This window comes from Pteropus vampyrus, unplaced genomic scaffold, assembly GCF_000151845.1.
Source record: "Pteropus vampyrus isolate Shadow unplaced genomic scaffold, Pvam_2.0 Scaffold77, whole genome shotgun sequence".
NCBI classification, from domain to species: domain Eukaryota; kingdom Metazoa; phylum Chordata; class Mammalia; order Chiroptera; family Pteropodidae; genus Pteropus; species Pteropus vampyrus.
The window spans coordinates 4,223,990-4,296,078 of record NW_011888858.1 but is presented as its reverse complement, the minus strand read 5'-3'; the positions used below and the strand labels follow the sequence as shown (position 1 = coordinate 4,296,078).

Genomic DNA, 72,089 nt, shown 5'->3' with positions numbered 1-72,089 from the left:
TGCTTAGAATGTGCAAATTGATTTGGAAGGAGCCACAGGGTAATATAGGATGAATAAAACACAAGCCGTGCTCTACAGTATTCTGGGGTGAAGGTAAATAAATAAGCATACACAAATCACAGTATTATGTGATATAAGAAGGTACTGAAGGAGAAACTGGGAAAGACTTCAGGAAGAAGGGGGCAGAAAAGACAACAATAACAAAATTCTGTACCAGGTACATTGATTTAGAAGCAAAAAGCCTTAGGAGCTTGCCTTTCACCATACTGGATTAAGAAAAAGTATATTGTTTCTAACAGCTTCCTTCTCTCCTTATACTGTATACTGTTTCTATCGGCTTCCTTCTCTCCTTAGCTCAGATTCTTCACAAAGGTTTAAACCTCAAGACTTGTCAACATCAAGCAACTAGCTGGGCTTTGGTAGACCAGTTTCGAGATGACTCCCATTATTAAGTTAGCAGGATTTAGCAAGCCCTTGGGGGCAGGGTGATTTCTATAGGAAAGGTTGATGGCAAATCTTTTCTTCTTTTTTTAAGTCCTCAGAAGAGCCAATAGAATCCAAATCTGAATGAGAGGGATTTTTTTTTTTTTTTTTTCAGAAGCCTTCCTTCGATTCAGATCTCTAGCTGGCTCCCTAACATCGCCACCAATGGGAAGGTGGTTTCGTGCCACAAGGAAAATACACTCCTCGGAATGCCAAGCATCATCTTTAAAACAGAATTTTGCCATTTGTAATACAGACCTGAGCTCTGGGCTTTTTGAGAGAAGAAAAATGAGAAAACTGTATGGTTATAATCAGTGAAACTGATAGGCAGACATGATGGAAGCACTTCATATTTTTGGTTCATCAGGTGGCTTTCCTCTTCTGCCTGTCATGAGTTTCTGGGTATGAAGCTGAGGGGACTTTTGACAAATGCTTGGTGGTGGCAGTGATTGTGGGAGAATCACCCTAGAGGCCACTTGTGTGATCTGGTGGCCAGTTATCTACAGATAGTACACAGGAGTACTTCACCAGTGAACCTGAGGGTTATGCCTTTGAATGTCGTAGTGCAAGAGGAGTGTCACACACTTAACAAAAACAAGGACAAAAAATGTTCTTGGCTTCAAAATGCTTAAATATATCAGATAGGAGATAATTTGAGTTATTTATGTCAACATGAGTTTTTGGTTTCTTAATGGAAGCTTAAGAGCTTAATGAAAGCTATTTGCAAACAGTTTTGAAATTAATGTAAAATTTATTAGAGGAAAAAATTTCAACTGATTCTGCAACCTAATTTCCTTAAACCTTAAAGTTCAACACAGAAACATTATTCTATGGATAAATTGAGTAAATTTTAACCATCATTTCAAGGGGATTAAAGGTCTGTCATCTAAAGCTGCAAGAACTAAATTCTCCTAAAGGTCTCATTTACATCCTCAATTAATTAAATTCCATTAAAAATTCCAAGCTGCATTAACTAGTTAATCTTTGGATCTTTTTTAGCACATCAAATGCTTCTAACAAGCAAAATATTCTCAAGTACTTACATGACTCTAGCAAAACACAACTGTAGTAAATCTCAAGTCCTCTTATGCATTCCAAGTGGTTTAGAACCTGAGTCAAAGGTTTTTAAAGGTGTCTTTTATGTTTCAACTAAAAATTACAAATTACACTCTTTAAATTGGGATCACAATTCTCTAACAGGTCCAATCCTCCCTTACAAATATTTGAAATACCACACAACACACATCATTCTCAAGATTATAAAAATCTCTCCCTGAACTTACATGAAAATGCTAACCCTGTGGATCTGATTTACTTTACCACCTCTCTATCTAACTCTAAATCTTAATAAGATTAAAAATTCCATTAAGAAAACAGTTACATCATCCCAAACAAGTGGAGGCCATCACTTTAGTGCAATGAGTATTTATATTGGCTAGAGGTTTGGGGCCAGGTATGAGATTTTATTCTCCCATGACAATAAACAACAACATAGTGAACTCTTTTGAGGGTGTTGGTCTCTTGTAGTTTCAAGCTACATCATTACCTGGGATATCTACAATCCATCCCATCTGCTTGCTTACCACTTTAATGGCTAGCATAATTTCTGTATGCCTGGTTCTATTCTGAATGTTCTTATTGTTCCAGTCTGACCAGGCCACAACTCATACAAATATCTGAATGAAATCTTTCTCCCTTCCCTTTGTCTGGCTTTGCCTATCACTTGATGTCCCCATACCAAACCTTTCCCCTTTGCGTGACCTACATCTCACAATAGGAGGGAAGATTAACATGTGCTCTCTTCCTTTTCCCATCAGGTCCACGGCAAATATCAGTAGTTTTGTTTGTTCCCAAAGATCTCCACCCAAGTTCAGACACAGCAGACCAAGTCAGTGGAAAGTGGGCTCTATTTTAAGTAATGTTGCCTCTAAACCTTCAGTGTCATGTGCATCACCAAGGATTTCATTCAAGTGCAGAGTCTGATGCAGTAGGTCTGGGCTGAGGACCAAGATTCTTCATTTCTAACAACTTCTGGTGATGTTGATGCTGCAGGTCCTCAGACACACATTGGATAAAAAGGGTTTGAATAGTTGATGGTATTACAGCTGTAGGGTCAATCTTGCCCCCAATTTCTATAACTCATGCCCAGCAAACATCTAGTTATTCCTCACTTATGTCTTTTGTCTCTCTTATCAATCATCAGCCCTCGGCTCATTCTCATTCTCTCTCTCTCTCTCTCTCCCTCTTTCTTTCTCTCTCTCTCTCTTTCTCTCTCTCTCTCTCTCTCTCACACACACACACACACACACACGTCTTTTCTTTGCCCCCTTTCAAGCCTGCCAGCGAGAATCTAATGCTTTAGACCAGTAGTCCCCAACCTTTTCGTCATCAGGGACTGGTGCTCCTATGAGAATGCCTGATGATCTGAGGTGGAGCTGAGGTGGTGATACTAGCACTGGGAAGCAGCTGCAAATACAGATGAAGCTTCACTTGCTTGCCAGCTGCTCGCCTCTTGCTGTGAGGCCTGGTTCCTAACAGGCCACAGACCAGCACTGGTCCATGGCCCAAGGGTTGGGGATCCCTTCTTTATTGAAGCAACTGAGATCTTGCTTCCTGGCAGTTGTCAGTTTGGCTCAAATAAATTCTTACAAAAAAGTTTTTTTAAATAAAATCAAAGTACTCTCTGTGCAGAGTCGGAAAGAAGGCTATGTATTAATAATAATAATAGTAGTTACCATTTATTGTGTGCTAATTACATGCCACTCACAAGACCTTTGTGTCATATAATCCTATGAGAAAGGTATCATTATTCACATTTAAAGGAAGAGGAAACTGAGGCTCAGAAAGGTTAAATAGGTCAGAGAGCTAGTATATGGCAGAATATGGTAACTGGTCAGATATTCCTTGAAACTCCAGCCAGCAGGCTGGCCTTGCAACTAACTTTGACTGATAGAATGTAGCAGAAGTGACTTTCAAGCTTTGACCTCAAGATTTCTTGCAGCTTCTGCTCTAGCCTTCTTGAAACACTGCTGCTTTGAAACTTCATGGAGAGAGAGGCCCAGTTATCCCAACTTTTCCAGCCAAACCAGACATATGACTCCAGTGAAGCCATCCGGGACCAGCCACGCACCCCAGCAGATCTGCCACATGGGCATGAGTGAGCCCAGCCAACACCACATGGGGCAGAGATGAGCCATCCCAGCTGAGCCCTGCCTAAACTGCCAACACATAGAATCATGAGTAAATAAATAGTTGCTGTTTTAAACCACTAAAACATGGGATGGTTTGTTATGCATCAATAGATAACTGAGCCAAGATTTGAAGTCCAAGAATGTCTATTTCTAAAACTTTTCTGAGTCCAAAGTCAGGTCCCACCAAACCCTAACTTGATGCTTCATAACTGGTTTTGGTCCTACGTGCTCCTCTCTAAGTTCTAGCTCTAAGCCCAGTATAATCCATACGCCACTTCTGACTTTCTGCTGGTCCCCTCCCACCCTTGGACTGACTGCCTTAACTTCTTTCTCTCTGGGTTCCAGTTCCTCTGCAAGACGGCCCTTTCTGGTCTTCATTGAACTATCTTCCTAGTAATACTAATATGGGGTTCAAGTTTCGGTTCTCCTTTGACTTTCTAGGACAGTGTTTTAGTGTGCTTAAATTTTAGTTTGCTTAAAAATCTAAGGATTTAAAAAATATCTGAGAATTTTGTTAAAATGTAGATTCTGCCCTAGGTGCTCTAGGGTAGGGTAGCATCTGAAATTCTGCATTTCAAATAAACTCCCAGGTGATGCTTATGCTAGTTGCCCAGGAATTGCATTTTGAGTAGCGAAGCTCTAGGCTGTTTTGTGAAGCAACTATCCCACTGCTCCCTCATTCACATAAATAATGATCACAGCTGATGGGCTCTTCAGCCAAATAGCCTCAGCTGTGCACTTATTAATGACTTCATTCCTGCATACAGAGAAATCTAAAGTCACGTGCTGCTATGAGCTCATCATGCTTAACCTAAAGAACAATGTGAAAAAGAGGAAAGGATAAATGATAAAGCTTCAGTTTTCAAGGCATTTATTCAGTAATGTAATAAGTATTTGCCAAGCACCTATGCCAAACACTATGTGATAGTATCCAGATACGGAACCCCAGACATCTACTTCGGGGGCCTAGGCCTCCTAAGCAAATACCATCAGACAGTTCTCTGAATTAGTTGAAGCCCGTGAGCTTTAAATATAATGCTGTCTGATGCAATTTGATTGTAATATAGCAATTTGAGTTCAGGAGCCAACATTATGTTTAAAATGTAAGAATGTGGTTAGCATTTAGTGTTTAATATTTAGAGGAATGACATGTCTTTAAAAGTGTGTGCCTGGCAAAACCAACCCGTCTTAACAAGAATCAGCAATGCACATAAGTGACCCCTTAAATAAGGCCAGATAGTTGTCTTATTTGATCTAAGCCCCTGCAGTATTTGCTTAGGGAGCTCCGGCCCCCCCAAAGAGGATGTCCTGGGGCTCCCTAGATAGTACTACCATGCACCACTGTTTGGCATAGGTACTTGAAAAGTATTCATCGTATTACAAATGACTGCCTTGAAATGGAATCTCTTTTATTCCTTTTCCTCTTTCACCTGCTGAGGCCTCCTAAAACAAGTACTATCTCTCCCTTGACTAGATGAAGGACACTGTTTCCCTAGGGACTAATCAGTGGCAAGAACAACCACACCTTCCTCTGACATCAACACACAGGCCCCTGCCTGGAGTGCTGAGGAACTGTAATTCTTAACTTTTCTCTCCAGCCAGGATTCACCTCCTGTTTTTTATCTATGTGTCAAGAAGAGTGGAGTGGGATTAAAGCTTGCTTCGTTTTATCCATCCCTGGGTTTGCAATGCAAAGGCCTACCTCTGGAACTATAAACTCAACCTTTAGTTAGCCTAACACAGGTAGACCCTGAAGAAGAAACGTAGTGTGGACAGACACAGTCCCTCCCCTCCCGATAGATGAGTGAGAAAATGAGACAGGTGTTTGGGCACTAAAGAGATACACACTGGGTGGGAAACTTAGCATTACCATAGGAGCACTGAAGAAGAACACCCCGTAGTCTGGGGAATGAGGGTGGAGGTGGGGCCAGGAAAGACTTCCCTAAGAAGTATCACCAAAGCTGCCTATTAAAGAATGGGTAACATTGAGCTAAGCAAAAAGGAAGGGAAGGGTGGTAAAAGCATCTTGAAAGACAAAAGCCATGTGTCAAACAAGTTTGAACAAATTGTTGAATCAAACCCAAATGCAAGTGGCAATGCAACTGGAATTGCAGATAGAAGCTTCGATAAAGTCTCCAGGGCCTTTTTAGATTAAAACAAGTGTATCTTATCATTACTTATAGAAAAGAACTAGAATAAAAAATTCCATTCCTTAGTTTTGGAGTTTTGCTCCATTCTTTACAATTGTGCTTACTTCCAGAAAGTGAATTCCATATTAGAAAGCTTCCTTGGGGGAATATGTGATAATTGGACAAAGCTGGGCTGATATTTACCTACTAAGAAAGGATTTGCTAAGATAATGAATAGAGCGACTTAAGCAGGGAATGTACCTAATCTACTTCAAGGACACACTTTTTTCAGTATTTTGAAAGTATACTATATGCCAATGATATTATGCATTGAATTAAAAATCAACCTCATTCAGTCAACAAAGCATTTGGCTTAACATCTACTGGGAAACACTTAGCCATTATAAAAATGAACTTGAATCACACAGTTCAATGTTTCATAAATACTTTCATTAAAACTTTGTATTAATTCAACCTGAACTCCTTCTAATTTATCTGACCTGAGAGGTTTCACCCAATTTGATAGATGCTCAATTGCCTGTGATTGACTTATGTTTTTCTTAGCCTTGCACATGGAAAGTTTCTAAATTCTTCTGTTATCAGTTTAAGCAGGACTACAATATTCAAACAAAATAAGCTCTTTTACTACTACAAAATTTAGGCTCAGGCTCTTTACCTAATTATCTTATTTATTAGTAAAAAAATTATTTTTAATGTTCAGAAAAAGGTATCAAGGAATCACAAAATATTCACTTAGAAAGTAGCTCATAATTTTTCAAACTTAAAGTCCTCTTTTTATACTGAAATAACTGTCTAGAAAAATGAAACAATTTCCCCTAAATTCACAACTCTTTGTCAAAATATCAAAAAGGTGTACCTTCCATTGTCTGAAATTCTGAAATTTCAAAGCCTCCTAAAAACAAAAGTTGTTTGTTTTTAAGTTTAGTGCCAAAACTTATTAAATAGCAAAACCTGGCCTAAGCCGACCTGAAACTGTGTATATCACTTAATATAATTATTCATACATTTTGCTGAAGCAATACTAATGTATTTGATTATGAAAGCTTTCCAAGACCTCAGTGGAGATGTGAATGTACCACATAGCATTTCTAAAATCTGAAGAACTCTGGGTAATAAAACATATCTAGCGTCGAATGTTTTAGATAAGGTATTACAAACTCCTAACCACAGCTATCTGTTACTGGGGATTTGCTTTGCACCAGACTGTGTCCTGATTTTAAATACATTTCCATAATCTTAATTTGACACAGTGCACTCTGACTCCACCTCCTGTCTCTCTAGCCCATTGTGTTTAGCACCCCAATTCCTCCAATCCTAAACCATGGGAATCTCAATCCATTGGTCCTTCTCCCCATTTTACTTGAGGACCTATCTTCTTTCCTTACGTAGCTTAAATTTATTGGTGAATTATCACATTGTAATTACTGACTTCAGAACCCCTGAAATTCCTTGCCTCTTTCGCTTTGTGTCACATTTGCTTAGCAAAAACACAACCCTGACAAACCCCAACTCTCTGCTTATGTAAGAATGGTTGAATACGTCTGGTGAAAAACTCAACCATGCTGACTGGACTCATTTTGAATTCAAGATCGTTAACCCTTAAATGGGCTCTTAATGCTGCCTGATTCATAGCATGCTCCCCCAGCCCATTCATTCACTCTTCTGGTCTCTGAAAGAACAAGTTCATACTTTCTTCTCCCTCCTTCCTCTTCGCTGATTACTTTGCTTCCTACTTCTCTAAGAAATTTGGGAGAACCAGAAAAAGACTCCACAGGTTCCCATGTCTACCTACCAGTGAGTCCACTCACAGTCTCTGCCGTTTTGCCCATTCCCATAGTCCACCTAGAGCTGATCCATCACCTACTCAAGTGCATCCCTCTAGCAAATTTTTCTCCTCTTTCCTGAATCATCAATATTCATCCAACTGTATCATTCACACAACTGGATCATCAACACACAAACCTGCTATTATTTCTTCCATAGCCACCCTTCTCCCCTCACTGCCATCAGTGACCTGGTCAGACAGGCTCTCCGTTTCACTCCAGGTTCTGGCAATAGCCTCAAGATCCTGTACAGACTGGAGTGGGGAAAGCAGTTGCTTCCCCACTCCAAGCCACACAAGCTTCTTTGTTCTTTGCTCTCAAACATGCCTTACATACTCCTACCCTCTGGCCTTTGTACTGGCTATTCCTTTTGCCTAGAACATTACATCTCTGGATATGGCTTACTCCCTCACCAAGTTCAAATCCTTGCTCAAGCATCACCTTCTCAGTGAGGCAGGCCTACCCTGTCCAGTCCTGTCCGCCCTATATCAAACTGTGACCCACTCTCATTCTCACTCTCCCATGCCACACAACTCTGCCTCTAGAACACTAGGACCCTGCACTGTTTCCTTCGCAGATAGAACTTCTAACATATCATACATTTACTTCATTATGTGTATAGGGTTCATTTTGTTTGTTTGCCTCCTATCCTTCAGCCCTTGCTAGACTACGAACATCACAAAGACAAGGATCTTTATTCTGTTCACTGATATATCCCAAACACCTAGGACAAATGCCTGGTACACAGTATATGCCCATTCGGCATATAAAATATTTTACTTAAACTTCACAATAACCTTGTTAGATTTGATATTATCCTTATTTTATATATGAAGAAATGAGGCTGAGAGAGGTTTAAAAATGTACCCATGGTCATTTCACAAGAAAACGGAACAACTAGGAACCCGGTCTTTCTGACTCCATAATCTGCTTGCTAAATGGCCATATCATGTGGCCTCTTATATTGTGCCTACCTCAGGGTTTGGAATAAACATGTTGAATTATATCCACCACAAAAAAAAAAGAAAAAGAAAAAGAAAAAGCCAAAAAAACCCCACCACCATCCAGTGCTACATAGTGTCTTATTATATATCCCCTTGTGGCACAGGACAATTTGATAGTTTTGATCTAAGACCAAATGCTATTCAATTTACTTCCTTAATCCAGAAGACAACAGGCTGAAAAGCCAACCAAAGGAATTGGTTTTCATTCATTTATCCACTCATTTAGTCAATGTATTTTTATTGAACACCAGTGTACTGAGGCTATACTGAGGACTGTTGGTTTGGATGAGGGCAGTAAGCCAAATTTCTCTCTTAAATCACCAGGAAGGAAAAAATACCCCCATCATTTTTGGAACTAAATCTACAGATTAAAGATGATCTTTTCTTCGACTCCATCAGAACTAACGGCCCTCTCCTCAGCCCAGGAAGAGCCTCCTGCCTAGCCCCCGTCCTGGGGCCTCCATGCCAAGAGAAGTAAAAAGTAAGTCCAAGGGGGCCAGGTCCAGTGCGTCTGCTGTGACATAGCTGATGGCTTGCTAGTTCTGCATAACCTTGTGCTGGAATTCGGAAGTAATGGGTGTAGTGCTCAATATGAAGCTCAGTTTGGCTTCGGGGACCATTTTAATTAAATTAATTATCTCTAGAAGAAACACTTAGAGCTGTTTAAACCTAAACAATAGGTGCTTGTTCTCGTTTCTAATAGGAGTCTCATTGTGCACAGTTCTCTTGGTAAGCTGAGGACAATACCATCACCAGATATGTAAGGAAGGCCTTCCCCTCATACTCCCTTTCCCCTTCTCTTGCTCTCTTCACACATAGTGAATGGGCTTTCAGAGAAGAGGGATGCAGAGTCTGTGAGGTGAGATGAGACAAAAACATCTGGAATCTACATAAACGTTCTACTGCTTCACTGACTTCCTAACTCATCCATGTCATTTGCTTCATTTGTGCATCCTGAGTTATACTGCTTTGCTCTGTCTGCATTTCCAGAAAAAAGGTCCCATCTTTAGTTGCCCTTGTTGTTGCCCTATAGGAATAAGTGTCACCACTTTTCTATTATGTTCTCCCCTGCTCCATTTCATAGTGTTTCATTGTTTTCAAGAATTCTAGATTGATTTTTTAAAAATAAATAATGTACACCTGTCTCACTGCAAAGAACAAGATTTGAACTGGCTCATTTGTTCCATTCTATCTGTTCTTTTTTTAAATTGCAGTGGAAGGAAGTAAGTCATAACTCCCCTACCTCAATCTCATCCCCTGCTCCTCACTGCCAGCCATCCCCCCCTACCACCCTGTCACTAGAAAGAGGAGAGTTTGGGGAGGTGTCCCTTTACCTTCAAAATTCACTCTTCAGACCTATGTATATCTATCAGGGTGTATCACTCCATACTGGGAAAGCCTTGCTACCACGGGCTTTTATTTCCCTTTCCATTATGATTAAAAGAGAGAATGTTTAGCACCTTTCTGTGCTGTGCTAAGCCCTTCTCCCCGAGCCTTTCCTCTGAGTTTGATTTACCCTCAGCAGAACCAGAGGCTTTTATTCTTTGGTGGCTCTCCCAGTGCCTGGTGAACATGGTACACAGCAGAGAGCTCTAAAAGCAGTCACTACTGTACAGCGACTGACCATGGCAGCATTAAGTGCCATAGGGACTGGGTTTGCTAGAATGAGTGCAAAATAAGGATCAGAGCTTGTCGGATTAGCTGCACAACATAATGGTGTGCAACTGGTGTTGGAAGGGATGGCTAAAGTGCAAGCCACAGGCTAATCTGGTCCCAACCAGTTCTGACTAGCTAGAGTTATTATTTAGCAAGTAGAACTTGGTTCAAGTAGAAGTGGTAACTCCACTATTCTTGCACTAAAGTGATAAGTAATAATGACACTCAAGATTACGTTAAATTTACTTTTGGTGTATTCTAATTCATTAATAATGGGCAAGTAATAGAGAAAAGAAGAAAAGCAGGTTTATTTTATCTACCATAGTTAAAGAAAAAAGTTTTGTAATTAAAATCTCATGACTGTTAATGTGTATCTTTTCTTTTTTCTTTTCTTTTCTTTTTTTTTTTTCCTGGAATGACCCTGTTCCCAACCTATTTGGCAAAAACTGTTCCATTGTTTTGAACACAGAGTAAAATTCCAAATCTTTTCAGCTTCATTTGTTTACAGATAATAATCAAATGGGTAGATCAAGTGCAAATAACCATTTTTAAAAGTTTTTTTACTCTGCCTGGGCACCATTTTATTTTGTACCCTAACAACATTGACTAGAATGTTATCGCCTTCTACAGGTAAGGAACAAGCAGAGACCTAGTAAAAATTAACAGCACAAGTGAGCATGGTAAAGATTAGATTGCGACAACCCTTAATTCATGAATTGCTAAACTTTAATTTAGCCCATGAGCGACCTGTTCCCTAAGATTTAACTATCTTAGGATACAGTTTTTCTGCATTTGAAACAAATTTTGAATAAGGAAAAAAGAGATGAGTAAATAAGAGTAGTAGTCATACTCTACTCTGCACTTTTAAATGCTTAGTAAAGTTCACTCAGCATGCACACATTCTTACATTAGGAAATGTGTGGATTAAGACTTTCATTGTTTCAGTCACTTAAGAAAAAACAATTTTGAGAAAGATTATTTTGTGGTTGGATAAGAGTATTACTCTCTTGGGACTATCTTCTAAACTCTATTTTGGACAAACACAAAAAGGCAAGAATGTTTATGCTGCTATTCTTTTCTGTGTTTTTCCTCATTGGACTGTCTGTGTGTGGTCTAAAATCATGACCTACCAGAGATTTACATATTTTCAAAGTAGACTCAAGTCTCTGTCTCATTTCTCTTCACATCACATGATATTGTATTACCTTTTATAAGCCACATCAGTGAAGTACACTTGTTTATTTAAATTAAGGGTCAACCCAAATACTCAAATGTAGGAGAGATTTTTATGACAGTGTCTCTATTTTTTAGTTTTGGCTTATATTGATAATTTACTGATGAGCTTCCTCACTAATGTTTATTCAAAAATACCATCATCCTTCTTTTCATTCTGAAGGGGATTAGAGACTGTAAAATTTTAAGTGGCTGAGGTAGGTGAACGGAGTTGCAAAGATTCTCAAAGTGAGAAATGAGGTAATAAAGCCAAAGACATAAAGTCATGAGAAAGATAAGGCATGTTTTTCCTAGGGTCAAAGTTGTGGAGTAACACCAATGTATATTAAAGCAAGTAGGGCTGCAAATTTTATCTATTCGACAAATATTTATTGAGGACTTATCATGTGTCAGGCAATGTTCTTGGTGCCGGGAATACAGTGCTGGGAATTAAATGGTCAGAAAAGGTCCACAATTTCATGGGGCTGATATTCTAATAGAATACATACCAAATGACAAAAATATGAATAAGATAAATACAGATAATGAAAAGTATAATAAAGAAAATAAAGCGGGGAGGGGGCATGGAGAGGCTGCGTGAAAAAGGTGAAGGGATTAAGAAGTACAAATCGGTAGTTACAAAATAGTCACAGGGATGTGAAATACAACATAGTAAGAAGCTATTGCAATAATTCAGGTAAGAACTGACAGAAGATATTAGAAGCTTAGACAAAAGTGAAAGCAATAATATGAAGAAAAATTAATGTCCTGAGGATATATTTCTGAGATAGAGTATGGAAAATTGAGGGAAAATGACAACTCCTGGTTTTTTGTCTTAAATATCTGAGCGAAATGAGGTGCGATATACTTTTGTGAGAAAGAATGAAGAAAGAACAAGGAGCAAACCAAGATTCCTGCTTTTGGTCATTTTAAGTGGAAATGCCTATTTGTTATTCAAGTATAGAAGTGATATATCTAAATGTATAGCTCAGTGCAAAGGTCAGAGCTGACAATATGAACTTGAATATGAACTTGCATATAGATAGTATCTAAACCATGGGATTAGAGGAACTAGGGTAGACAATGAGAAGAGCTGAAGTTAAGACCTAGACCTGAGCCCTGGAGCACTCTAACATTTAAGAGTTAAGGGAAAAAAGGGAGCAAGAAGTTGGGAGAGCATGCTGTTAGAGAAGCTAAGAAAAGAGGGGTATGAAGAGGATGGAATGGTCAACCGAGTAAATGCTTTGGAATAACACAGAAGAGTGACTACTGATTTGGCAAAGCGGAGGTGTTTGGTAATCTTGACAAGAGCAGTTTCAGGGGAGGGGGATAACCAAAACCTAGTAAGTGTCAACAGAAGTTAAGTTGGAACATGAGGAAGCTTTTAAGAAGCTTTCTCTGAAGTGTGAGGGGCATGGCAGAAGGGGATATGAGGTCCAGGGAGAGGTTTAAAGATAGGGGGAAAAAATGTTTGTATGCTAATGGAAAGACCCAGTAATTAAAGAAGGTGCTGGACATTTGGAGAAGTAAAGGTATGACAAAGTAATTTTGGAGAGTAAGAGAACAAACGCGTTTGTGAAGTGTAGTAAGATCTTTGGGTAGTACCTATTTGACATGGGTGGTAATGAACTAAAAATGAAATTAGCACTGGTTGTAGGTTTTTCTCCAGCCCCATTCAGCTGTTAGGTGCAAGCACAGAGTAGGGTATAACAGTGTTCAAAACAAGTTGAGGTTCCCAGATGACTGACAGAGAGAGAGTGGATGAGGGAGCTGATGAAATTCCGAAGCAGCAAGTGCTAATGACAGGCTTTGATAAGTTGAATTCCCACTGCAATACAAGATGAGTGTTTATTAAACATTTGATGAATGACACAGATCTGGAATCAAGCTTTCTCATTTCCTAGAAGAGAAAGTTGCTTAATTTCAGCTTAAGTCAAAGCTTCCTTTGCAGGATGGAACTACCCTTTAAGTCCAGGATTCCATTATGACTTTTGTAAAGTGACAGAAATAGTACCTGGCATTGAGTTTCCACTTGATATATGTTAGTTTCAATTCTGCTTTCCAAGCACAATTTTTTTTTTCTTCCTCCTTCAGTTATTCAACAACCATTTCTTCAAAACTTAGGCTGTGCTGGGCACTGACTAAGTGCTAGGGATGAAGTAACCAGGCTAACAGAGACGTGCTTTCATGGTATGTCAGGGCATACAGGTATTACGCAAATAATAAATATTTACACTTACAATAAATATTTAAGTTGTCTTGAGAAATACTATAAAGATTGGCCAGTGTTATGCTTACATAAAATGAAGATGTTAGAATGATTAGATTTTTAAACTGTCCTTCAATTAAATTTTTGTAAAAGTGTTCAAAAAAATCTGTTGTTAGAAGTTTAACATTCTAACATCCATTTTGAATATGAAAAATATTAACTCAAAATAAAAGTAATAGATAAGAAAAATCTATTCACATGGAAAAAGAGTGAGGAGGTGCTGGCCAATAAGGTAGGAACAACATTGTTATAATTAATCTCAAAAGTAGACCAAACTGTCCACTATGCTGGGGCTAGAATGTACTTGAGAGTTGGGTTCAATATTATAATTCCTTATAAAATATTTTTTTACGCTTTAACTTTAAATTAGGCATTGTGCTAACTGATGAGAAAGAGAAAAGCGACCACTGGCATTTTGGAGCTGGCTTATCACTACCAGCTAGGCCTTGGTGCTCTCCTGTTGAACATAAACTTAATCTCATAGAACAATATCAGGCAAGGTTGCTCTGTGGCTCTGATAAAATGAGACAAACAGACAAGACCTCTTCATAATTTTGTCTAAGTACAAAATCAAAGTCACGATGCAAAGCACAAAATACCAAACATCCCCCTCTCCCATATAATACTGACTGCTGCTTCTTTATCAATTATAGCTTTTACTTTGCTTCATTTCTCCTGCCCAAAGATACCCTTCAATATTACCCTACTTCTTGAGAAACTCTAAATTCAGAGTAAACTCTTGCTTCCTTGAATTCTTCCAAATCACCTAACATGAGCCCAAAACCTACATTAAGGCTTTTCCAGTGCCCTCTGATTTAAACACCCCCACACTCATGCTCCATTGTGTGTGCTCTAATTACAACAAGCAATAAATCCTATTTTGTTCAGCTCCTTATCTGTTCCTAGTGGTCTATGGTTGTGTGGCATTGCCAGTGGAACATATGTATTATGATGTTATTTGACCTTCACAGCTATTTCTTGAAACAGGTACTATTATAAATCTATTTTACAAATGAGGAAACAGAGGCACCGAGCTGTTAAGAAACATTTCCAAAGTCACATGGCTAGAAGTAGCAGGACCAGAATTAAATTCCAGTCAAATTAAATTGGACTGAGATTACCTCATAATGTCCCAGATAATTACCCAGAATTGTTAGGCTATTCTTTTAGTTGGACAAAAGGCAAAAATATTCCTTCCATCTTACCTATTATTTGGTCTTATTGCAAAAATAGTGAGTTCTTCAGTTAAGAAATTATGACTTGTTACTTTATAGGTTAAAATAGACTAACGGAGTTTATTTTGGCTTATTTTGGGGTCAGAATAAGCTTTATCAATGATAGATCTGATCAGGTCCACTCATCTTCTAAAAATCCTTCAATAGCTTCAGGTTAAAATATCATCATGATACATATCTCTTTTCTGGCTTTATGTATTTTTTAATTTAATAATTGCTATGTACCAGGCAATCTTTCCCTATTTTCCAGTCATGCAGAACACATTTTTTGAATGCAACATTTTTAGCTCTGCCTTTGCACATGTCCATTGTTTCAACTAATCCTTTAAAATAACCTTAACTATCTCTTCACTGACCTTTCTACCTAATACAAAATTTATTGCTCCTTTGTAGCTCCACGGCACCAAGTGAGTTCTTTGATTATTGGCACTTATCGTACCATGTTACGTGCTTATTCCTCCAGCCTCAACTCTTTGGAAGAGAGATGTTATTTTCCCTGATAGCCTTGGCACTTGGCACAATGCCTGGGAATGGGCCAAGCTTAAAACATATTCTTTGAATGCTTCCCTTACACCAAACCAGTTTAAAGTATGACTCTATTAAGAAGTACAATTCAAATGTCTCCAATTTCATTGGTAACATATTTCTAGCTCTGTTACCTAGCACTCAAATCTACATTAATCACTTAGTAAACTCAGCATTAGCCATGATGGTAGACAAGTGGTTTTCAGACTGATTTCCTAAGATCTATTGTGGATTGAAAGATAATTTATTAACTGGACTTTTGTCTCACCCAGGAATAGAAGTTCAACAGGTATTTAGGTTACAACAGTAGTCTCTTAAAAGTAAACTGATATATATTTTTAAGAAGACTTCATCTGTTGTTCCAGGCCACTGTTTATCTTATTTGGGGGCACAGTGTAAAAACAAATCTCTTTGATAAAAGTAGGAAAATAAATACTAATAACAAAACCAAAACCAAAAATATCTCACAATTGAACGATTACTTTGTGGAAGCAAACTGAAGAGGTTGGAAACTAGCAACTATTCTCTTCTGTACCTTTTGAATTTTGCATTTATGAAAGAAAAATTGATGAAAGTATTCTTTCAAGCTTAAAATGTAGTTGTTGGAAGTAACAGAAATAAAGTCATATAGCTTGTGTGAGATAATTAAGAGGCAACTTCTTTTATCTACTAAAATGTAATAAACAATCCTATGAATAAAAGTATATTAACAGGGCAGCTTTTAAAAATAGATTTTAAAAATTGAGCTGGATTCCTTTTTGTTTCAAGAAAAAGAATTAGCTAATCACCTATTTAAAAACTGTTAAGAATAAAAGTGGGGTCAGAGAAAACACATGCTTAAAGTGGCATTAAAATGACAATACATTTTTCCAATTTGTTTTCTTCTATTGTTTGAGAGCTATCTTTGAAAGGCAATTTTGAAAGTAAACAGATTTGCTATAGTAGTAAACTCTATCTTGTTTGAATTATATTTAGCATTCTCTTTATTTCTATGGGAATTGTTTTTAAAACTTTAACAATTATTTATATCTAGCAGTTTCAAAAAGTTCAAAGCCTTAAACTTTCACTTGTTGAAGAAAGTAAGATAACCATTTTGTCAAAACAAACAAAAATAAAACTGAAATTCTGAAATCTAAATGGTATTCCAAAGCAGGACTACTACTAACTTTCTATCTCTAGCCAATACTTTGAATTACTTAAAAACAAAAAGATTTTTATTCTTCTGCTTTAAGCTATTTAAATATTACACAATTGATTTTAAACATTACCCAAAAGCACACTTTAAACAGATTTTAACATACTATTTAAGTACCTAGTTTTCAACATTGCCAACTCCAGTACAAGTTCTTAAATGAGAGAGAGATTCTGGTCAAAAGGCTTTTTAGTCAGTAAAAAACAATTTTAGACATAACTTTTTGCAATTGAATAGTTAAAATAGTTTAAATTCATAAGATACATGATTTTACTCCCAGAAAACATATTCAATTATGGCCTAAAGCCATGTCATTACTGATGCCAAACTAGGGCCTTCCCTGTCATTTCTCAGGCACCTGCTTGTCAATTACTCTCAGCCAGCTCCCTTGAGCATAGAGCTCTTAGTTCCAACATTTCAATTCATTACATTAGTCAGCCACTATTTCCTCCACAACCCTTTCACATTTTTTGTAACTTCACAGAACTTCTCAAAGTGTAGCATGTTTGAAAGAACAGCCATCATGAGTTGAATGATTCTATCCTAATCTCGTGAATGTTAATCATCAAATATTACATTTTCATATTCTCAGTATCAAGATAATTTCTATCCATGTGGACGCAGAACTAGATTGATATAGCTGAGCAATGATGCTCAGAGTACCCTTCACTACCCCAAAGAATTTATTATGTAAGGGAACATTACATGGAGTGTATGTGTATGGATCTATAATGTAAAGCAGGGTTTACTGAAATATTGCACATTATAGTTAGCTTATACTTTAAAATAAAAAAGGGAAATTAATAAGGAAACAGGATATAGTTAGCATTACATTATTCACTATTTGCTTGGAAAATGCAATGAGAACACACACGCACAAATCTGTATTTGTAGACCTGCCTTTGTAATTTAAAATGTTAATGAAATGTAAATTTTTTCAGTACAAAATTCATGAATGTTCATCTCTAGGCTGCATTGTGTCCAACCTTGTTGGAGTCCTTTTTTTATTTTATTAGTATCAAAAGTCCCTCATTGTCCATTTTTCTTCCATCTCACCATTACCAAAGAAAATACATTTGACAATCACAATAAGAATGGTGCCAGTAAAACGTAAAATAATTTTAATCTAGTAAACAACATACCCCTTGCATTTCTTTGTAATAAAATTAAGTTTTTGGGTTCCAAGCTATTCATCACGAAGAGAATGTGTTTAATCTGATGTGAAGTTGGCTACCCAGCAGTCTAGTCAGGCTGTAGAATGTTTAACTCAGGGTCTGGTAGGCTGCCAACCATTCTAAATGTTTTCACACGGACCAGCAATAATTTAATGTGTAAGTCACAGCTCTCAGGTTGGGCAGTAGATAAGAGCTAAAATTTCATCACTTCTGAAGATAAGCATTTTGAGGTTTTTTTTTGGGGGGGGAGGGGTCTACCAATTTACTTTTAGGTGTTTTAGGCATAGGTAACACTCTTTCAGTGTATCAATTTTAATAATGAATTTCAAATAATCATTTTTAGGATTTTCTTTTTTCAAATTGCTGTTTATAAAAAGAAAAGTTCTATTTATAGTATTTATTGCAGGAAAGGCCCTACATTTGTGAACTAGAGGTCACATGCCTGGAGTTTTAGTCCTGGCACTGTCACTAACAATCTATGAGCTTAGGCAAATGACAAACTCACTAGGTCATTTTAAAGTCAGAATGGAAAGGGAAGATGTCTTATCATAATTGAGAATTTTTTTTCAAAATATACATGCTCTCCATCCCTCTCCTCCCAATTTTAGTGGCAGGGGGTTGGAGAGTACAGCCATGTGTCTTTGAAAAAACAAACAAAAAAAACTCCTCAGTTGATTCTAATGCACATCCCCACTGGACACCTCTAGGGTTTTTTTCCAGCTTCTAGATTCCACCTTTTTTAAGTGGATGTGGGCTATGGCTAAAGAACAAGATCCAGTGTTGACAGAATTGGAAAAGATCATGCTTTCTTATACACATACTTTCTTCAAAGCTCTCTTTCCCGGTGAGCCTAATTGTTGATGGTTTTGACAGTAGTTAAAAATGTGGCATGCATTTATAAATTACCTAACTTATCTTTGCTCTAAGCAATATATAAGAGAATATTAGTCAGATCTTCAGAGCAGAGTGGTTGATTTCTTACACTGGCATGCTTTTACAAAATTACCTTCCAGCACATAGTGGTAAGTTATAAACAGAAGACTAAGAAACTGGCTTTCCAAAGTTCACAAATCTTAGAATACTACTGGTAAATTTTGTCTATCTTTTGAAAATAATTTTATGAGTGTTACGTTTAATGCTCAGAGTAAAACTATATTGCTTGTTTTATGTACATGAACAAAACGGGTTTGCCTACCCTTTCAGGAAAAAGGCTTTCCAAGTGTAAAAATTTTAAAGTTTAAAATAATTTAAAAGTCAGCTTCAACAGATTGGAAAAAAAGCTCTCAATATATAGTATAAAAATATTTGTGTTTCTCACTACTTTTCACTTACTTCAAGCAGTAATGGCATTTTTCTTTAGCTGTTCTCTTCATTTGTACAATTCTTAACTTTAGGATTAAACCATAGAAGAATGGTATCATTAATATAGAAACCATTGACAAATACGGCCAGAAATACCAGATTGAAAATATAAATTCGAACAGTCAAAGGAATGTAAAGTACAGAATAGGGAATATATTTAATGATATTGTAATAACTATGTATAGTGTCAGATGGATACTAGACTTACTGAGGTGATCATTTTGTAAGTTGTATAAATGTCTAATCACAATGTTGTACATCTGAAATATTGTATGTCAACTATAACTGAAAAATAAAAAAAATTTAAATATATATTTATATAAATTCACCCCTGCATTTTTCGACTTCAGTCTTTAAGCTACAGATTATTAGTTTTAAAAGCTTTAAAAATATTTCAGGAAAAAAAAACACCCACAAGTACATGTAAACCAAAATTGGGGATATAAGACAAAAACTATTATCACATTTAGTTTGGAAACTGAGATTTTATCCATGAAGCACAATAGTTGACAAGCACAGACTTTTTTTTTATTGGTGTTCGGGGGAAGGGGGTAATCTACTGAAAAGACACTTTAATTATACGAATTAAGAATTTCCTTTCCAGATTTTTAAATACATTTCCTATTTCCCACTGACAGTGGAATGCCTCTATTTATGCTTCTTGCCCAGATCACTCAACATTGAAGAATTGATCATTTAGACTTTATTTTGCTGAATTCATTAACAGAAAGTCATTTTTCATCTCCAAATAACGTAAGTTTGAGATGTTACCCCAGTGATCCATTTTTAATTTCCTCAGACTTGTGTGGCAATTTTTCTTCATAGTTTCTATATTGACATTTTTATTTTAAAATGTCTAAAATTTCTTCAAGTTATTATATCAGTGCAGTATTTGTGTTCTGATGAGAAAGAAAACCCTATGCATCAACACAAGGCTATTTGAACAATGTAAATCAAAAAGGGGCATTACTGTGTCACAAAGGTATTCCTCAGCACCTTCCAGTACTGTAACCTAAGCAAATCACTTCGCTAGTTTAAACATGTCAACTTGGCATTCTCCAGTCTCTGGAGTCTAGAATATGATACAAAGTAAGGAACATAAAACTAAAATCTTCGAGTTAATCTAGTTAACATCCTTCTCACCTAGAGGAATACCAACAAAGTATTTGAATATGCTAGTCCTCATAACCAAAAGAACCAGTTCATCCATAGGGCTTCCTTCAAAGGACAACTTATGGTCATAAGGTAGAGAAAGTCTGCCTAGCCTCAGTCATGCTCTAGGAAGGAAATCTCAAAAAGAGATTTAGGGGTAAGAGAGAACCATCTCCTTGCTACCTCAGAAAAAGTTTCTCGCTTTTTAAATGACCCTATATTAGTCAATGAGGTAATCTATGGTGTGCTAGCCTAGGCTCCAAAAAGTGGGTGGTCTTTGCAGAGGGAGGTGCTCACTCTACCTCTGGCCAGAGCCAGTTCCTGCAGCTGGACCAAAGGCAGCCCACAGACTACACTAGGCACATTTCTTCATTTCTCACTTGAGTGCCCTTTCTTTAGTTCCCTTTCAACTGCCCACTTTATATCGGCTTCATTACACCACCGCTCCATTTGTAATGTAAATTGGGAAACTCGGGGAAGTTTTTCTTTTGGCCTTGTCTACGGAAGAATACGGAGAGGTATTCAAAACGTATTAACACAAATCAATGGCACCAATAAAAGCAAAATCTCCTTAGCAACATAATCTTGATTGCAAAAGGAGAACTGAGAGCATTTAGCAGAACAGTGGCCCACATGGAATACGCATTTGTCTGGAAGAATCCAGCACAAAGCCTAAAAGAGAGATTTTGAAAAAATCCAAAATTAACTCACAGAGAACAGTTACTCTTTTTTTCAAAAGTACACAATTGGCTACATTAAATCTATCGTGTGCTTTTGGCTCAGCAACATTGTATCACACCGCTTTGCAAACTGAAATTACAACACCCTGCATGCTTCACATGAGTTACAGGGTGTTTTTTGTTTGTTTTGTTTTTTTGAGGTTTTTTTTTTTTTCTTCACTGATTTCTTTAGTAAAGCAAACAAAAAAGTCTCAAAAAATATTCATCTCACATACAATGCAAAGGAAATTGAATGGCTACCTAACAATATCTAAGACTGTAGGTACAAAGGTTGGGCTATCTTTTAGGCTTTCTGTGATGGATTTTAAGATAGTAACTACTTCAAGCAGTAATGGCATTTTTGCTCAGGTCTTCATTTCTGTAAAAGGAAACTTAACACTGTTGAGAACTCCCACTTTTTTCTTAAGATGAAAAAAAAGTGAATAAAAGAATAGAAATTTAGAAAATAAGGAATCAATTCTTTTAAAATTACAATATTGAGATGACTCAAAAAAACACACAGTCCACAAACACAAAATTTCCCTTAGGTTTTAAATGTTTCAAATAGAATCAATTGTCATTTTGTATTTTAACTAAAACAATCCAGGTAATGGAGGTAAAAGCATCTTTACCGCTCACTGCAAAGAGATGCCTTAGTGAACTGAGTTATAATTACTTTTATTTTAGAATTATGAGTGTGTGTGCACACGCACATATATTTTTCCCATAAATATGGAACTATTTTTTAAAGGTCTGCACTAGAATCTCGGTCAAACAAAAAAACTAAAAATGTGTGTGTAACAAATAGTCATTCAATACAATGCAACAGATAAACTTTAAATACTGCTAAATATGTGTATTTACAGGGGTGATAATTAGAATTATTTCTAAAACCAATGCTATACCTAAACAGAATAATCAAGAACCCTGTTTAAAAGCTGTACTGGCTTTTAAATTTTAGGGATAATAAAAATAAGATCTTTGGAGAAAAAAAGGTAATTATGTAAGTTGTATTTTTTTCCTATTCTTTTTTCCCAGCTATAATGAAAGTTCATAAATGCATAAAATTTTCTCTAAATTTATTGCACATAGTTCCTAAACCCATATTCATAATGGCAATTCTTTTATTCCCAGGTATCTGTACAGGTCATGTCTATATAAGAATATGTATGTGTATTCATTAATATGGTCATTTTAACAAACATTATTAGTTTGGTCAATTTCCTTTTAAGTGATTTGATCACTAAGTTCCTGACTCCCTTTTCCAACTTCACCAAAATTGGCTTAAATTTTATTTATTATAGTCTTTAAAGACCAAATGCTGTGAATTAGCCCATATTTTAGTTTTGAGCATGAAATCATGTGTTGAAGTCATGTGTTACAAAAGACTCTCTTAAAAACAACAAAAACTCAACTAGCAAAGCAAACAAAGTAAAAAAAAAAAAAACCTACTTCAAATTAGGTCTCTATCTGTATACTAGAAAAATATTGTCAATGAAGGCTTAATTTTACAATACGAAATATATTACAATCAACGCAGGACCAGAAACCAAGCCACTTTAAAAATAACCCATATTTCTTCATAATTATGAAGGCCAAATTTTTCTCTAACAAAAAAATCTCATTTCAACAAAAACAGATATTTGGCAATGGCTTTAATTTCTTAATAATGAAAGAAAAATGTAATACATACCCTTAAAATTCAACTGCATATTTTACCAAAGTTTTTTTTTTTTTTTTTTTTTTAATGTTACTTGACTTGGCTGAATGTAACTTGAATTACCTGAAAGCATAATTAACAGAGACCCTGATCTTGGAGCTATATAACTGCTCATCAATTTTTATTTACTTAATTTTTTTGTTTTTTAATCAGAAGTTTCTGATGGATTATTTTATTTGAAAGCTATTCCCTGTTCATTAAGGACATAGGAACAAATTCCTATAATCTTTTATTTAGTATTTTTTGTCACACAAACTATAAAAGATAAATGGAATACTTTATTCGAGGTAGCCTCTATCTTCTCAAAAGACAATGATAGCAGAGGAAAATGCTAGAATGTTTTTATTTTTCATTTAAAAAAATAATTTCCACTGTAATACATAAAAATGTATATTAAAAAAAAAAAAAGAAAAAAAAAGCATAAAACTGTGTGCAATTCCTGGCCACTGAGTAACTTTCCTCCTGTAAACCAAAGTGTAGGTAGGGTAACAGTGCACTCATTTTTATCAGCCAGTAGATTTCAGCATACTGCTTTCCAATCATATCTACCTTGCTTCCACTGCCACTTTCACAATGCTAAACTCTTTTGAGGACAAAATGTCATTAGCTCCAACAAATGTAAAAAAAGAGATTTTTAAGAGGGCTTTGGTAACTTCAGTTAAAACAAATTCCTGTTTATAAAAACTTCATGGCAATATTGTAGTTGTAGTTACATAATTAAATAAGCTGCTACTAGAAGAGAAAGGAGGTGGTCTTTTATTTACTATAAAAAGTTTCTTGAGGAAATAATCTTTCCTTCTAGAACATTTTAAGTCTATACAATATTTATGTCAAGAAAGAATTGGAACCAGTCTTATTAAGAATCAGCAGGAGAGATAATAGGAAAGAAAAATCTGCAGTTTGAAGGTACACTCTGGTCCAATGAACAAGGAGCCAAAATACTGATACGTTACTTATGTTCTTCCAAAGACTGGTTGACATTACATTTCTTAAAAAGACAAAAAAGAGATAGCTTCTCTGCCAAAATTCAGAATGCCTGGTATGGTTAGTTTATTGAAATATTTCTGAGATAAAGAGCTAAGAAAGCAATATGCTATTTTTCATAAAGAGAAAAAGAAAAAAGCAGTCAAGTCTCAAATTCAGATAGAGCACCATGTTTATGAAGTAGGGAAAAATGTTAATTAAAAAAAGGCATGATTTTGCTTATGTATCTGAGATGAAACTATTTTAAAAGGTCTCATTAGAAAAAAAACTTCTCAAGTATTATATGTAATGTTTACCTGATTTTTAAACATGCAGAAGCACTATTGCAAGTACATAGAGGAAGTAGTCATTCTAATTTTAATTTTAAATGCAAAATTTGATATCAACTCGTTTTTGCTGACATTGTAAAGTCAAAAAAGCTACTAAATTACTATTAATCATCTAGCTACTTTTATAGAGGATGTAATAAATAAGAGCAAAATGATTGAAAAATATGAGGTAGTCATAGTATCTTCCTTTTGTGGAAATGAAAAAGCAGAAGCCAAGTTACTTGATAATGTTGCAAAACATAGAAATTAATTCAAAATCAAGATTAGCTTTCTGAATTTCTGTTTTCAGTATTGTCTATTAAGGCTATGAACAATCTCTGTTGTTTCCATTTACCACTATGGGGGGGGAGGGGATATTGCTCCCTATTACAGAAACAAGTATACAGAAACATGACTAATAATGTAAATAATATTTTGTGCTTGCTTCAGCAGCACATATACTAAAATTGGAACAATATAAACAATATTCAGGCCTCTCTTAAATTACTCAATTTAAAGACAGATCTTCAAATCTCAACTTATATAAAAGGTATGCTCCTAAAAATAACAAAGTTAGCTATTCTATCTATGGAAAAATTAAGTTTCTGTCTTTTTATAATGGAGTTTTTAAACACAAACTATTATACAATAATTAATTGTATATTAATTATATTAGTTTGGTTTAGGATTGACCTTGAGCCTATTCTTTCCACCCTAATACTAGATGTAAATCAGCTTTCTTAAGAAATGGTGGTTTGAGAAGTCTCATACATAACTATGTAACTATGTAACTTTCGCTCACTGGAAAGTTTGGACTGATAGGGTCTGTTGAAAAGGAAAACACCAATTATACCAGTGCATCAACTGGAAATTTAAGAAACTCTCTTTTAAAAATGCAAGTGCCACTTTAGCAGAATTGAATGTCAATTATTCATTATTTAATGTAACAGACTCACTTTAACTGGCCTTCTAAACACCTAGCTAAGAATGCAAAAGAATTAACATTCTTAACTGTGAGCTTTGGGGAAGGAAGACAGAAAGGCAATGCTGTACTATGTCCATGCGTGGAGAAGACACTGGACATCAGGTGGGCAGAAAAAGACCCACAGTGCTTCAGTATGTTAAGAGAAGAAAAGAGGGTCCAGGACTAGATGGTGGAATCCGTTAAAGACAATTTTAAACACACTGTACTTCTGATTTAGTACTACTAAACAACAGTTAAACCAAAGCAAATATTTACAGTGAAAATCCAGCATGCAGCTAAAGGTTATAATTATGAAACAGAATACCATAAAAGCTGAAATGGTGTGTGTACATAATGTTATATAAAACTAGTGTAGCACTCATGCAATTGAGTCCAACTGTACATACTACTATTTAATATCATTCTTTTATAACCAAAGATTGACATAAATTGTTGCCAAAGTTTTATACAGTTGACCTGAGTCTACTAATATAAAGAAGCAATCAGAAGCTCTGTACAAGTAATACTGAAAACACACCATGGAGAAAGTTGTGGTTATTCTTGATTTAAAATTATTCAATTACAAAACTAGTTTTTATAATAAGAAAATCACAGTTTACTATTATTTAAGGTTTGACCACTTCTTGACTTTAGACCTAAATTACATTTTTATATTTTAAATGAAATCTAGTCATTAAAGAGTCTTAATAAAGCATTTGATGACTACTATATAGGTAAGGTGACCCTCTTGTAAGGGCAGGGCAATCAATACCTACCTTAGAAACTAAATGTGTCACTAAGTTTTACTATAGTCATTAGTTTTGGAGTATATATTTTAACCTAGATATATAAAAAGTCACGTAAAATATATAATAGGGTTTGCAATGTACATTATTTGATAAAAGAATGTTTCTACAAAGGAACGGTGGATTGCAAAATGCCAGTAATGTATAAACAAAGATCATAAATTATGTAAAATCTATACGTTAGATTTTCTGCCAATAACTTTTTCTTGGCCAGTTTTAAAAGTATCTATGGTTCATGTTTCACAAACTTTAAGTCAGAAAACAGAAACTGAAAAACAATCATTTAAAATATTTCCTTTAGACTAATGTTCACATAGCATAGGCATCTTTGACATTTCCAATTTGCAGTAACATGGGCACTTAGATTTATGACTCAAGAAAGAATAAGCCAGAGAGTATGTTATACTGAGGACTACTAATGAAAACTCAAACACAGACATCTAACTGTTCAAGGCATAGCTGGCTTAGGGTAATGCCACATATTAAGCATTCACAGTTCTTTTCTATATATACATTAGAAATATAAGAGTGAACATTTCAAGAGAATCTTTAAGGAACGGACATTACTCTCAATAAAATTAGAAAAGCTTGTAAAAATCCTGTACTTAATACTATCAACTATGAAAACATTCTTACTGTTAAAATATTCTTAAGGGAATAATTAAAACTATAATTTACAGAAGACTAAAAACAAGAAAAAAAATGTCTGCATAGGTACAATACTTCCTATAAAGCTAATCATATGGTGCTCTAATTTATAAAATTTTAGATATGGAACACTTGTGCTGCATAGTCTACACAGTCAAATTTTTCTGCTCTTTCTGAATACTGAGGCAGATTTTTCAACACTGAAACCACAAAGGAATACTAGAGTTTTTGAACAGCATTACCTTTTAATTGCACTACTTTAAGGTGGTAGGCCACACCTTAAACACAAGGTAAATAAAGTGAGAGAAGTGCTTGAATTCTTTGTATTTTGAGCTCTTCAGAGGAAATGTGTTTCATAAATTCAAGTTGTTAAGTGTTTGGGGTCAGGAAGCAATGGAAACAAATAATTCTCATACAAAAAACAAAACAAACAAACAAAAAAAAACTCTAGTTTTTAAGATAGCTCCTAATGTCCGATATAGGATATAAAATACTAGCATTCAACTGCTCAAATTTATATAGAATTACAGTACTTTGGAAAGTACAAAGAAATACTTTTAAAAAATACAGTTATATAAATTAATGAAACTGTTATTTAAAAGATTTAATACAAGGAAAAAAGGTATTGTATAGTGGTACCAATTCTTAATACAAATTAAGCATAGTTTATATAATTTCAAAAGTTATTCACATTATTGCTCGATACCACAGCTGTATGGAACAAGTTCTTGACACACATTAAAACTTGTATAATTTCAGGTTTATAAAAACAAAAATTTACACATAGGTCATTCAGAAATTTAGAAAGTTTTAAAATTCATGGAGATATGTACAACCAAAAGAAGAAGAAAAAATATGTATGTTTGCATATACTTAAAAGAAATAAGCTGTTCTGATTTAAACTTATGTCATACTCTCAATTAAAAAAGTACACCTAACTGAAAGCAAACTAATAGATAAAAACAGTACTAAATAAGTCTGCCCTTTCTTAGTAACAATCAGATCCAAATATCAATGGGGTATTAAACATCAGCTTACTTTCAATTCTAGAATTTTTGCTTTCTTTCAAAAATTTTTAGAAACATATATCCGTCCTACAACTGTGTTAGATTGGGAGAAATATTTTCCTTAGAAATTTTTAAAGGATTATTTCCATACTTTGTATATAAGATTTGATAAACAATAAAAAATAACCCAAGTAAGGCCATTATCATCATCTTGATCAAAAATATACACAGTTTGTAATGCTACTATATTTTATCATCCTGAGCTCTAGTAACCATTAGATGCATGCATACCATTCACTGATTTGTCTATTCTAATAAAAATAATTTAATCTTGCCTTGCTACCTTTGAAGAAAGAAACACTTTCAAAACTTTTTTATAGGTCTTCATAATGTTACAGATATTTCTGCTGTAAACAGTGTTAGAAATTAAATGAGAAAGGATATGTTAAATTCCAAAAAGCTATTAAAGAAAACTTACTATTTTAAAATAACTGTTAAATTTAAAAAGGAAGAAAAATAATACGAAGAGTGTGCTTGCTAGAATAGATAAGTACAGCCTTACAAAGGTGTTTTTCTATATTAAGGAATTAATAAATAAAGAAGTGTGAGTACTTTGGTGATAAAATAAAAAAGGCTAGCCAATTTTTATGCTAAGTTCAAATGTATTTTTTTGATAATACAAAAAAGTAATACTTGAAAATCAGAATACATAACAGAAAAGAGCACAATAACTTAAGTATTTAAACATCTGTATGAAATAACTGTTGCAGAGTTTGACAAAAATGCACACTTAGAACATGCGGTTATTTAAAAAAACAAAAACAGAAAAAAAAAAAACACCACACGATTCTGTAGAACCAATGTTATGTCACCACCAGAAGAGCACCAAGCAAGGCACCATTGGAAAGACAACATACTTGAAAAGTCTCTATAAATAAAGTAAATGCTAATCCGGTCGAAAAATCGGTGTCTTTGGTAAAAATTCTATGAGGATGACCTGTATAAGGAGAAAAAAAAGTTTTAAAAAGATTTAAATAGATTTTTATCTAAACAAAACTTCAGTTATATTTCATTGCTAAAATAATTTTGATACTGTCTCTGATACACAGAAAGAATGCATGCATGAATGAATAAGAAAACAGAACTAGCATCTACTAAGAAGTAACTATATACAGAGTGTTTCATACTATATAGATCTATCTAATCCCAACAACTTTTCTGTGAGGTAAGTATTATCGTCCTCATTTTACACGAGAAAACTGATGATCCAAGGATTTTGGAGTCACTATTTGAACAAAGAACTGTCTTAACTCCAAAGCCTTGCCCTTTCAACTGCATTATGTGGCTTCAGCTGATCCAATTTATTTTTTCAAGCTTCCTCCATTTTCTAACTCGATTCCATGGGTCTTTAAATTCTAGAATTGCTCTCATTTTACTGTACCAGGATCGCTAGATAAAGGGTATTGGTCTTTTATTTCTTAATTTTTTAAAAGTCCTTTTCTTCTTAGGTTAGCAAAATTAAAGGTTAAAATTTATTCCAAAGAACCTTTTATCAAAAACTAAAGGAAAACCAACAAAGACAAAATATAGTAACAGAAAGACACAAGTTGATCAAAGCTAATTTTTATAACAAACTTAAACTGTCTTAAATCACAATCAATTCTTTCCCTTATTCCAATTCTTTATAGAACAGATGCTAACCAAAAAAATTATCTGATTTGAATAGTTTCCAAGTTTGGTGAACTGTTCATTCTTTTTCAGAAACTGTCTTGATATGATCTCCAGGTTTGAATACTATTCTTTTAAGTCATTTAGACCAGACATCTTCGTTTTCACTCTTCATTTTTCTTGGCTTTTGATTTGCTTCAATAAACAAGGTGGCTGGCCTAAAAATATTCCTTTCCTGGTTTAGTTATACTGCACTAAGTTTTAGGTGCCACCTTTGCCACTCTCCTGATCTATTATTTGCCTACGAAATATTTACTAGCTTTCTGTCTAGCTTCTTTATTTGAGCTAAAAACTGGTTTTCCACCTCCTCATCTTCTTTGCAGCTCTAAAAATTGACGATCAAATATTTAAATTACTATGAGTCAACATTCAATAAATACTTCTATATTTCAAACATGTCCTCGATCAAGCAGTCTTTACAGTTTCAGCTCTAGAATATAGGAATTACATTTTACGGCGTATACCACACAATGCAAAATAAAGGTTATCTTTGCTCATATTTGCATTATTATTTGTTTTTAAAGAACATATCCCATGAACTCTTTTCCTTCAGAAGCCATTTGTCTCATTTTCTCTAAATCATGCTGCTCTACCACATTTGAATAAAAGAAAAGTTGGCATCAGGCTGGTATTTTTCTAGACTGTCTCCAATATTCAAAATATAATCAAGGAGAATTATTTTCCCTTAACAAATGAAATATCTGTAAGTTAAAGAAAAAGTTTAGGTCAAAGAGAAATACGTGGTAAAAATTCCCCAATTCATTAGGTAAAGAAGCACTCACTATATTATTTGCTATCTTAACTTTTTAAAAGTATTCTTTAGGAAGTTTTAAAATTATATTATTTTCCCATTCAACTATCATAAATATACCTACTGAGAAATTTTAGAAAAAATACTTTTAGCAATTAAAAAATATTTTTACTACTCTTCTAAATATCTTCTATGATCGTATGAAAAATATAATGGCTTCAGTAGTAGTGCTTATCTAAAACTTCATGATAAATTAAACTATTTTACAAACAAAGCATACAGTTCACAATGTTTTGAAAGGTTACTAAATTATTTTTAGTTAAAAAAAAGAATATCATAAGATAAAGATAAATATAATGAGCATATTTTATGAATGAATGACATTCATATAGTTCTATCTGAAAATAATAGTATTGGGAATAACATTTGTTTTCCTTTCCAATGTAAATTTAGAAATGTGCAAAAATAAATAAAACCTCAGTTTTAAGCTTAGTGTTTGGGTTTCTAAATACAGCAAATATTTTTTCACAAAATTCTTTAAATCTTCTACGTATCCATCACTCATGCCAAAATACATAAACTCTTACCATCTATGAGGAAAATACGAGACTATCTTTTCACAGATCCATCTCAAAACAAGTTATCTGAATGTATTTTCTTATTAGTATTTAAAAAAGTATCTTTCTCATCATCATAAATTAACACGTTGAATATAATAGAGAATGATAAATTTTACATTATTTGGGGTTCACTGAATAGACCTATTCTATGAGGAAAAAAAGATATTTTTAAGATGACTTTTATGTCTAAAGCTAGAAATGGGATTTGACTGTATGATAATGAAAGAGAAAATACTGCAGAGAAAAATGATTTTATGACAATTTCTAACTATTTAAGCACTGTTTTAATCAATCTTTTACACACACACACCCCAGTCTATGACGACTAAATTGTTTCAAAGAATAGAATTTGTCAGAAATGGTGTGCCTGGTACTTCACAAAGACTATGACTTTAACTTTCAACAATTAATTCTTCCTTAGATCTTTTTCTTTTAACATACCCTTTCCATATTTAAAATAAAACACTAAAGCTCGAGAGAATAAATAAAAATTCATAATTTTCTATAGTATTCTGAATTTTCAAAAGGAGAAAAATTGTTCAAGTAAATTAAGGAGTCAGTAAATTAAATACCATACTAAATAAGTTCTAAAATTCATTGTATACATGGGCTGACGTAGATATCTTTTAAAGAATAAACACACAGGATAAGCAACATCTCATCTCCTGCTTATTTTTAAGATAATTTTTACAAGACAATAAATATTCTATTAATACTTTTGATTAAAAATTCTTTAAGGCCCACTGAGGTATGGGTAGCTAAAATTTATAAAGGCTAAAGGTTTCTTAAGCTCCAATGGCTTGGCTGAAAGGTTTTCTTCCATACTTGGAAGCTTGATTAGCATTATATAAAAAAGCCATATCTGACTTGCTGCGTAACCAAAGTTGTGGTTATTCTTTATACAGCATCTAAAATTTCACACTCCATCAACACATGTTCAGGCTATTTTATCTTGGCAATTAATTTATTATTTTTCAGAACACAGTGAAGCCTTGTTTTCAAGTCATTCATAACTTTATAAATCAGTCTTGCACATGAAACCATGCATCTGTGAACCGTAGAAAATCCTTGCACTCAGGAGATTAAGCTCCTGACACCTTTGCTGATTAATAATCATGGAAAGAATAAGATCAGAAGCAAAATAAATGATCATTTAATAGAGAAACTCACAAAACAGCCCTTTAACTTACATATTCCATCATGTTATTCGTTTCACATTTCCTTTTGCTCAGTCTCCAGTGCAAGCACAGCTAGACAAGTAGGAGAGTAAAAGAAGAAAAATGAGCTCTATTTTACTGCAGCACACAGACTAACCCATTGGTCCACCTTTCATATTTTTAGTTCAACAAAAGCATCTGTTTCCATACTGTGCAATTCAGACCTCAACAGTACGAAGCTGCTCCCTGTGGTACTCACCTTGTGGTATAACCTATTGTTTTCCCATTCTAATAACTTCTCAATCGATCTCCGTGTCTGGAAGACAAATGAGAAAAAAGTTTACTCTTGACTGGTTTTAGAAAAACTTTGTTTTGCAGCTGCTTTTTGTATGAAAAGGAGAGAGGTATAAGACAGTGACGGAGTGCAGGGTGGTCTATAACACTATCAACATTCTAGCACTAAATAGTAACCCAAAAAGAAATAGTCCTTTATTTTAATAATGATATGGTTTTGTGTTTTGCACTGTATTTTTTTAACTTTCAAACTTATTAGCCTCTGATTTAAAACTATCAACGACTAAAAAGGTAATGCTATCTACCAAATGATAGAAATTTAAATCCCCATCTCTCTCAAAAATATTTTTGTGATACTTTAGTATGTCAGTATGAAATGCTAAACCAGAGGCAAAACTGTATTTAAACCAACAGGAATAATAGAATCAAGCTTCGATACTGCTAGTAAAGGAATCAACTGAGAAATGTATGTTTAAGGTCACTAGATTTTTGCAACATGTACTATGCAGCATAAAATGTTTCTCGCTTGGGAGGAAAAATAAAGGAGAGGATAATTCATGATGCCAGGTGTTAGGATGAGACTGACACAGCTGCAGGAGCAAAAAGGAGAGTATTGCCACAAAAATCAACTGCAACTTGGTACAGCTGCAGCTTCCTTGCAAAGGAAGGAAAACAGCATCTAGCACTATTAATATGGCACAACAAAATAAGAATGAAATATGAAAATCTGCATGTCAAGCGAGGAAGAGCTAGGTGAAAAATTGTTAAGATCAAGCTTGTTTCGAATAGTTTGATGTTACATAATAAAATAGTATCTACTGTAATCTAATTACCTTTCAGCATGTTGAACATGCTAAAGACACACCACAGTCAATGTAGGTGCCAATTATAACTCATAACTACCAATGAATTGCCACTACTGCTTTACATTTTCCGAGCCTATGTCATAAAAATCAAAGCCAACTAACTCTCTGGATAATAACATGCCAATAACTAATTTACTATATTATTTTTTGAACAGATTTTTGGGCAAGAATTTTAAAGAAAAAAGTGCCCTTGTTAATAATGATCAGCAGACCTCACTTGTTTCATTGTAAAGATAGCCTTTTAGAGGCAGCTCTCTTTTTAAATGAAAATAGGGCAGCAGTTATGGTCACACTTTTTGTTAATTTAGTTGCCAGTCAGCCCCAAATCAAAAGAAAATAAGGCTGCAGAGTGTAATTAACATTCAGTTCAGTCGTTTTGTCCCTTGTCTAGCCCCCAAGCTTTGTTAAAATTGCCATCTGAATGCTGAAGGCTGTAGAGAAATCGATTTGATTCTAATCGCACCATGAAAAGAACATGATCTAACTGCTTTCAGCCCTCCGTAAATCTGTACTAGGTCTTTAGCACAATGCAACTTCCAATTTAAAAAGCACTGAATGTCTCGTCAATGACTTTGTGAAGAAAAAAGAACAAGGAGCAGACATAAAAATTCCAATAGTTGTTTAAGCATTAAAGTTCATTTGCATCACAGCGAACCTGAAAAGGGCTGACCTCTCAAACCGCCTCTCAGGTCTATGAAGTTGTAGCCTTGACAAGCTCACATTGACAGAGCTCATTGACTCTGAAAGGCTACTCTATCAATGGTGAAAAATGGCAATAGGTTCTACTCTGAGCAGGCATCTGCCTGCCCACCCGCTGCTAAACCAATGGCAAAACCGATTCAAAACCTGAATCTACCTTGTAATCTTCCTTTCTAGGACCTTTTAATAATAGATTAAGATTACTATACAATTTGAGGTTTTATTTTTACTGATGGTTTATAAGTTGGGGGGGTGAGGGTAAAAGAACTAGGGTGAGTAGAACAAGCTTTCCAAGTCTGTTGTTTTAAAGTATAAAAACTAAAAGCTTAATATTACATTTCCAAATATTCATAACTCAAAGAAACAAGTGTAGTTACCACTATCATCATTTCATCACAAATTTAAACCCATGCAATTATTATAACAAGAATGGATCTCATGAATGGATCTCGTGGTGTATATGACACACACACAACTTAAAAACTTAAAATATTTACTTTAAAAAACCGAAATCAACTACCAGTATTTGAATAAAAGATAATTACAAAGTATGAACCTTAAATTCCAAAATATTTATGTAGAAATTCTGAACTTACTCCTGGCCTCTAATTAGGAGCTTAATGATAGGTCTGGTATAATTGTATCTTACAATATTTAAGAATTCTAAGCCAAACAAACCCTGGTATGCCATATTCTGAATAAGCATCAAAATATAAAATATTTCTACACACTTGATAGTCTGGAATAAAAGCTGTGAATTAGCACAATTTAATCTTGCTATAAGACCTCTTTCCTGCTTGACAGGTGAAAAAAAAGCACTTGCACGTGCAGCTTAATTAATCATTGCACTTGACATCTCAATGATTTACAGTGAGGAGCAGGTGAGAACATACAAAACCAGAAAGAAACCCTTGATTTGAGTGGAACATTTCTAGCACACTAAGGTGACAAGTATATAGATTCTAGCGGTCATTAAAAAAAAAGAGAGAGAGAGAAAAAGAAAGAAAGAGATTGCGCCACAAATTATTTGTTAGTAACAACAAAAGCTCAAATTAAATGGAAAAAAAGCTTCAGCTACTAATACTCTGCAATTATTCTTAGTTAACAAAATCAAAATATATTTTCAAGATTAGATACAATACCAATTTGGCAGATATTGAAAAAAATATGACACTTCAGCACTTATAAAAGCTATTCAAAAGCCTTTAAACATAAGAAAGCACTTTATACTTGCAGTATTCTAGAAATAAAAGTTAAGAGTTTATATTCACAGGTTTGTTAAGATAACTATTTTTTAATGAAATGTAAGATTCAACACTGCCAAACTCAATAATTACTACTGGGCAAGCAAACCTAACCCTATAGCTTTTTTAAAGTTTATATCGACCAATAAATTCAACATAAATTAAAGCAAACTAATATTCATCAAAAAAAATAACATGTATATAGAAAATATGAATTATCAAAAAAATATATAACCTTTCAGTATTCCAGGCCGGTGGATTTCTAAAAATAAGTCATCTTAATTTTCTTAAAAGAATTTGGTGCTTGTGAAAAGCACCAGATTGATAGTCATGGGAACTAAAAATCTTCTATTTAACTGAAAGAACAGGGGAAAGGGCAGTGCAGGCTTCAGTGCAAGCTTCCCTACAGTGGGCCTTAATCCTTTTCAGTGCTCACACCCTAGGGGTGAGAGAGCACAGGTTAGTGGTTCTTATGAATCCTCACTCCTTCTGCATAAGATGATCAATAAGAAATCTAATTTTATCATGGGTTCTTATCCTTAATTAAAAGGACCAAGACCACCAACTTATATCATGCAAGTAAAACAAGTTTTTTATGACATGTCACTAACTTGGTCTAGAAGCGGACAGCTCCCACTCACCATCCTCATCACAGAGCTCATTTTAATTTTTCCCACATATTTCCTCATTTCGACAGCTTGCTAATTATATTTTTCTCACTGGACTAGTTTTAACATAGCCATTATACAATGTTAAAGTAAAAAATAACAGATCAAAACATCATTTCAATTACTAAATAGACTTTTTAAATAGAATTAACTTGAAATAACTAGTAGTAACAGAAAAGACAGTAATTTTGGTATCAATTTCTATTGCCTTTGATTCCTTTTAAATTTTTGGTAAAATTGTGGAGATAACTCAAAACATGAAAACTGGAAGAGAAATTGGCCTGGATAATTAACCAAATAGCTAATAATAATTACTCAATAATTAACATTAGGTAAGGCATACCCCTAATCAACTTCCAAAGAAGTATCTAAAGTAAGCTTAACATTAGTAAAATACAGCCAAAAAACCTAGAAATAGTTAAGTTACTGCAACTTAGAAAAAGAGTTTTCCAAAAATGCAAATTTGACTTACTATGAAGAAGCATTTTTGTAATTGTTTATAAATCTTGTAACTTTCTAAGAAATACATTATTTCCTATAAACGAATTATGTGCAATGAGATATAAGTAAGTCTTTCTGGGAAACAAGGAATCTCAGAAAATCTTGAATGTATTACTCCCTTACTTTGTTACTGCTCTTATTTATAGTATAGTCATTACCAATGAGTCATTTATTCACAATCAATTGTTTGAAAAAGTGGTTTTTCAAAGAAGTGGTTTTCTAAAGTTGCTAATAAAATAAATGGAAATCTCATGGATTTCAAAGTCCTTAATGCCAAAGAAAAAATGTTAAATGTGGAAGCTGTAAAAAAATTTCTCTGAAATTTCTCCAAATATATAGCATTCTTATCAGTCTTTAGAACATAAAGATGCTAAGATATATTAACAAAATGTATAAATAGAATATCTCAATAATAACTACAAAAGTTAAACTATTTAAACTTACACCTAAAATTTATTTGAGTAGGATTTATTCATAACATCACAAAATGTCAAAATGCAATTTCAAATGTTCTATTATTTAAAACGTTTTAATTTTAAACTCCAAAATTTATAATACATTTAGCTTTAACAAGAATACTGCTGTGAATGTATTTATAATCTTTTTAACTGTTAAGTATTTTTTAAATAAAAACCATACTTATCTTTTGACATCTGTGCAAATTTAAATTACTAAAATAAACAAAAATGTTCTTATGTCATTAGAAGAAACCCACGTAAAATTTTAAATAATTTTAACAAGAGAAAATTACTTGATTCACCTCTGTTCTGGACTCTTATGCTGCAGCAATTTGCAGAAAATTAAATGGCATATCTCAGTATTATGATACATAAAAAATTTGGATTCATCAAAAAGATAAACTAGAATATGATTAAATTCTCCTAAACAAATTTCCACATACTTAAAAGCTCCTTTTAAAATTTTCCTGCGAAGGATAACTTTAAGCAACATAAACAAAAACATCCACCATTAATAAACTAAAACATCCACCAAAGTTATCATTAGAACCTTCAAATACTGTTTATCAAAAGTAAGTTTTAGATGAAGATAAGCTAAAAAACTGCAAACATTTTGTGTATCAAAAAATTCTCTTAGTACAGAGCCATGATTTACTTATAGGTACTAATCTTAAATAAAGTGTGCTTAAATACAATTTCATAAAGAGTTTACGACCTACAGTAGTGGTTCTTCACTTTGTTACTCTGAGTACTTTATGAATGATGAGAAAGGCACATATGCACAAATATATAAAATGTTGTACATAATTTTAAGGGGCTTATCCACTAATCTGATACAATTTCAGAAAATACTGGTAACATCTCAAAAAACAAACTGAGTTCAACTGACAACAAAAAAATCAGAAAAACTGTTCATAAGACAAATGAATTTCACTCAGCTAATAAAATCCAAAGTATTACAATATCAGGGATTTTTTAAAAAACATAATTACACAAAGAAGAATAATCACTGGTTAGGACAGGGAAGGGTAGGGGGAAATCACCTACTGATTGATTATAATGGACAACTGGAGAAACAAAAAGGGGTAAGGAATAGCTAGCTATCTGCTGATCCTCACTTTTGGTCTGACCCCATGCTAGGTGTCTTCACTTTGTTACTTTATTTAATCTTTACAATAAACCTATAAGGCAGCTGGTATTACTTTCATTTTATATATGAAAACCATAGCTTAGAGTGGTTAAGAAACTTAAAGCTATACTAGGAAATGGCAGGGCTAGTATTTGAAACCAGGATTGCACAGCTTTCAACATAATGTTCATTCCATTAAACTACAGAGCTATGAATTTGTATAAAATCTGTAACTTGTTGAATGACATGTCTATAACATGAAAGGTATCTTAAGCCACCATGCTGTAGGACCTGAGCAACCAAATTTACTCTAATATTTGAAAAACAAAATTTACTCTAAAACTCAATTTTTCCAGCTCTAATATTCTGTGGTTCTGAGGCCTGGAAATATCCATTCTACCTTATTCTACAGTCTCAATAAGATTTATCCAAAATGTATTTTGTTTACACCTTGCCTTGTACAATAACACATGACTTGAGATGTATTGCTATTTTATAGATAAAGCACACAGGCTTCCATAAGTTAAATGGTTTGTCCGAAGTCACACAACCAGTCAGGGTTATGATAGGATTCAAACCCAGATCTCCAAACTTTAAATGCAATGCTCTTTCCACTTCGATCAGCAAGTAAGCTATGTTTACTTGCATCTTAATTAAGTGACATCAATTTATAAATCCTTCCATCGAGGCACAAACATAAAATGAATACAATGTCTTTATAAAAGCTGACAATACAATTTCGCATTGAAATTTCAAACATTAAAAAACAAGATAAAAACAATCACATCATTCTTTTCCTCCAAAGATACAAAAAACAGCATGATTCTTTACATAAAGTAAGGTAACTAGAGACTTCCATTTCTGGGTAGGATGTAGTAGCTAGTGTCAAGCCAACATTCTGATCACCACAAACAAATAGATAATTTGAAGAAAAAAAATTACGTTATTTTAAAAACATCAGAAAACTCTGGAAGCAAGGACTAGACGAAATAAAATCCAGATAAGAGCCCTTCCTAAATTATTTGATGATTACTGGCCACTTTCTTTGCTGATTCTAGAGGTGGACTGAGGATCAGACCTTGCACAACCAGTGGACTCTACTGGGGAAAAAGGAAATCAATAGAATTTCTGCAGGCTGTGCAGGCTGGTTCAGTGGACTAGAAACTAGTTGTGCCCTAAAATGCAAAGCCAGTTTTCCCTAGAGACATTACGGAGTTCTGGAACAACACAGAAGGGTGAGGACCAAGCCAGAAAGGCAGAGAAAAATTATTCAGACTACCAGTGCTTAGGAGACAAAATTCTGCTAGGAGGAGGAGGATCTGAAGAAAACACAAGACTGGTCTCCCCTTCAAGGAACTTGAACCTGCATGAGATGGAAGGCTAAAAAGCCAAACTCAAAATATGCTAAGGGTACAAATTTTAAGGCAGAGAAGACAAAAGACCAGAGGTAGACTGAATCTTAGTAAATCTGCATCCCAACCTAATCCAGCTCAATCTCTTGTTACACCAAAGTAACCATTCCCCTCACACTACCTGCCTATTAGATAGGACCCAAGATTGTGGTATATTTCATCTGGAGCTTCTATCTCATTTTGTGTGTGATATCTAGTACAAAATAAAAAAATTTAGAGGGCAGGAAAATGTGACCAAGTGAAAAGGAAAAAAAAAAAACAAAACACAGAAACAAAACCACAGATATATAGGTGTTAGCTGAAAGGACATTAATTATAATTAATATGTTCAATAAAATGGAGGGGAAAGATAGAAAAAAATCAGTGAAAAGAATTTCAGAAGAGCAATAGACTATAAAAATATCAAGTGGATATTCTAGAAATGAAAAATGTAGTATCTGAAATTAATAACTCATTGGATGGGTTAACAGTAGACTGGACACTGAAGAAAATAGGCAAATCTTTCTTACAAACCACAGGAATACTATGTTCCAAATATTCAGAGAGAATTGAATTTCAGCTAGCTCTCTGCAAATCAGATTTTCAAAGGAGTCTAATACATCTTTAAAGACCCAGTGCCACCTGTTCACACTTAAGGCTCAAAGTTTACACTTTGAGTATCCTCTTTTATGATGAGCATTTAGTAAGATTTTTTATTCCAATTAAAAACATACTGTCAGTGTCATTCACACTAATTACTAATTTATTTAGTTATAAAAGAGTCAGTTGTAAGTATTCTTTAAAACAAAATAGCAATAAATATATTTCTCTGGGTATGAGAAAACTTTTACATGAGATCCCTTTTACAGAGCAATTGAAATGAGATTTCAAGGAGGTTAAATCAATTCTTTACCCTGCATTTTATAACATGGGAGATACTGAGGAAGGGGCAAGAAACCACAAACTGAACACCCAGGGTTAGATATAGAAAATCCAACTCTACCTTCACTGAGAGTCTCAGTCCCTCCTACACTGCATTGACTCACAATATGGCATTCTCAGTCTCTTGTAAGAGGAAATACACAAGTTTCAAGGAATCATGTTTTGAATAGTAAGGGCCGTATCTTATGAAATGTTATGAACTTACTATTCAAAGACTGTAAAAGCCAAAGAATACATTCATTCAACAAATATTTATTGAATGCAAAGTAGCTGTGAACACTGTGAGAGGCACTGGGGACAGAGTACTTAGCAAGACAGATAGATACAGATAGATAATACTAAAATGATAATAATAGTAACTGCTATTAACTAAGAACCTACTATAGGAAAATACTGTACTAAGTACTCTACATACACTTGCTCTAATTCTTAAAACAACACTGCAAGAAAGAGATTAACCCCATTTTAGAGAGGTAAAAACTGAGGTTTGGAGAGTGAATTCATCAGTCACTAAACGTGCTACTTTCCAAATCAGTTCTTTACACCAAAGTGCAACTACCACATACTGCAGCCTATTTCCTTTACCTAAGTAAATGAGTCCCTGATATAGGACCAGATAAAAATAAGAGTATAAAGGGAATGGAAATATATAGCATTTATAGCAAATCCATATAGAGAGCACTCTATATGGAAAGCCACACAATTCTGGTCATCATATATAAGATTAAAGCACTAAAAAAGGAGGTAAAACAACTAATAAGATTAAGAGGTTGGTATATAAAAAATCTAAAATTTAGGGTTCTTCAGTCAGAAGGGATAATGGATGAGAGCACACATAAACAAAGTCTATAAAGTCACTAATGTTAGAATATGATACATATATGCAAAATCTCAGAAGACTGAAACTAATAGTCACTTCAGGATAGAAAACAACCCAAAACAAAACAAAACACTACAACATACAGTAAAATTATAAAATTTGTTTCCTCAAAAAGTGAGCCAGGCTGAAAGCACATACAAATAAGTCATAGAGTTTTCACTTACTTGCACATCAATTTTCTAAACTAGAATACTATAATTAAGGTACAATCAAGACACGAAGTATGAACAAAGTTAAATATCATAAAATCTATTTAATGAAGCTGAAGCATTTTATTCACTTGTAAGCTCCTCAGGCTCTTACAATAACTTACTAAAAGACTACAGTTTCTTGTTTTATTTATTTATTTATTTAAATTAGTTTCAAGTATACAGTACATTGGTTAGACATCTATATAGTTCATAAAATGATACCCCCAATTGCTCCCTCCCTCCCCTGACCCTCCACCTAGCAAACATATTAATAGTAATTGCTTCCCTATGCCATGGTCCCCACCCCAGTGACCATCCATCAGCTACTAATTTGTACTTCTTTAACCCTTAACCCCATTTTCCCAGTCCCCCAACCACCTCCCGTCCATCACCAAATTGTCCACTATATTTGAGACTGTTTTTGATTGGGCTGTTCTTTTTATTCCTTAGATTCCACGTATAAGTGAAATCGGATCGTGTTTATCTTTCTCTGACTTAAATACCTTCTAGGTCTATCAAAGCAATATGTTTTTTCATCCCCTTCCTTTTAGTCTGTATCTTTTAATCTGAAGTGAGTCTCTTGTAAGCAGCATGTAAAGGTCTTGTTTTCTTATCCCTTCATTCACTCTATCTTTTATTTGGAGCACTTAATTCTTTTCCATTTGAGGTATTTGTCAATAGGAAGGTAGTTGTTACCATTCTTTCTTCATGTTTTTGATACGTTTTTCTTCTTAAAGAAGTCTCTCCAACATTTCCTGTAATACTGGCTTGGTAGTGATAAATTCCTTTAGCTTATTTGTCTGGGAAGCTCTTTACCTGTCCTTCAACTCTAAATGATAGCTTTGAAGTATTCTTGGTTATAGATCCTGGGTCTTCATCAAATCGAATATTTTGTGCCAAGCCCTTCTGTCCTGCATAGTTTCTTTTGAGAAATCAGCTGCCAGTCTTATGGGTGCTCTCTTATAGGTAACTAATTGCTTTTCTCTTGCTGCTTTTAAGATTCTCTTTGTATTTAAACTTTAGCATTTTAATTATTATGTGCCTTGGTGTGGGCCTCTTTGGGTTCCTGGTTTTGGGGACTCTCTCAGCTTCCTGGGGTTTTATGTCTATTTCTTTCACCAGGTTAGGGAAGTTTTCCACCATTATTTCTTCAAATAGTTCTTCAACATCTTGTTTTTCTTCAGGTACCCCTATGACATGGATATTTTTACCTGTAATAGTATCTCATAAGCTCCTTAAATTATTATTATGGTCTTGGTATCTTTTTTCTTGCCAATCTAATTGAGTGTCTTTGGCTTTCCCATTTCTTTGTCTTTTATAGTATCCCATAAGCTCCTTAAATTATTATTATGGTCTTGGTATCTTTTTTCTTGCCTATCTAATTGAGTGTCTTTTGGTTTCTGTTTCTTTGTCTTAACATTTTGGCTGCCTTTCTGTGTCTGTTTCTATGTACTAAGCAAAACTCCTAAGTCTCCCAGTCTTATTAGTGTGGATTTGTGAAGTAGGTGTCCAGTGGCACAGTCCTGAGAGGGGTTCAGCTGCCGGCCAAATTTAGCCCAAGGCTCTGCCTCTCCGGGGCCACCTGTTAAGATTCAGTTAGCAATCCACAGATGATGTGCTTATAGTTGCCTCAAAAGGCCGCACCAGAGACTAAGGCCAGCTGCCTCCAGTATGAGTCTAGGTGCTGCTCAGTAAGGAGCACCTGACTCACTGAGGATATACCTGGATATGGCTTGGGTGGGGCCGTGAGTTGGGGAAAGTGAAGTTTCAGGGACTTCTCTGGGCAAAGCGACTTCTGTTATCCAGTTTGATGAAGTCTGGGCTATGGCGGCTCTGAGTCCGCACACTGGGATGGGGGAGACTTATTCTAACACTGTCTCCCTGTAAGTCCCTGGTGCCCCCTGCATGCAGCTGAATAGGCACTGATGCTCAGAGCGAGCAAGTGTTACCACGAAAATCCATTCCCGGACGCGGCCCCTTAAAGAGGCGTCTGCTGCTGCTGCAGCTTCCATCTCACTCAGCTGCTTGAGATCAGGCAGCCCTGCGTCCTCGCCCTGTCCTACCTTCTGCCATTGCAGGATGTTTTTTGGATTTCTCCCTAGTTGTATGGCTTGTTCATCTAGATCCCAGGCGAATTTTCCTTGCTGCTTGCTCCTTGTCTCCGTCACAACTTTGATTTGGTGGCCAGAGAGATGAACAGAACCTCTATCATCTACGCCATTTTTTTTCACTCCTCTAGAGTTTCCTGTTTTATTGTTTTCCAAGCATTTATCACTATTTCTAATTATCTCATTGCTTTTTATCTATCTCTTATGTCCACAAGAGGAACCACATAACCTCTAAATGGCATTTAAAAGAGTACCAAGTCCACAGTGCGGCTTCAGAAATATTAATTGAATCAATAAATAACTTCCAGCAAACGGCACACTAGCAGCATAAAGAAATGGCAGCTAAACAAGCATTTCATAAGACAAATATGCTTATCTTCCAAAAGTATCAACTTTACTGATTTTCAAGTTTCCATTAAAACAAATATGTAATAAAATAAAAAATTCAAATGGGTATTTGAGATATAAGACTCTAAATATATTTTGTGATTGTAGGTGGCCACTTCATATTTCTAGACCATAAAGACACATATTCATTGTTTTTAGATATGAAAGCTATTCCATGAAAAATATGACAAGCACTTACAAACACTTCTGCACTCAACTAGCCAATTCTCCAAACAGACTATATGCTCTTAGAGTAACAGATTAATATACATCTTTCTATCCCCAAAACCTAACATGTTACTTACGTCGAGAACACTTCTAAAAAAAGAGGACATTCAGACTTTCATTTTAAGCAAAGATGAAGCAATAGGTGCCAGGTTTACCTCTGAGCTGAAATGCAAAAAAAAAACAAACAAAAAAAGAGACAGACGGACAGACAAAAACATATAAAACTGTTTTCAAGACAACATAAAGGGAAACGAAAGACAATGACTTCTGACAGACGAGAAACAAATGAGACGGGCCTTATGATTCCCAAACTTACTGATGTAAGAGAGCTTCCAGATCACGGTGAATGGAAGGAGAACCCAGACAAAGCCCAGGGACTCCCTGAGTCTAGGAGACAGAGATGAATGTCTGGGTAGACCAGAGCAGCTAGAAATCATAGAACAGATTACCAGAAAGTAAAGTGCAAAACAGAGAATGAACTCAAAGGTCTGAATATAGTTCCTACTGCATATTTGAGTGAGTACTACGCTGCACTTGTAACGAAGGAAACTACCAGAAGTGGAACTAAGAACTACTAAAAGAATTAGAGGTAATGGTGCCCAAAACTCACAAAGACCTGGCAAAGCACCTCCGTCTAACAGCAAGACTAGAAAACAACCTAATTCACAAGCCACCAAAGACAGTATCCTGGAGGGTCTTGCCTCCCTAGTGAGGAATAACTAGCCCTAGACTAAATACTGCTCTGGTTCCACAAAAGTTAAATATGGAAATATCTTATAACCACATAGTCCTAGGTATATACCCAAAAGAACTGAAAACAAATATCAAATACAGGAATATCCATTTTCATAGCAGCAGTAGTCACCTTTTGAGTGGAAACACTCTCAATGTCCTTCAATGGATATATGGATAAATTTTATATACATACAGATTATTCAGCCATAAATAATAATGAAGTATCGATGCCTGCTACAACATGGATGAACCTCAAAAAATTATGCTAAGTGAAAGCCAGACAAAAAAGGTTATACAATTTATATGAAATAACCAAAATAGATAAATCCATAGAGACAGAACACAGATTGGTGGTTGCCAGGGGCTGGAAGGAGACAGTAATGAAGAAACACCACTTAATGGGTAAGGGGTATTACTTTGGAGTGATGGAAATGCTTTAGAACTAGAGAGAAGTGAAAGTTGCAAAACACTGTGAATGTACTAAATGCCAACAAACTGTTCACATTATAAGAGTTAAGTTTCTGCTATGTGAATTTCACCTCAATAAATTATTTTTAAAAACAAAAACGCAGAAAAATGAGGAAAAATGAAAATAGAATTGATGGGGGAAAAAACAAATAGCAAAATGAAAGACTTAAATTTAACCATATCAATAATCATAATAAATGTAAATGGTCCAAAATCTCTAATTAAAAGGCAAAGATTTTCAGACTGAATAAAAAGGCAAGATCCAACACTGCCTATAAGAAACGAACTTTAGATAAAAGGCATAAATAAGTTAAAAGGATGGAATGAAGAATAGACAAACCCACAATTACAATAATAGACTTTAATACTCTTCTCTTGATAACTGATAGAACCAGTGACATAAAATCAGTAAGAATATATAAGATTTGAACATTATCAAGCAAGTTGACCTAATTGACATTTATAAAACACTCCACACCCAATGACAGATAAATACACATTCTTTACAAATACATGAGGATCATCTCTCAAGACAGTTCATATTTTGGATAATAAAACAAGTCTTAATAAATTTAAAAGGAGTCAAAACATGCAAAGTATATCTAACCACAATGAAATTAAATTAAAAATCAGTAACAGAAAGATCTCTATAAAATCCTCCTAGATTTGGAAGCTAAATAAAATACTTCTAAATAATGCATTAGTCACAGAAGAAATCGAAAAAGAAATATAAAAGTAAAATGAACTGAAATAAAATGAAAACACAAGGTATCAAAATTTGGGCAATAAAACTAAAGTAGTACTCAGAAAGGAAATTTATAACACTAAACACGAGAAGGTCTCGCGTTTCTACCTTAAGAAATGAAAAAGAAGAGAAAATTAAACCCAAGTAAGAGGAAAGGAAATAGTAAAATAGTAAAAGTAGACTAAAACAAGGAAGGAAGGAAGGAAGGAAGGAAGGGAGGGAGGGAGGGAGGAAAAGGAAGGAAGGGAAAAAAAGAAGGAAGAAAGGAAGGGGGGAAAAAGTCAATGAAACCAAAAGCTGGTCTTTGAGAAAGTTAATAAAATTGATAAATCTCTAGCCAGACTGGTTAGAAAAAGAGAGAGAAAAACAAAAGATAAAAATATCAGGAATGAAAGAGGTGATATCACTAGAGGTTTTACAAATAGTAAAAGAATAATCAGTGATTATGAACTGTATGATATAATTCAACAACTTAGATACAATGGACAAATTCCTTGAAAAACACAAACTATGAAGTTCAACCAAGGTAAAACCAATAACCTATAAAGTCCCATATCTATTAAAGAAATTGAATTTGTAGTTTAAAAACTTTCAACAAAGAAACCCAGGCCTAGATGGCTTCACTGGTGAAGTTTTCCAAAATTTAAGGAAGAAATAATACGTATTCTACACAAACTCTTCTGAAAAACTGAACAGGAGCAAATACTTCCCAATTCATTTTATGAAGCTATCATTACCCTGATACCAAAATCAAGCATTACAAGAAAAGGCTACAGAAAAATGAACAGATGTAAAACTCTAAACAAACTCAGTTTATCAAAATTCAACAAAAGTATAAAAATAAAAATAGACAAGATCTAGTGGGGTCATCCCTGGAATGCAAAGTTGGTTTAACAACCAAAAATTCAATAATGTAATTCGACATATCTCTAACTAAAAAGAAAAACCAGACAACCAATGCCGAAGCAGAAAAGGCATTTGACAAAATCCAGTATCTTTTACTGATTAAAAAAACTCCACAAACTAGTAGAATAAAACTTCAAGCTGATAAAGAACATATAAAAAATCCCTACAATTAACATGATACAGAATGATGAAAGTGTGAATGCATCCCCCCTAAGATCAGGAGCAAGACAAGGATATCTGTTCTCACTACCTCTAATTAATGCTGTCTGCAGATCCTAGTCAGTGCAGTAAAGCACAAAAAAGCAAAAGAAAGCATGCAGATTAAAACAAAAGAAATAATAATGTCTTCACTTCAGACAATATGAATGTCTATGAAGAATTTTAATACTCTACAAAAAAAAGTTAATGAAACTAATAGGTGGGCTGAGCAAAGCTATATTCTAACAAGTAAAAAATAATTGAAAATGTAAAAGTATATACCATTTAAAATAGCATAAAAAGAACACATGGATAAATCTAACGAAAGATATGTATATGTAAGACATGTATACTAAAAAATACAAATGTTGCTCAGAAAAAATTTTAAAGACAAGAAAATGGAGAGAGACTGTTTCATGAGTCAGAAGATTAAGTATTTTTAAGCCAATTTCCCCAAATTAATCCATAGACCAATGCCATCCAAACTAAAATCTCAACAGGATATTTTTTAAAAATAGAAACTGACAAGCTAATTCTAAAATTCACATAGTATACAAATAACCTAGAAAAGCAAAACAACTTTGAAAAATAAGTACAATATTGGAGAACACTACTAAATTTTAAGATAATTATAATGCTATAATATTCAAGACAGTGTGGTATTGGCATCAAGATACACTAACAGATCAATGGAACAGAACAGAGCCAAGAAACAGATGTACACATTTACTGACAACTGATTTCCAACAAAGGTACAAAGGCAATTCAGTGAAGAAACACAGAAAAACATCTTTGTACGTAGGTTTCCTAAGCCTAGAGTTACTAGGTATAACACTAACAGCATAATCCATAAAAGAACAAATGGAAAAGTTGGACTTTATTAAATTTAAAAACTTCTGCTCTTAAAAAGACTGTTAGGGGATGAAAAGACAAATTACTGATTGGGAGAAATCTCTGCAAAGCATATACTTATCCAGACTATATAGAGTATTCTCAAAACTCAATAAGAAAACAACTGAATAAAAAAGCAGGTAATAGTTAGAAAAGACACTTCACCAAAGATACACAAATGGCAAATAAGCAAGAAAAGATGCTCGATGTCATTAGTTATTAGGCAAATGCAAACTAAAGCCATAATGATAATATTACATACATATCAGAATGACTAAAACAAGAAAGACTAACCATACTAAATGTTGACAAGGATGTAGAAGGCAGAACAATCTCTCTATTATACACTGCTGTTGGGAATGTAAAATAGTATCATCTTTTAAAAAAAGTTAAACATATGTGTACCATATGATCAAGCCACTGCATTCTTAGAAATTTTTAATCAAAAGAGAGTATACGTCTATAACTAGACTTGAACAAGAATATTCATTGCAACTTTATTTATACAGACCAAAACTGGAAACAATACAAATGTCTATCAACAGTTGAATGTATAAATAAATGTTATATTTCTATACAATAGAACACATTCATCATTAAAAGCAAATGAACTATTGATCGGACAACACAGATGAACCTCAAAATAATTATGAGTAAAAGAACACAAAAAAGAATACATACTATATGATTCCATTTATACAAAACTCCAGAAAATGCAAACTAACCTACAGTGCCGGAAAGTAGATGAGCAGTTGCCTGGAAGGGGTGAAGGAATTACAAAGGGACACAAGGAAACTTTTGGGTGTGATGAACATGTTCACTATGTTGACGTATTTATGCGTTATATGTGACAAAACTCATCAAATAATACACTTTAAATATGTGCAATTTACTGGATGTCAATTACATCTCAATAAAGTTGCTAAAATATAAATAAAAATCTTAAAGACATTATTACCAAGATATACTTTATTCAAGGACATAAAATAAAACTTAACACATAAAAAGGTATTTTTACACCATACCTCTGTTTGTCTTCTCTGATTTTTTTATCAGTGTTTTGTAGTTTTTGCACAGCATACAGATCATGCATGTATTTTGTTAGCTTTATATGTATGTATTCCTTAGTATTTATTAACGGTATTTTAAAATTTTGATTTCCAATTATTCAAACTCACTTATTAAATCTCAGGAATATTTCTGTAGATTCCATGGGATTGTCTATGTAAACAACTACGTTGTCTGAGAAGAGAGGCAGTTTTATTTCTTGGTTTCTAATATGCATATCTTTTATTTTTTTTCTTTTTTCACTGAATAGGACTTCCAGTAAAATGTTGAATAGGAGTGACGAGGGTGAACTCCTTGCTTTAGTCCTGATTTTCTCTATTGTTTTTCTGTTTTATTTCATATGCATTAATAAAGAAATATTTATGTCATGTATTTGAGGGATTTTACTATTTTGATAACTATTTTTTATAATTGATTTCCTTTATAATCTAGTATTTTATATATTTAAAATTTTATACATTAAATCTTTTAAAATACAAATAAAACGTTATTCCAAGAAATGGTTCATAGGCTTCCCCAGCCTACCAAAGGGGTCCATGACAAATAAAAGGTTAAAAATTCCTGCTACAAATTATCTTGCCCCCATCTTACAAAACACCTCTTTTCAGGACCTCTAATACCCTTCACACATGCATGAAGTGTCACTCTCTCCATTATTATATAATAGTTTACATCCAAGATAGGCAAATGCACAGCTTTTTTTAAAGGCAGTAATTATATTTGTTTACACTCATTACACTCATATAAAATTAAATATATCATAAACCATTCCATCTCGTCATACATACACTTGCGCACACTCCCCAACAAAGAGAGACCTTAAACCGAATACTGCAATGTTAAATAAAATGTACTATTTGAAACTACAGAAGGGAAAAGGCTAAAAGAATAAATCTACTTTATGTCTCAAATTAAAAAAAATTAATGAAAGTATTTGAAAAATGATCTTAAGTTACTAAAAATGTGTGGAGAATAAGTTTACTTTGTTTTCTAAATCCTACTCTATATACACATTGTAATATCTTGTTTACTCATTTAAAAAGTAAAAAACAAAGGATCTCAAAACCTCAACAATGAAAAACTATATCGCAAAGAACAGAATAATAATAGAAAACTCCTAGAATAATAAAATTTTATAATTCCTTGGATTAAATATCAATAAATTACCAACAAAGTGAGAATAAGCAATCATTTAAACAATGGAAACACCCAAAAAGTAGTAAGGAGTGAGGGGATCTAAAGTACAAGAGCTACAAATTCAACTATGGGTCCAGGAACAGATAGTAATTTAAAAATAAAAAAATTCTGTGGGCTGAAAATGATCTGATGAGAACTATGAAGGAAAAAAATATTTTTGGAGAAAAGTAAATGTTACAAATATTACAGTAAATATTACAAAAGTAATTCTATTACAAAGGCATTACCTCTTTCCTATCAATAAAATGTTCTAGTTACAAATTATTTCAGTAGAGATATACCTCTTATTTTATAACAGAAATCAAAGGACAAATAGTAATTGCTTTTCTATATTTCCTTTCATTATTTGATGACAAAAAGAAATGTAGCCACACAAAACCATTCATTCAATTTCAATTTAACAGTATTTCGCTTATATATAATTACCATAATTTTAAAAACATTAACAAAAATGTAATACATTCATCAATTTATACTAATTTGCCATATCTCTACCAAAATCTTGAGAATTTTTTTATTTAAGCACTCAAAATTACAATGCTTTAGATCATTTTTTTCTGATTACAGAGTCACTATGTACTCATCACAGGAAACATGTAAAATACAAAAAAAGAAAAAAGAAAAACAGAATTCCCCACAATCTTACCAATTAGAAATGTGTTGTAGCCATTTTATTTCTTCTAATGGTACTACCTTATGTATTAGTAATAATGCTATTAATCAATATTTATTAAAAACTTACTTTGAGCTAATTAGGAGCTTTATAAACACTTTTTGATTTTATCCTTATAATCGAATTAAAGTACATAGGTGAATATTGCCATTGCCATTTCACAAATATGTCAACAAGAGTTTAAAGAGGTTAGGAAACATGCCTAGGGTTATAAAGATAAGTGGTACAACCCAATCACTATACTATGCCACCATCAATGTGTATATGTAGAGAATGCTGTACTCTATTGTAATTTCCTATGATATAAAAATTACAATTATATTTTTAAATGGCTATTTAATATAACTATTCCAGCATGTGGAATACCATAATTTATTTAATCACTCACCTACTGGATCAGATTATTTTTGTATAGTATTCAGACAGTGTGACTCATTCAATACAAAATATAAAAACTAGGTAAATGCAAGACTTGCTTGTCTATCTCTAAATTTAAATTAAAATATATAATTCAACTTACTCTTTTACTGAGGCAAATAACTGGCCACATACTGCAACCTAATGTGCAGCAGCAACAAAGGCAGCCACAAAGAAGCCAACGTACATTAACAGGAAGGTTCTTCTTAAGACAACTGTTAACTCTGTTGATGCTGGCTTTAAATTCTTCAGGAGCTACCTAAAGAAAAAATTTAAGAAATTACAACACTGCAATATTAATGTCAATAAACATGTGCCATTAGCATTAATATTTTTCTAATTTGTTGGGAAAAGACTTAAGTTTTGAGGCTTATACATAGTACCTAAATAATTAATAGACACTCACTTTTCCAGTTAATGAAGAAGGAAATTCTGATTCAAATTTGTTGCTCAGTCCAAATCTATTTTAAAAAAAGAGAAATGTATTATATGTCATTATTGGGGAAAAAAATAGACCATTTAACTTAATCAAAGATCAACAACTAGAGTGCAACTTCATATGCAGAATAACAATGGAAGTCTGAGAAACAAAAATATAATTAGCAATTTATGCAATGTAACAAGGAATTTTAGCAGCTGAATCAAAACTTTCATATAATAAGAGAGTGAGAATGTTTTCTTTGGGGATGACTTTATGAGCCAAGTATTAATTTAATGGAAAACAACACAATGTCCAATTTTGTCATTGTCAGAATTACTAAGGTTCTTCCAACTAATGGAAAGTTAAAACAACCTATTTTACTCTTCCCTCTTACAAGTTTACAAGTCTATCAGTATTTTCAGAAGTCATTTAAATCACAAAGTTCGAGTACCTTCTATGTGACATTTCATGATCACAAGGTCCTACAACAGAAGGTTTATATAACTTTAAAAACATTAAAGAAAGCATGTACAAGACAAATGTTTTCTTTTATATAATTTGAAGTAATTTTGAAAGTTTGTATCATATACCTGGTAAATTAGCTCTGCAGAGGGACTGTACCTTTACACTTAAATCTAAATGGCACCTTGAAATAGGCTTATTTTATTCATATCCTACCTACTCCTGTATCACTGTCACCTCATTCCTGCAACCTATAGTCAAAACTCTCAAAATGTAAGCCACCCCAATCTTTTATCCTGAACTCTCATCTTCATCCAATTCAGAATCTCCTTTTCCTGATCCTTCCCCTTCCGTACTCCTTTTAATATTAAACTTTGGATCCTTTAATCTGTTGATCTAATACCTAGATACCACCTTATATCTCTTTAAAAAATTTTTTTTCTTCATTTTAACCAAAAATCCTGTTGATATTATACTCTTTCTCTAAAAATCCCTAGCTACAGCTCATTCCTTAGAGTCCCTCTTCCAGACTCCATCTCCTGTGTTTCCATAATATTTTACTACATTCTCTCTTGCATAGTCTTTATGATATTATATTCTACCTAGTTATTTTAACAAGCCTATGAATCGTAAATCTTTATACTCCAAACATGTGGGGTATAAAGATTTACATAAATGTGTGGCCCAATGCCTGATACTCAGTAAATATTTACTGAATAAATTAATCAATTTCCTAACCAGTAAAAAAATGTCTAAGTTCACTAAATTCTCACTGCAAATCTCCACACCATTGTTTTCTCTTCTTCTAACACCCATGACTTCCAGTTATACCACATTGTCATTTTCAGATCTCACCCTCTGTGTTGGAGGTTCACAAAACCAACCTCAGGTCAATGATTCACTAGGACTTGCAGAATTCAGCACATAGTTGTACTCACAGCTAAATATATTACAGCAAAAGGATACAAAGCAAAAGCAGCAAAGGGAAAAGGCACATGGCACAAAGTCCAGAGGAAACCAGGAGCAAGCTTGCAAGAGTTTCTTCTCAGTAAGACATACAGGATGTGCTTAATTCCCTCAGTGACTAGTTCTGACAACACAGATAGTGTTGCTTACCTCAGGAAAGCACAGAAAAGTTCATTACTCAGTGCCCAAGACTTTGGTCACGTGGGCACCCTCTACCTTAACATGTACTAAAATTCCAGACTCCCATAAGGAAAGCAGGTGTTCAGTATTGACCATTGTTTGTACAGTTTAGGCACAGTGAGCCATTCTTATCACTTCTGGGAATACTGGGAACTGTCCCAAATTCCAAATTCCCGGATACCAGCCAAGAGTCAACACTGCAAGCAAGCCTTTCTAAGGATAGCAGTCTCAAGCATGCTTTGTTAACTCTTTTCTGCACACCCTGATACTCTCTAAAGACACAGCCATCTATGTCACAGTTTTTCCTCTACCATGACTCATCTTCATCCCAGTTAGTTCAATATTCAGCCCCAGAACCTAACTGGTTACCTGACCTCATCAATTCTGAGAAAATTCACCTCTGTTTAATTCAGCAATCCATTCACTGTAAAATAGTCTGGATATTTTCATCACTTGGAACTGTATCACCTCTGAAATTCTGAACTATAAAATTCACCTCTTACCACTACCATCAATCATTTCATTTCACCCACCCTTATCAAATTTGTTTTTTCACTCTGGTTGTAACTTACTGCTTACCATTTCTCCTTGCTTTTCCACTCGGTTATCAGCTCCCTATGACTCCACTTCCTTATTTGTCAGAACTACAGTCAATTGTCCTGACCACAAACACCCTTTATTTTCTGCACATCTATAGTGTCTCTCGTCAATCCAATTCAATTGAAATGTTTACTTTCTTCATTTCAATTCCCACTGCATGGAGCTACAGTAGAAAAATCATAGAACTATTATAAATATATTATCTAACTTCAGTTATGTTATAATAATCTTTATTCATTCTCAATCAGCTCCCTTTTCCATACTCCATAGTTGTTGCTCCTGTGTTCAACCTTATCCTTAGAACCCACATTTTTCGCAGATAACCATAGTATTAACTCCAACCGGAGAAAGATCATTAAACATAAACTGTTTTGTCTTCTCTCCCTTTCATTTTTAGATATACCTATGTCATGAGTATCTTTACCATCTTTCTCAATGGAAGCATGCTTCCCAAAGCTAACCATTTACTTTTAGTTGCATCTCCTTCAGTCTCCTCTGCCATCTACTGTACGTCTCTCTTCCAGCTCCTTATGCATAGCCAACAACCCTGCATAAGCCCACCAAACCTGAGAATCTGAATACCTATATTCTTTTCCTTCAAATATATGATGGCATTCAATTCTTTTCCTTCCTCATCCAATGTTTTGAAAGAGTTCTCTACAGTCACTATCTTTATCTCACCTCCCATGCATGATGTGAACTACTACAGTCCACGCTTTAATATACATTTCTTTACTGATGAGACCACTCTCAACAATAGTTGAAAATAGTTCTTTTCTGCAAGTTCCCATTTGTATGGAATGCTTTCTCCTAGCAGAGCTTGAGAATGTCTTATTTGGCATAGGCTACAGCAAATATCTCCTTTTCTATGCCTTTCATTTCTGCTCAAGCCTTTTTGTAATTCTAGACCAACCAAAGTAATACTGTCAGATAGTTTTACCAAGACCATCTTATTTCATTAAATAGATAAGAAAAGCCACACTTCATGTTTGTTAATATTAACTGCAAAATATTACCTTTAATGGTTTTGATGTGACATAAGTTACTTAGTTTTGATACTATAGTTCTGTTTGGGGTAAAGGGTGTGTGTACTTTAAAGTTTTGGCAGGAGGTGAGCTTTGTTAGCAATGAAAATAGATACATGTTTCAGCTTAACAGCATTATAAATTACTCCTTTTATCCATTATACTCCTTCAAGTTTAAAGTTTTTAAATATGGTAAAAATAATTTACTTTATTTAAAGTTGAAGTACAATTGGCCTTGAACAGAATTGGAAAGGCCAAATTTCATCTTATAAAATGATGATTTGAGATGCTTGAAAGAAGAACAATGGGTAAGAAACTGAACTCCCTTCTAACCTAACAACCTAACATTAATAATCCAAAAGACTAGAAGTAGCACTTAATTTTAAAAGGTATGATTCAAGGTTGGTGGCATCTTATTTTGGTTATCTACAAAGACAAGTAAAAATAAAAAAAAAAAATATGTTGTTAAGGTCTTAAAATGGAAAATATCATGCACTGTCAGTGAAATTATAAATTATTATAACAATTCCAAAAATCAATTTGGCATTAAAAATATTTATACCTTTGTCACAATAATTTCTCTTTTAGGAATCTAGCCTAAAAAGCAATCTGAAATGTGGGTAAAAACGTGTGTCAACAAGTTCCCTGAAACTATAGAAAAATAAACAAAATTACATTATATGAATGTTAAGTAAATTATACTATTTCTGTATAACAGATAAGACAACTATTAAAACTGAAGTTTTCAAACTAGTAACATGGAAAGTACATATATTAAGTAAAAAGAAAATGCAAAACGGTACATATGCCATAATATCAACTGTAAAGAAAAAATCTTCCAAATGATAGTCTTCAAAAGTACAATTTGATAGTACATAAAGTCTTAAAAAAAAATTAATACCCTTTAACCCCGTAAGTCTACTTAGAAATATATAACAGTGGCACAGATATATTAATGACCAATCAAATATTCTGCAGTGTTATTTTCGTAAGGGAGTATTAAAGACATTTCATTTATTGTTTCTTAAAATAGGATCTATTTTTCAGTAGATGTGTGGTAAGTAGTTGATAATAGAAGTATTTTGTAATATACATCATATATTTTTTTCTATTTGAATCTTTTATTTGGAATTACCTAGGTATTTTATTCTAAGTAAACAGGAAGTTTTGAGTTTACTAATCAATAGTTTTCCTGCATGCATTTCAACTTTTTCTATAGTTCAAGTGCATATAATCCCGGCCTTTTTACTTCCATTTTTAATTCTTCTATGTTCCTTGTATCACCTCATATTAATGTAATATCTCTTAGAATTCACTAATGCATTGTTATTTAAAATTAAAATGTATTTTGAACTCATGGTAAATTTTGCCTTTTAGATACAAAACTGCAAGAATTTGTTTCACCTTGTGTGGTTATGTGATTATTTCCCTTGCTTCTGAGTTGTAGTGCTATTTTTAACAGTGGTAGTTTTAAAACAATAGAAATACCCTACGGTTATATTAATCATAATACATCAATTTGAAAGGATACTACAGAGCTCAAAACCATGTGTACTACAGAATAGTAGTTACTCTGAGTGCTTGACTAGCAGCTCCCTTTGCTCTGGCAAATTAGACCATAAATGGGCATCTGCTTTAAGAACAGCTAATCCCTGGGCTGGTTTAGCAGCATATGGGATAGCAAGGTCCAACAGCTCTACCCAACTTGGACATTAACTAACTCAATGTGATCTTCTTTCTTCAGGTATCTGAAAATAAGAGACAATAGTTGGTAGCATGAAGCTTAAACTGTAACCAAGATATAGTGAAGCCATAAATAAGTAGAAGACAAGAATAAGCTTAAGCCAAGAGTAAGCAGAAACTATAAGCTAAAGAGAAAAGGTGATTGCCAGTTCCAGCGGAAGGTGGAACTAAAAGTAGGCAAGTCACTATGACAGACCACTAGACCAGGAAGCAAAGGACACATGCTGCTGAGAAAAATGACAATAATTTCATCACCAGAAATGCACTATATCCAAAACAATAATATTCCAGTCTTCTTGAAGGCAAGCCATACAATAGCAAAGTTTCCCATCTTCCTTAATCTCCATGCAATCTCCATGAACTTCCACTGCTCAAGGCTGCCTAAGTGGTTCTGTTCTATGAAATCTAATAGAGCCTAATATTTCATACTTTTTAAGAACCCATATATAGAGAAAAAAAGAAAAAGTTAATCCATCAAAATATCAACAGTGGTTAACCCTAGGCAAGAAGATTATGAGTGACATTTCATTTTTTATATTTTCACGTTTTCCAAAATTTCTACATATATTACTATTTTACACTAAAGATTTCTAGAAAAAAATTAATAAGGACTAGATATAACTGCACCAAAATATTAAATAACCTTTGCTTCTTGGTGATTATATATGGTTTATTTTCTATTTCACTTGATAGTACTACTTCCTGATTTTTAATAATCTTTACATTTTTCATTATAATTAGGAAAAGGAGTAAACCTGAAGAAAAACTGGATAATTAAAGGGGTTTTGTTTTTATTTAAATCACACTAAGGAAATATATGTGCAATTACATGTCTAGGTTTCAAGATAATTCTACTAGTTTTAGAGTATATTTTAGAGTATTTTTAAATATCCTTATATTTAAAGTATGTTTAAGTATATATTAAGTGTACTTTAAAAAATTTAGAAATTAAAGAGAAAAAATTCTAATTCCATGACAGTAGAATCTCAGAATCTGAGCTAGAAATGGTCCTTAGTCCAAACATTTCATTTTACAGATGCAGAAACTGATGCATTAGAGATAAGTAACCCACGAAATGTTTGGACTAAGGACCACTACAATGTAGGATCAAAGTTAGAGCGCAACTCTCTTGAACTCAAGCCCAGGACAATTTCTACTACAGGACAATGCTTCCAGTAACTTTCTTTATAAGCATAGAAACCGTTTATGTCCTTGAATGAGAAACTTCTAAATTGAGAAAATATTTCAGAACTGAAGAGAAAAAAACTCTTTCCATCAAACAGAAATTATAAAATTAAAATACATATGAAATGTTAACATTTTCAGATGGAACTAGAAAAAAATATGTTTTTAAGCTTTTTGCCTTTGGACCTAAAATCCCAAAATATATAGGGTTTTGTTACAAATGTCTGTGTTGACGAACAGTAAGTTTGTTGCTTTGGTTCAGGAAAAGAATCAATTAGGCAAACAGATTCTGAAGCCAGGCTGCCTGTGATGTAATCTTGACACTGCCATTTACTAGATGTGTCACTTACACACCAGGGATAATAACTGGCCTAACTCACTGAGTTCATATACATAAAGCACAAATAGTGCATGGCAAAAAACCCTGTATATTTTAACTGCTTTTATTATTATAAAACAACACAAATATCTGCTGTTTTTTTAGGGAGATCTAATAAAGTAGGCAATATTACCCTTTAATATCCACTATGAACAACTTAATAAATTAGAGAATGTCTAGATCTCAATGACTTCATGATTATCATCTTCAAACAGCTTAGCAAATCGAATAGCCAATGATCAAATTGGCTAATGTTAACTGTCAAAACTTTTTCCAACTTTTTGCCAACCTCTTCAAGGTCAGGGGGTGGTATAGAGGAAACAGTACAAAGAGAGGTGCTAGGTTCAGGAAAGCCAGGCAATATTAAAGAGTTTATAGCTAACACAGGCAAGCATTAGGCCAGGCAGGTGAGACAAAGGTTGAAAAGCACAAAGATGTTACTGTGGTGAAGATGGAAGAGCAACAAAATAGAGAGACAGAATGCTTGAATTATAATCCTGGTTCAGATCTGCCATCAACTGAGAAGAGGAAGGCTGCAGTTGAAGCTGGTGTAGGGGGAAGATTATAAATTCAGTTATGGATATTTTGGATTCTGAGACACTCGACCTGTACACATCTATAGACTCATAAAATTTAATCTTCCTATAGATATAAGACCTATAAACATATGAACTAGGAATTTCAGATTCACATGAACACGGGTTATACAGATGGCAACAACACATTTCCTATGCTGAACTCTGAGCTCAATGGAATCAGCTTTTTAGCTATTTTAGGAAATGAAGTTATAACTACAGAATTTAAATTTTTTAATGCATAAAAATCACATTTGAAATGAATCTGGCTGCCTTAATATACATCTGAATATCAGTGTGGTTCAAGGAGAAAGAGCTAGAACTGCCAGTATACTGTTGACCCAGGAGATACAGAACCCCTGGAGTTGGAGACATATATATCAGTCTCAGAATAAGTCTAAAAATTTTAACTGTGTGACAAAATCTGAACCTTTGGGTTCATCTGGCTCTATGAAAGTACAATCTCATTCATAAACCAGTGAAATCAAAGGCTTAATTATTTAAATCATGTATTACCATCCACACTACCATAAACCTCATCACTATACATATTCTAGCATTAGAATTTTACTAATTTTCAGTTCTTAAGATTATACTTTTAAGTATTAAGAGATAATTACATATGTTGTTAAACAGTGAAGTTATATAAATGTACTGATTAAACATCATGGTATTAACTTCTGATGACAGGGATTCGCATGATCTAATTCAACTACTTTATATTATCTGTACCATACTAAAAGCAAAAAAACTTTGTATATATAATTTATACATATTTTAGAATGTCTTTCAAACTTATATAAGTCTTATAAGCAATATAATGACAAATTATGTTCATTTAAGAAATAATACATGGTAAACTGGTTTATGGTACAGATTACCAAAAATATTAATTTCAAGTAACATTTATAATTGAATAGTTTAGGAAGGACTAAGAGAAAAAAGGCTGGGTACATAGGAACTCCTTCACTGGACTAACCAAGGACTCCACTGTAACTATAATGCATGATCAAAGACAACAAGGAGCTCTTGCAGGAAGCATGTATGTTAAATACACACATTCACTAACCAACCAATATAACAAAGGTAGGTTACCCTAAAGTCCAACCAACTCTACCCGTAAGTAAACTTAATTTACTAGATAGTAGGATGGAAAAAAGCTTAAGAAAAAAATCATTTTTCCAGGACTTTGTGAGAAAATTTTAGCTCTTGTGTGCCTAATTCAGTTTAAAGTGTAAAGATGTAAAAAACATAATCTTTTCCTCAAATTTAATGAACAGGTCATTGTGAAACGCCACACTTCTTTTAGCTAAAGGATACTACTTTACAAAGGTCCTCACTTCAAAATCTTTCTCATGGGAAAGCTCCTCTTCACTTCCAGCACATGTAGTTCTCTTGGCATACCAGCTGCCCAGTGGCAAAACAGGAAACGCAGGTATTTCATCAAGACAGTCTCCAGTCAACAGTAAGGGCAGTCACACTTCTTTGACCTCACCTTCCATAAAGCCAAAACAAAACAATACTAAAATGGCAACAACAAAAAAAACCACAACTGAGTAATGAAGTGGCAAAAGTGGCCACTGCTATTTTTCCATATCTCCTATCTCATAGGAAAGTTGTGAAACTTGATGGCTTATAGCCAGAATCGTAATACCTCCTTTATCTAAACACCATCACCCTAGATCACGTCACTATCATCTCTCATCTAGACTGTTCCAACAGCTTCCTAACTACTTTTCCCAGTTTCAGTCTATCCCTCTACAATCTTTTCTGGCCCCTACTGAGCTCACCAACCTACCTTTCAAGGCACTATCCCCTTTGTTCATTATATTCTAGCCACAATACAGAAGTAGCCTTTGTTTCTCAGGCAAGGCACACTTATTGTGCTGTTCTCCAGATCTGGGGTGCTCTTTACAGGACTCTCATCCCTTCTAAATGTTACCCACTCAGAGAGGTTCTTCTAATCACATTATTTTCAATCACAGCACTCTATTGGTCTCCTTCAAAGACATTTTCTCAGACATAATTTGTCTATTAGCTATAAGCTCCATGAGAGCAGAGGAACTGTGTGTTTCATTCATAACTATATAGTCATGGCCTCATATAATACCTATCATAAGATTCAATACTTACTTATTAAATTACTTATCAGGTAACCTCAATAAGACAGCTAAAAATGAAGGATTAAGCAAAAAATATTCTGAAAAAACAAATATCTTAAAATCCAACTGTTAAAATTCAAGCATCTAAATTCGACAGAATCAACTTCTCTTACTTTACAAATAGTTCGAATAAGGTTAGTTGCCTCACTTCTTAAAGTTGATCAACTAGAAAGAAAAGAAGGTAAACAGAAAGCAAAAGTCTACACATGTGAAATTCAAAAGTGACTTTTAGAGAAGATCCTCAAACCCCAAAATATCTTAATAGCATCCAAGAATATCACTGTGTAACTACTTGGTAATATCTGTTCTTGATTAAATGTTTCCTCTATTCAATCAGATAATTCTGATTTATGCTCACAATCTTGTTTTAAAGCAGAAAAACGTATGTCATCTTTTAGACTGATTTCCAAGAAAACAGTAAAGATTAACCAAAAAATATGTATGGATAAACATCAAAATATGTGATAATAATCTGCTGAATACCTTCTGTGTCCAGATCATTAGATAAATTACTTATGACTTTCACACCTAATCTGAGGTAGATATTACCCCTTTTGCAAATGAAAAAACTAAAGTTCAGAAAAGCTAATGGTTAGTTAGGAAGTATCTGAGAATTGAAACCAATTCCGCTTGACATCAAAGACCACACTCTTTCCACAGTACCATACACTGCTTTCCAAATATGTCTGATATGAGAATCACTTAAGCTCTTACTAATAAAAGTTCCTAGGCTCTTCCTCTAAATATTCTGGTTGGGGATGTCTGGGGTAAGAACCTAAAATGTATATATTTTTAAATGTCCTAGTCATTCTCATCATCAGGCAAGTTTAAGAAATTTTACACTGGGGTGAGGCTAGACTGCATGAACATGAAAACACTGGTGTAAGATCTGATTTTATAAATAAATTCTGAAAACAAATTATGAAAACTCATGCACAAAAAATTTTACACAGAAGATACTAGAGTAAGGATACCTAAGAGCATCTGTTGCTACATGTTATACTCTAAGCTTAATTTTACTGAGAATGAAATCTTAGTTTTAGAGATTAGAATGCTAAACCAAACATAGATACTAAAGAAACTTAAAAGATTCCCCTCCGAGTATATAGCTGGTTTAATATCCTGGCTTTTAATCTGTTAGGAATATAAACTCAAGTTGGAATTTAAAAGCAGCTCTCATATTATTATTCTTCTTTGGGTGGTAAACACAATAGAATATACAGATGTCAAATTATAATGTATACCTGAAAATTATATATTGTATTAATCAATGTTACCCCAATAAACTTAAAATAAATAATCAAAAATAAAAAATATTATTCTTTAGACTATTTAGAGTAATATTATTTAGAATAATAGTATTTGGTTATTTACTATTATAAACAATTTCATATAATTTACTTTTCACCATTTAGTCCCTGTATTCCATTTAGTCAGGCATATAAAATTTTAAGTACTAGTCAATTTCACATCTGTTGGTAGGCAGAAATCCAACAGTGAACTGTCTGGACCAAAACACCTTGCAAATTTCAAAACTAAATACAGTAAAATTCTATAACTTCAATTTACCACCATATTTCTCATTTTATCAAGAGTTTACTCATTGAAAAGTTTTGGTAGTTGGCCCAATTAAAAGGGTTAGTATTTTTTTCTTTGTATTGTCAAAGATATGTTCAACGCTATACTATAAATCAAACTAATTTCCTTTCAAATTACAAGGAGTACCAAAAATCTCTGGGGGGAAAAAATCGTCTACCTTAATTTGACAATTTCCTCACAGTTACCAAATTTTGTTTAAAAATAAAGAGGAGCCATCTATCTTTTGAATGTGATTCTGTAAGAGTTCTACTGTAAAATATCATTTGCCTTCATTATTAGGAGGTACAGAAAGGGAAGAAATAGTTATTCCTTTGGCAATTCTGACATCCAATGTATGCAATTACTTCATCTATTTAGACTCTAAATTGTAGAGGACATTTCAGGATCTATAATATTCCAAGCAGCATATTTAGTGGAGAAATGAAGACCAATAAGCACAATCCTCAAAGAACTTTACAACCTTGTGGAGAAATATCAATGAGGTCTACAAGAATTTCAAAACAAAAAGGCTGATCTTTTAAAATGGAGTATGTCTTATATATTATGCTGAGTGGGGGGAAAGAAGGTGGGAGTCATGACATTAAAAACCGTTTAACTGAAGTGATTCTGTTAACTGAGCAAATCATGTTCAGATCTCTTTGTTGCTAACCAAAACATCTAGTAGCAGTCTTGAAATACCAATACACTTTAAGACAGACAATTTTTTTATTGAATCTACCATTAGAAAGTTCAATAAATACTAAGGTGTTCTTGTGATGTTTCCTACGTAAAGATCCTACTACGAAGTAGTTGCCAGATATTTTTATTCAAGTCACATTTCTAAACCTTTCAATTTTCCACAGCATATCTGAGACGAAGAAAAGCAAACAGAGTGATGATCCACAGCCAGTGATAAAAACTGGTGAAGAATAAGGAATTATTAGTGTCAAGATTATACTTCAGAAGAGAGTACATAAAGACAGGATAATTTAATGAATTAGAAAAAGAATAATATTAGAAACAAACCTCAGCAAAATAACTTGGCTCTATGACAAGATTTAAGTTAGAAGTCAAAGATTATACATGCCTTAGGAAAGTCCCAAGTTTGATTCTGATATAGGAGGAGCAAATATTGTCAGTTATAATTATCAATTAGCTAGGAAATATTGGCCTAAAACTAGTTTTAAATTCTAATTTTAGATGAATACATCCTTTAGCGCTATTATCACTGTGAAAAATCAGTCTTCAACAAATCATTATATTTTGTACAAATGTATTTTGAGGGTTAAAAAACTCCACAATTTTAAAATATTAACCAATCTGGCCAATACTACTTAATAAATTAATTACCTTTTTCCTCATCTTCATTACATAATAAAATGAGAAACACCCCCTTCCCACCACCATGCACAAACAGGAAATCTACTTTTAACTGAAGTGTGAACTTAAGCCTTTTAAATTATATGTATATAAATATTTTGTAGTAATAGGAACTTATCATTTCCCTCTTCTTTCAAATACCACTTTTTCTCAAAATATGCTTCTGCACAAGATTTCTCCCTGTTGGACCTGCCATCTTGTTCCACATCACTACATGCAAATCTAACAATGAAAAAAAAATATTATATACTCATTCAAAAGAATATCAAGAAAGAATTATGGAAGTACAAAGTATAAGTCTGATTTGGAGTCAATATTAAAATATTTGTATTAAAAACCCCAATAAAATAGACTTTGCTTAGGCAAACTATACCTTTTACATCCTTATGTTCCAAAAATCTGATTATGCCCCAAACTAATCAAGTCCTGCTTATGTAGTAGGAAAATAGAAAGTAACGTACTTTTTCACATCACTAAAATGACATGCCAAATTATATCATATGAGAATATAGTGATTTCTAAAATAAAGTAAGAATACTAAAATATGATATATTAAAGTAGAGAGGAAAAGAGGAGAAATATAAAGGTCTACTCAAAAGTGAAATCTGAAAAATACATATGGATAAATCTATATCCATAAATTCAGAATGATCTGGATTACAAATGATTCAGTTTACACCATCATTTACTTTCAAATTGGTAAGGGAAGATTGCTCTGAACAGCTCCTTAGTTAAAAAAAAAAAAGTAGGGGTGCAGAGGTAGTGATTAGCTTAACCAGTCTTACTGTAACTATTTTAACAGCTCTTCCGATTTATATTTAAAGGCAAGAAAAACTGACCATGCTCAACAGTTACAGTAACTGGTAAGCACTAATTTCAAAAACTTTTATAGGTGCTAACTGGACTACCTCTGGCATGGTATGCCTGTGAATCATGTGTGACAGTCATATCAAAAAAAAAAAAAGGTGTGTATTACTATTACTATACTTATTTATGTCACCACAAAACAGGCTTAGGTTTTCAATGCAGTCTTATAATTCTCACTGAAATACTTCACATAGTAATTTAACCTACATAAATAGTTTAGAAATAGAAAAAAAAAAAAAGACTAAAGTGAATCACTGCCAGGTTCGAAAACGGCAGTTCCTATTTCTTAGTACTGTGCTTTACACCTATGTCTCTCAAAGTGGAATACTGTGTAGAGGGAAATTAACAAAGGCTAATATTTATTGAGCAGAGTAACACAGTGTGATGAATTCTTCGCATGTATGGTCTCATTTAATCCTCATTAAACTTAAATTAGGGACTATAACTATCCCTATCTTAACTGAAGAGGCACAGATTAATAATTTACCCAAGAAATGGCAGACTACATTTCAACCTAGAGCCTAGTGCCAAGGTTAACAGGAAGAGAGGCAAGTGGTTGAGGGAAATCATAGAAATATTAACTCCCAATGTGGAAAGGAATACTGTTTACTGGTGGCATATAGTTCCTCTTTATACTACTCTGGAACAGTGGTTTGAAATCCTAGCTACAAGAATCACCACTGGGACTTTTTAAAAAAATTATCCACACCTGGGACCCCCACTCAGCTAGTTGGCCTTCAATTGGCCTGGTCTGAGCCCAAGGCAGGGGTATTTTTTTAAAGCTTCCCAGTTAATTCTAATGGGGAGCTAAAACTGAGAACCACTAATAATTCTCTCCCACCCTGTAAACCTGTCTAAGCAGCCAAATACAATCAAATTTACTGATCACCTATTTAGTTCTAAGCACTATTTGCCTATTATATTTTCCGTTTAACTCAACAAAGTACTTACCTTTTCTTTTCCTTAAACAGAGGAAACATTACAACTATAGCTGCACCTTTTCAAATAAAATTTTACCTGCTTTTCTTTGACATGAGTATTGTAGGGGGAAATTTGGGCAGATAACATGAAAAAGTTCGAAAATCCCTTAAGCACCCATATACCCCTTAGGTTTAAAACAATGTGAAAAGTTCCTAAGTCAAACTGAAAATTAAAGGACAGGCTATAAGACTAAAATAGTTATGTGAAATATGTTAAAAGATTTAATAGCCATGATATTTGGTTATAATTCTTAATTCTGCTGATGATGACAGTTAAAACACTAAGTAACTGTTATTGTGGTGATAAATTCCATTCTTTTCATGGCGCTGTGATAGCTATTATGCAGTGTTTTTACCCTGGTTAAGTCACCTGAATATAAACTAATAGGTGCTAAAGAAATCAAAGCATTATATAAGCATACCCAAACAACATGTTTGGTCATATCATGTATTGAGAAATGCAAGGATCCTGCTGACAATCTCATATGAGAAGTCTTACTGTTTCAGTAAGTTATTCATTGCACATCCCACTCACCCTATACCAAAATATAATGAAAACTGTTACAGTCTCAGACTTGCTGGCCCTTTTATTTTACTAAAAAGGTGAAGCGTGGAGATATCTGACAAGAGTGAAAGTTTGATTTATGATTTAAAGAGGAGATCTAAAATGAAAAAGTGTACAAATGGTTCAAGTTGTACGAAATTTTGTACTCAGAGAAACTTTACAAAACTTCCTGCTTCCGGACAGCTCATTATTTGGTTCAAGTCTTCACATTCTTTTATTAGTCATGACCTTTCAGAAGGCTCTTCTTCCTTATTGTTTGAATATTGTACTTTTAAATGTTGCTAAACGGATTTAGAGGAACCCTTATCAAATGAAGAAGCGACCCCAGAGTTCATGCCCAAAGGAGGGACTTAGAGAACCCTCAGCGACCTGAGCAGTGTGTCCATCACGAAGATTAAAAAAATAAAAAGTTGTGAACATATATCATTCTGCATATCTTAAAATGTATGTTCATTTATACATTTTTATCATATACAATTACAGGAATTTGCATTCGTTCTGCAGAAATTGACTGCAAGAAACTGGGAAGACCTGTGGGTATGTGTGAAACACACACAATTGCAGTGAACTACTCATTTCCGATTGTCACTGGGGTCTCACAAGGCCCAGATCTGGCTTCTAAGCCATAAGTCACTAGGATCAAAGGCCCAGACGAGGAAAAAGAATCAAAGCGTAACTGGATGATAAAACAAGGGGGAGGGACCTCCTAAATACGTGTACTTCCACCCGGAGCTTGAAGGGGTGTCCCTAAAGAAGCTTGAAAGGCAGACCCTAAAGAAAAACCTTCGCTCTGGGATCCGTCACATCGCCCCAGGCCTGCAGGGCTTGCTAAAAGGGGTGTGTGGGGAAGGAAGAGCAGTCTGTCCCCGTTTCCAAGACCTAAACAAATGAAAATAAAGCAAGTTCTCACTTCCTGTTCGTCTACTTTTCCCGAAGGCCCCCAACACAACACGGACAGCGAGGAAAGAGGGCTCTCGAGGAGTAAGGGGTGCCCACCCAGCCCTGAACCTCCCGCCCTCGCCCTCGCCCTCGCCCTCCTCCGGGCCTTACACGGTGACGTGACCGGAGCCGCGGACCACCACCGGGTCCGGCGAGTACTTGAGCAGCTGCTCCTCCAGGGCCCGCTCCTCGTCCTCCTCCTCCTCATAGATCTCGTCGAAATCCGCCATCCTGAGCCTCCGAGGCCCCCTGCCCAAAGGAGCCTGACTCCAGGGGCTGGGGCCGCGCGCGGTACGGGGTGGCGAGGCGGCGGAGGCTGAGGGGAGTCGCTGCCGCCGGCTAGAGGCCGCAGAGTTGGCTCTTGGCTGTCTCGGCTCCGGCTACAGAGGAGATGGGGTCCCGGCCGTCGCCGCCATTACCGTCAGCAATAACAACAATACAATGTCAACATCCGCCCAAGGGCCGACACCTTCACCAGTACCACCGCCGCCGCCGCCGCCGCCGCCGCAGCAACTCAGGCAACCACAGCAACAGCCAGAGCCACCCGCAGCGGGAGCAGCCGGCTAGGGCATCGCGAGACTTCCCGGGAGTGCGGGCGGGTGCGTGGGCGCGTGGGCGCGCATACGTGAGGCCTTGCGCGCTCCCAGGCTGCCTGCCTTCCTCCACTTCCACCCGCCGCTCCCGAGGCGCGGCCCCGCCCTCCAGCTGGTGAGCCGCGGAGCAGCCAGGGGGTGGCTCTGGGGACTAGGTGCGCTAACCTCCACCCGGCGAACAGAGCTCGAAGTGTCCGGTGGGGCACGTAGTTCAAAGTAATCTCTAACTAAAACAACTGAAAATGAAAACCCAGGTTGGAATAGAGAATTTATTGCTCGTTTGATTGCCAGTTTACTTAATAATCGAATCTCGCTTTTTCTCAATATTTTAGTCTACGATCAGAACCAAAGGCTGTACTTCCCCGATTTCAGGAACCTCACACTCTACAAATATTTTTGTCCACTGTACTACAGATTTTTTCAAAACATACCCAAATTCAAGCATGTTGTCCCATCATCCTTTTAAATATAGTCGAATATGTGAGGCCAGCTATGCTGATGCTTTTCTTTTCCTCACAAGAAAACTCACTGTAGTCATGCCGTGAATCAAAGCTGACAAATTCTCTGGATTTCAGATTGGAAGATGCAATTTCCTCCACCAACTCCCTCATCAACCATAACCTTGTCCATTAAGACCTTAGGAAATCTCTTTCCTCCTCTCACAAGAGAAGGGAAGGGTAGGGAAAGGGAGGGGAAGGAAAAAAGAGTTTAATAGATTACTCTTACCTGCCTAGACCACTAGTAACGTTCTAAGGGTCACCTTGGGTATTGGTTTCATAGTCAAGAAGTTGCCCAGGCATACAAATATTTCAGGGGCAATAGTGGGCTCCTGAGAGTCCTGGATATTGAGCATATATTGTGGAGTCAGAAAAGGATAGTCAAGTGGGACCTAGCACTGGTTAGACTATTCTCACACCCTAGCAAATCACTTTAGATGGGTCATTGTGGAAGTTGAGAAAGTGCAAAGGAGGGCAATGGGGACAGTGAGAAATTCCAAACAATCACCTACCAGAAATGGTTGAAGGAAATGAGCATAGTTAGCCAAGAAAAGATAATGGAAGAACATAGTAAAATATTAGACTTACTGTATATCTCCCCAGAAGACATCTATTCATTTATTCATTTAACAAATGTTTACTGAGCTCCAACAATGTGGCAGGCACTGTGCAAGTGTGTGTGTGTGTGTGTGTGTGTGTGTGTGTGCGCACGCATGTGCATGTGCATGCACATATTTGTATGTGTAAATGAAAGTCCCCGCCTTCCAATAGCTTATTTATCACAAAGGCAAGCAATTGTAATTCTGTTCAGTGCTCCCAGAAGAGTATACAGAAGCTACTAATGAAGCACACAGAGGGCAGCTTGGTTTAGTAGTTAACAATGGGATCTGGAGCCTGACTGCCTTTATTCTCAGCTCTGCCACTTATTATGTGTAAAATGAGGATATAGTAGTGCCTACCCCACTGGGCAGCTCTGCAGATTAAATGGATTAATACATGCAAAATGCTTAGAAGAGAGCTTGGCACACAGTAAATATAGGGTGGTAATAGGGAATCTCTAAGGCCTCATCCAGCTAATCAACTCTATGAGGATCAGCACAGTTTTTTTTTTTTTTTTGCATTATGTGATGATTTATGTTTATTAAGCATATACAGATCATTTAATATTCCCCAAGAACCCTGTGGGGTAACCAAGGAGGATGTAATTTATTCCTTAGTTTCAGAGATCCTATGTGACTTTACCATGGCCAAATGGTTATTGAATACTCAAACTCAAAGCTTTAACTCCAGTGTACTGAGTAAGCTAAACTCCTGAATTTTCTCTTGGCAGGAACCAGGAGGCCAGTGGCTACATTCAGTTGAAGGAGCAGCTGCAAATGGCAGGGTGAGAAAAGAGAACAAGGGGACAGAAGGCCAGTCTGTTCTAGGCATGCCTACACACCTTTCTGTAATAACAGTGGCCAAGATAAGGGACTGGTGCCCCAAAGTATCTAAATTATCACATAGCTGATAATTTCTCAGGGGCAGAGGAAGTCATTCATAGCTCCTTAAACCTCCAGCATCTTTCACAATTCATGCTTCAGAGAAGGCACTCAGTAAATGTTAACTGAATTGAGTTGTATTGTTACTAGTGCTATTTCCAACATCATGAGTTAATTAGGCTTCGAGGACTGCAAGAATCTCAGCCTTATCTTAACACTGGTTTTGTATGGGGGAAATGTTCTACTCTAAGATGTATTCAACAGAGAGATCTTTGTAACTCCCACAGCATCAATGTAAGGTGGGGGCGGCTTTATTTTTGCTCTTCCTCTTTTGCTCTTTTTTTCTGCTCTAAAAAAGCCTGTCAGAGCCAGCAAAGGGTGTGGGACCTGGGAACATGGCCCAGAGGGTGAGGGAAGATGTTGACATGAGAATTCCAAACTCCACCCCTAACCCTCCAGACTCCAGTTTCCTGTCAAACTCCCTCCCCTAGTTTCCTAGGGATGAACCCCCGCTCTCAGTATCTTTCTCCTCAGTGTCAGTATCTTTCTCCTCAGTGTTCAGGTGCTCAACTACTCTCTGCTGAATGGACTGCTGTCCATTTCAGTTCCCCTTTACATTCCTGCTTCACACACTTACACATTTACATTGAGACCAAATGACTCCAAACCAAACAGGATAATGCTTCAGGGGTCTCATAAGGCAGCAACTCTTCAGTTGTTTTTAAGGCAAATATTCCTAGGTTTGAAAACTTCCAAGTTCTGTCACTACCTGAGAGGCTTAGTGCAGATTCAACTTTCTAAGCTTCTTTTTCTTCATCCTGAATTGAAACCTATGTCATAGGGTTATCAAGGGTCAAATGAGGTAATGCATGTGCTATGGACTGAATCAAGATTCCCCCAAATTCATACATGGAAACTCTAACCCCCAATGCGATAGTATTCAGATATAGGGCTTTTAGGCGGTAATTAGGTTCAGATGAGATCATGAGGGTGTGATCTTCAGGATGGGATTAGTTTCCTTATAAGAAGAGACCAGAGAGTTTGCTCTCCCCACCTTCCTCCCTTTGGTGTGAGGGCATAGGAAGAAGACTGCCACCTGCAAGCCAGGGGGCTAACTCTTACCAGGAACCAAATTAGACAGCACTTTGATCTTCGACTTGCAATCTCCAGAGCTGTGAGAAATAAATTTCTGTTGTTTAAGACACCCGGTCTATGATATTTTGTTATGGCACCTTGAGCTGACTAAGACAGCATGTAAACTCTCATTTTTTCACTCATTCATTCATTAAAAAAAAAAAAAAATGCATTGAATTACTCCCATGTGCCATATTTCGTGCCTTAGTAAATAAAACACAGTCCCTGCCTTCATGAACCATAAAGTCCATTAGGGAGGGCTAACAGATAATTATAAACATAATTAACTATTAGAATTGTGATCAGTCCTATGGAGTACAGGGGACCATGAGAGCAGTTAACTGATCTAACTCACTCTGAGAAATCAGGAATCTTTTTCTAAAGAAATAGCATTCAAGTTGATGAGCTAAGCAAAAGTATGAGGGTGGAGAAATATAAGAGATGAAAAAGTTCCAGACACCAGAAACAGCATGTTTATTTTAGTTAGTTTGGGCTGCTATACCAGAATACCTAGACTGTGTGGCTTATAAACAACAGAAATTCATTTCTCTGTCCTCATGACCTAATCATCTATCAGAGCACCCACTTTCTAATACCATCACACTGAGGGTTAAGATTTCGACATATGAATTTTAGGGGAACATAAACAACAACGTTTAAAGACCCTGAGGGAGAAAAAAGCATGGTGAGAATCAGGTACAAACCAAAGCCAGTGTGGTTGGACTGCAGTGAGGAAGGCGGAGCCAAACTGAGATGCAGTCAAAGAGGTTGGTGGAAACTTGAAGGCTTGGTAAGGAGTTTGAAGTTCATCCTAAAAATAAAAAAGATACACTGAGGATGTGAATCTCGACAGTGACATTATCAGATGTGCATTTAAAACCCCCCAAATAGGAGACCAATAGTCCAACCTACCCAATATGCATCTCCACTGCTTCTGAAAGAGGCACACATCCCACCTGCCTTTGAGGATTTGTGATAACTCATATTTCCCCCACTCTCAGCACATGTGGTTAGGTTAAGCTGATGACATCCCCAATGCCAAGAGTGGGCATATGACCAAGGGCTGGAAATCAGAGAGAATGGAATACCCTGGGCCACAGCAATTGGTTTAAATGGACACATGATTCAGACAGAGCCAAAGAGATTCAATAGCAGGACTTTTAATAGAACTATTGGGAGGCGTGAAATCTATGTTTCTGTGAATCTACGAGGAGCCATATTGCTCTTGTAATGGTAGAAACTGACTGAGAAT

General features: G+C 34.7%; 1 protein-coding gene across 3 annotated transcripts; it reads right to left on the bottom strand.

The window, feature by feature from the left end:
- Positions 1-26,803: 26,803 nt before the first annotated feature.
- CHIC2 (cysteine rich hydrophobic domain 2) lies at positions 26,804-67,693 on the bottom strand. 3 transcript variants are annotated; one of them, XM_011362634.2, is made up of 7 exons: positions 67,244-67,366; positions 60,002-60,183; positions 51,532-51,586; positions 51,229-51,384; positions 32,101-32,157; positions 31,875-31,934; positions 26,804-28,582 (listed from the first exon to the last, which is right to left on the bottom strand). In XM_011362634.2, exons 2-7 carry the CDS (start codon positions 60,103-60,105, stop codon positions 28,532-28,534), a joined length of 483 nt encoding a protein of 160 aa, XP_011360936.1. In that variant the 5' UTR covers positions 60,106-60,183; positions 67,244-67,366; the 3' UTR covers positions 26,804-28,531. The 3 variants fall into 3 exon arrangements, with proteins under 3 accessions (XP_011360936.1, XP_011360935.1, XP_011360937.1); XM_011362633.2 differs by lacking the exon at positions 60,002-60,183 and having other exon boundaries at positions 27,154-28,582; positions 67,244-67,693; XM_011362635.2 differs by lacking the exon at positions 60,002-60,183 and having other exon boundaries at positions 27,154-28,582; positions 51,313-51,384; positions 67,244-67,669.
- Positions 67,694-72,089: the final 4,396 nt, after the last annotated feature.

What these genes read in the sequence shown, in the direction of transcription:
- CHIC2 (XM_011362633.2), bottom strand. Translation starts at nt 67,362, where the DNA reads ATGGCGGATTTCGACGAGATCTATGAGGAGGAGGAGGACGAGGAGCGG. An exon ending in GGCTCCGGTCACGTCACCGT is followed by an intron (nt 51,587 to 67,243) that starts GTAAGGCCCGGA and finishes TTTTTAAAATAG; the next exon opens with ATTTGGACTGAGCAACAAAT. An exon ending in TTATTTGCCTCAGTAAAAGA is followed by an intron (nt 32,158 to 51,228) that starts GTAAGTTGAATT and finishes TTTGTCTTCCAG; the next exon opens with ACACGGAGATCGATTGAGAA.